Source organism: Mesoplodon densirostris, chromosome 1 (assembly GCF_025265405.1).
Source record: "Mesoplodon densirostris isolate mMesDen1 chromosome 1, mMesDen1 primary haplotype, whole genome shotgun sequence".
Taxonomy (NCBI): domain Eukaryota; kingdom Metazoa; phylum Chordata; class Mammalia; order Artiodactyla; family Ziphiidae; genus Mesoplodon; species Mesoplodon densirostris.
This window is the reverse complement of record NC_082661.1, coordinates 17333457-17386851: the sequence shown is the minus strand read 5'-3', so window position 1 is coordinate 17386851 and position 53395 is coordinate 17333457. Positions and strand designations below refer to the sequence as shown.

Genomic DNA, 53395 nt, shown 5'->3' with positions numbered 1-53395 from the left:
AGCCTGAGGAGGGTCCTACAGGATAGATACATTCTTCAGTGAGACTGAGTGTAAGAAGGAGAGGAGGAAAAATAATACGAAAAACAAGAGAGGAAGCAATTGTAAAGATAGATATATTCTGTCTGCTAAACTTTAAAAAATAATATAAGTACCAAGAACAAATGAGTATGGCTAATTTAAAAACCAGGAGATTTGGGTGTGTGCTAGAAGCAAGGGTTAGATAAGAATACCAAGTAAGAATTTTCTATGATAAATTAACCAGCACCTAACAGTCCCATAGCTGATGTGAACAGTGGTCCCTCTCATTTCAGAGGCACGAGGATCCACTTGTGATTGAAGAGAGCTCTGTTGGAGGATTTGTACTTTCAGTGAAGTCACAGTTGGTTCACAATTTCTCTTCCAACTTAGGACTTGTGGGAGCTGAAGACGAATTTCTCTTTCAGGCATAAAGATCTAAAAGGTGTGGGTGGGTGGATATGTGAAATTGCACTAATTTGTGTTCTGGGTAAACCACGCCTACATAAGAAGCACCACTTGTCTTTGACTGATCATGATAGACACCAAAAAGAAAATAACCTTTTATATGTATTTTTTCTCAGTCAACAGATATTTATTGAGATCTGTGCTAAGCACTGTTCTTAGCATTGGGGAAAGAACAGGTAAAAAAGCAGTCTTTTCTCTCATAGAATTTATATTTTAGTGGAGAAGACAGATAGTTAATATGATTTCATGTAGTGAGAAGTATTATGAAGAAATAAAGCAGGATAAGAAGCTCAGGAATGGTGAGGTGGGTGAGAGGAAGGTTAAGTTAGGTAGAATGACTGGGAAAGGCCTCCTCAGAGCCACATCTGAGCAGAAACTTGAGCAGAGTGGAGTGGGCCACGTAGACATGCAAAGAAAGGGGTTTCTAGGCAGAGCAAGCAGTGAGTGCAAAGGCCCTGAGGCAGCTACCACCTGGGCCTATTTGAGAAACATCAAGAAAGCCAGTGCTGCAGAGCAGGATGCTGGGAAATAAGGGTGAAAAGCGGGCAGGGCCAGATCGTGTAGGGCTCTCAACCATGGCGAGCACATTAGATTTCATTCTGATACAACGAACGGGAAGCCATTGGAGCGATTTGAGCGGGGAAGTGGTAGGATTTCATGAACTATTTATTGTCAAAGATACTCTGGAGAATGGACTAAAGAGAGAAAGTAGAAGCAGGGAGCCCAGGAGTTGCAGTAGTGGCCTAGGTGAGAGATGCAGGTTGACATGGTAGTGGATGTCATGGGAAGTGGTCAGATGTGGGCTTTGTCTTGGAGGCAGAGACAGCAGGATTGGCTGACAGATTTGGAGTAGGGATATGCAAAAACGCTGGAAATTAAGAATGATTCCGAGTTATAGCCTAACAGGTAGATGAAATGGTGCAGTTTCCTGAGACTGGGAAGAGGTTTGATGGGAAGGGTGAGGATGGTGAAAATTAAGGTTTCTGTTTTGCACAAGTTGTTTGAGCTACCTACTGAGCATCTATGGTAGACCCTGATGTTAACCCATCCATTTGCTCTGCCTTAATTTCCAATTGCTGTTCTAACAAATTACCACAAATTTCGTGGCTTAAAACAACACTAATTTATTCTCTTGGAGTTATGAAGTTCAGAAATATAAAATCAAGGTATCAGCAGGGCTCTGTTCCATCTGGGGGCTTCAGGGGAAAACCTATCAATCTTTCCTTGCTTTTTTCAACTTCTAGAGGCTTTACATTCCTTGGCCCCTGGTCCCTTCCTCATTTCTTCAAAGCCAGCAGTGTAGCATCTTCTCTCTCCTCTGACCTCCTGCCTCCTTCTTACAGGGACCCTTGTGATTCTAGCAGGCCCACACAAATAAGCCAAGATAATCTTCCCGTCTCAAGATCCTTAACTTACTCACATCTGCAATGACCATTTTGCCATGTGAGGTAACATATTCACAGGTTCCAGGGTTAGGATGTGGACATCTTTGGGGACCATTATTAACCTGCCACGTCTCCTTGTCCTCAAAACCCTGACTGAGGTGAAAATAGCAATGTGCCCAACTACAAAACTATATTTCACAGAGATATTTCCAGGTAAAAGTGACAAGAGCATCTTATCCAAGGGGGACTGTAGCAGATGCCGGTGGCAGCCACATTGGTCTACTCCCAAGTGTCAACACCCACATGTCCCTCTGGATCCCTCTGGCCTCCTGAGCCCACTTTGCTACATATATGACAGGTCAGCAGTGCCAGAAATTCATGTCCCCCTGATGATAGACAGGAGTTGGTCTATAAATACCCCAGCTCCCTCACCCCTGGGTGGAATAACTAAGGTGAGTGTTGTAGAATAGCTTCCAGAGTTTCCTAGTGGGATCCAGCTCCAGTTACCCTCAGTGGTAACTTACCAGATACCAAACATTTTTATCAGCTGGTTTCCCTTTTTGGTTGTAAAACAGGGAATATAATATCTGCCCTGCTTCCCTCACAAGATTTTTGTGCAAGCAGGAGACACTGTATAAGTGCCTTGTAACTGGCAAACTGCACAATCAATTAAGCTGGTACTATTATGAGACCCATAGACTACTAGGCCTGTTAGGCACCAGGAAGTCATCTGGTCCCCCCTTCCCAGGGGGAAAAAGGGGACAAACCCAAGGTCTTCCAGTGAGCTGAAGCAGACCAGAAGCATAAACTTGGTATCTTGATTCTAGGCCTGGTGGGTTTCAACTCTGTCATGATGTTTATTACCAGGTGACTCTTAGATGATTTCTGAGCCTCGTGTAGCCTCTATTTACTCAAGTGAAACATGGAAAGAATGACTTCACACCCCCAATGCCACTATAAAGTACTTTGAAGAGTCTTTAAACTCAGAGAGGAGCCCGGCCCCTCCCATTAGAGGTATGGCTCCTACACAAACTCATTTATAAGTTAAATTACAGACACAACGTCCTTGATGTATTTGATAAACCCTTATAAAGTGCTTACTATGGGCCAAGCACTTTACAAATATATGCTCATTTCATCCTTGTAACAACTCAAGCAAGTTGATACTATTATCGTTCTCATTTAAAGACAAGGAAACTGAGGCACGGAGAAGTTAAGTGATTTCTCCAAGAGCACAGAGCACAATAATGAGCTCTGGGAACTCTGTAAGTCTGACTCTATGCTTGAAAATACTATGCTATGCTGAGTCATCTTCTTTTTTTCCCCTTCCTTTTTTATCCTTTTTCTCCTATGAACTCTCTCCCCCATCTCTATCCCTGGCCCAATTCCTCATGTTCAAATCATACATCCCTCAGTCGCACAAAACAAACAATTTAATACAAACTGATTTCAACAGTCAAGAGAATTTCAACTTCTCCTAACAGGAAAGTCCAGAGGAAGTATGGAATTCAAGCACAGTTTAATCCGAAGTTTACCAAGCCATCAAGACAGCGGCACTGTATCTCTGTGATTCTTTCAGCTCTGTTCTTTCCTTGCATCATCTTTATTATTAGGTTGGCTTCCCCGCACAGAAGCAAAATGCCTTCCCATCCACACGCTGTGCTGCCCAGAGGAAGAGAAGGAGCCTTTGACCCAGCATCCCACTCACTAGTCCTGAGATTCCCTCTGCTTCTGGACCAGTGGCTGAGGCTGACGCTGGAGTCCAGAGTGTGTCCACGGTCCAGGAGTCACGTGGTGACTGGTGTCTGGTGTCTGGAAGTGGCAGCAAGTGTTTCTGGCGGGGGAAGGGGGTCAGCCACATCAAATGCTGTCAGGAGGAGGAGTGAGATGAAGACTGAGAACTGACCACAGGATTTGGGCAACATGGAGGTCATCATGGTCTTGGCAAGAGCTATTTTGGGAGAGTGGTGTAGAGTGGCAAGTTGGATTGGGTCTTTGTTCTTTTTTTTATTCCTAGCAGTGACTGTTATGCCATAGGTACCAATAAATGCCCAAATAGAATATCCTTTCTTATTAACTGCCTTCAACTTAAATAGGAAGTGAAAGGGATAAAAGCATTTAAAATGTTTACACTTCCCCCAGGACAAAAGGCAGAAGGATGAAATAATGCTAGTTGCTGATTTTATGGGCTTTGCCTGATTCCTCAAACTCATGCTTCATGCAAAATCCGTGTGGAGCACGCTCTTTCTTCTCCAGGTCCATAAATAAAAGACGGTTACTTCTATTACCATAGAAGTTGAAGTACAAATAAAGCGGGCAGCTGTGAAATCCAGAGTGGCAGGGAAGCCCCATGGGGGATCAACAAAGGGATCGAAGAAACATAGGGTATCAGTAATTGTGCCACATCCTATACATGTGATATGCTTTGGGAAAGTGGCTATTGCATGGGGTCCCCACTTTGGGGGGTCTCTTTTCTACTCTGCTTGTCCCTCCCTCTTCACTATTGTAAACTGCACTGCCATGCCTCCTCTACCAACTCTGTTCCCATTGCCCCAGTGCCAACCAGGTGGGTGAAATAAGGATTCAGGGCAATAAGGGGAAAAGAAGGGAAAGAAAAAGAAGCAGCCCCGTCATCCCTCCTTTGGACCCAGTGGTGGCCTTTTGGCTGTCTCCCCAGCCTACAGCCTTTGGGCCATCTTCTATCGCCTATACACATTCCCTCACCCCCAGAAACTGGACCCAAGTGTTCTTTTGAAATAAAGAGGATTCTGACTTCAATCGTCTATAGATCCAAGGGTCCTCCTTTGACATCTGTGTCTACTTTTGCTTTTACAAATGAATTCAGCTATTAAAATAGACACTGTTGTATGTATGTGTTAGGGGAGGTGGGCAGAGATGATTAACTTTATTCTGTTTTTCATTTCAAAAAAACTTCAGAGAACTTCAAAAGGATTTTGTTCCAGAAACTAGACATCCATTGGATGACCAAACATCTTAGCCCCTAAGTTCCTTGACCTCCTCATTGCCAATGACCTTCTTACACACTGTAGCTCAGCCACCCGCTCCCTGCAACTGTTCTACTTTTAAGATCATCAATCAATCATGCTCTCTCCAAGCACCACTTCCTACCCTTCCAGCCAGCTTATTTCATCTATCTTCAGTCTCACCGGTACTTCCTCTCCAGGAGCCCCTCCTCTCATCTCTTCCCTCCTTATGCCCCTCTGATCCCATCCCATTCACCTATTTGGGCACCCTTTTGCAATTATCCTAAACTCCCTTGCTCTTTTGTCCTTCTGTTGCATCTCCCCAGCACAAATGCTAACCTGGAATGAACCTCACCACCTGGCTTCCCCACGTCTGCTCCTGAGCAGCTGGATGCTACTAGGGAAAATCACACATCAAGCAGATAGGAATCTTGCCAGATTTATGGTCACCAACCTCAATGGACTGTCAACACTTCCAGCATCAAGATATACTTGTAGAATGGGTAAATATCTATGGAAGGAACTCTGGGGATTCTGAAATGTAAGGGCTGCATGCAGGTAGAGGAGCGAGCAAAAGAGGCAAAGAAGATCAATCAGTGCAGAAGAGAACCATCTGAAAAAGTAACTTGGAAGTAAAGGAAAGAGAATTTCAACAAGGCTTCACTAACTGCCATTGTCTCTTTTGAGAAAAACTCTGTGTCAGGCTACTCTGTGGACCAACAGCCAACCAGGGGAGGGCCAGCTCTAGGGTCACATGCTCGCCCTGATCCAAAGACCAGGCTAGCTCATTTCCTTCGACGGGGTTGAGGAATGGCAGTTTCAGCTAGAAAAGGTCACTGATCACAACAGACATGTGAAAGTATGAGGAAGCATCAAGAACCCCGTGGGCGGGCTTCCCTGGTGGTGCAGTGGTTGAGAGTCCGCCTGCCGATGCAGGGGATGCGGGTTCGTGCCCCAGTCCGGGAAGATCCCACATGCCGTGGAGCGGCTGGGCCCGTGAGCGATGGCCGCTGAGCCTGTGCGTCCGGAGCCTGTGCTCCGCAACGGGACAGGCCACAACAGTGAGAGGCCCGTGTACCAAAAAAAAAAAAAAGGATCCCGAGGGCTTGACAAGGCTGAAGAACAGGTTTGGTTGAAATAAGGAAATAGAAAAGGTAGAAGGATGGGAAGTTGCAGTCAGAAGGTAGGATACCAGCATCAAAGGGGTCAAAGGCCAGACAGGGATGGGTAATTACAAGGTCCAAAGTGTGACCATGGGAGTGGGGTATGAAGTGAAGTAGAGGTATCACTGGAGTATTAGAGTTCGTTGTGTCTGATCTCGCTGGCCACGTCATGAACTCTCAAAAGACATTCATCTTTTCATTTATCTTTTGACCCATAATATAACACCTTGCATATAGTAGGCACACAATAAAGAAAGAATGGGGGGCTTCCCTGGTGGCGCAGTGGTTGAGACACGGGTCCGTGCCCCGGTCCGGGAAGATCCCACATGCCACGGAGCGGCTGGGCCCGTGAGCCATGGCTGCTGGGCCTGCACATCCGGAGCCTGTGCTCCGCAACGGGAGAGGCCACAACAGTGAGAGGCCCGTGTACCACAAAAAAAAAAAAAAAGAAAGAAAGAAAGAATGGGAGAGGCATTTACGCTAGCTACTTGGGATGCAATGGTCAGCAGAAGCAGACACAATACTAATAATCCTTATGGATTTTACAGTCTTGTGGGGGAAGAGACAGGCTTTAATCAAATAATCAGACAAATGAATATAAAATTATAAATGGGAAAATGTGTTCTAAAGTTAACACAGCACCATGATAATGTATCATGGGAGAATCTGACCTTGTCTGGGGGAGAGAGGGAATCACGGGTAAGTGATAGTTGAGTGAGATCTGAAGGATGAGTGGAAGTTAACCAGGTGAAGAGATGGGAGAAGAATGAATCAGAGAGAGGGAACAGTACATACACAGGTCAAGATGCCTAGAGGGCAGACAGTACAAGTGAGATCTCTCAGAGGTGATCTTGGAGAGGGAGGCAGGGGCCAGGTGATGATGTCAGCAACAGATGTTCTCCATCTTGCTGATAACCGTACCTCAATTTTGTTCAGATGCTAAGGAAAAGAATCATGATTGGTCCAAGCCAGCCCAGGAAATCTCATTTCCTTTTGGCCAACAATGTCATTGACATTGCCTCAAGGGCATCATTATAATCAGAACTGAATGGGTACTTAGAGCTCCTTGACAAAGGGACAGCAATGGGGTCATGAGGCCCAGAAAGCTGGCAACCTCTGCCGTGTCACACAGTTGGTGGCAGAGCAGGCCAAGAGCCCAGACCAACTGATCCCAGCCCAGGATTCAACACACTAGAGGGTACGAAAGGGCACATGTAAGCTTATAGTCAAGACAGATTCGAGTTTTGATTTCTGGTGGTCACATACTAGCTGAATGACTTTGAGCAAGTTCTTTTTTCTCTCTAAATTTCAATTTCCTCTTTTGGAAATTAATGAATCCCAACACTTATCCTGCAAAATTGTTGGGATTAACTAAGATAGTATATGTAAAAGGAAAATTCCCAACAACTGTTAGGTCATGTAATATAAACCATTCAGCTGTGTTTTGGTTAAGAGGCATCAGAGCTAAAGAGCTGTTTCATGATACAGAAGCACAATTGGCAAAATCATGAAATAACTTACTTGATATTTCAAATGAACAGATGATTGCTCTTTTGCAATAGGTATTTCACTGATACCTTGTTTACAGGTCACTGGAGATGATAAAGGAAACTATACTTGCATTTCATAGGTATGTTTACTTTTTACAAGCTTCGTATTTGGTGTCTGCTTGCCAATTTTTTATTTTCTAGGTGTCATCTACAGTACAAATAACTCTCATAAGCACTTGTAAGATATAGTAAGCTTCTTCTTCAAGGAGCTTTGTAATACTATTAGGAAAATATGACCAAAAAAGCCTAAAACAAGGTGGACTGGGTGGGTAGATGGATGGTTGGATGCATGGATGGATGGATGGATGGATGGGAAGTCCCTCTGTCCAACTGGTTTATTGATAGCCTTTCCAAAGGAATACAGTCTTAAAGAAATTTTCTCTCTTCCCTTTTTTGGTTGGGTCCCTGGATTATTACATTGGGCTGTCTGTAGCTTTATAGTTCTGAGTAAGTGGAGATCAACACACGAACTTTTCACGAACTCCTTAGAGCAATAACTTGTAATATCTGCTTAAAGACCAAATGTAAAGATACTAAAAACTATTTCCAGAGTAGTCAAAAGCTGGCCTTAAAGAAACATCCAAAGAAATACATTCCAAGAAACTATTTCTCCTAAATCAAGCAAAACCCATCCTGTGCAGGAGGTGAACAATAAAATAATCATTTCTGCATATCTGAAGTCCATCTAAGTTTGCTGAATAAAGGAACCAGTAATACTTGTACCCTCCATAAGGTGCCAAAGGGAAAAGCAGAGAAATAACCTTTGTTGAATGCTTACCATAGGCTTTTTATGGTGAAATCTTACTTACTCTTTAAACAGATCCTGTGAGGTCAGTGTTCCACCCCATTTTTCAGATGAGGAAGCAGACTCAGAAAATTTAAATAACTAGCTAAAACCACTCAGTGAATACCTGGCAGAGCTGATTCAAGTCCAGTTACACTAGTGAAAACAAAGGTTAAAATTATGTGCTTTCACTTCTAAAGGTGCTATAAGAAGTTTAATTCATTTGCCACTTCCTCTTTCTCCAAAGAACAATTTAATATAAATGAAAATATACTTAAGGCCCTTTGGTGGTTAGAGATCACTGAGAATGACCATTCATGGTAGCCTGCTTATTTCTAAGAGTTGTTGGTGGCTGTGCAGGGTGTTCAGGAGAGCCTGCCCGGTGCTACCCTGTTGACCACTCCATCATGGATAAATAAGCAGATCTTCCAGAGACCCTTGGCATGTGCAAATGTGTTAGAGAAGTCAGGTTTTATTTCCTCATCTGGCCCAAAGAAACCCATCCTAACTTCCCCAGGAGGACATTGGGAGGATATGGATGGGTGGGAAGCAAAGGAATTGTTTCAATGGCAGTCATTGCAGGAGGTCAAGACTGGGCTGGCACTGTTTTCAATAAGAGTCATTGTGTTCATGGTCCAGAGTCTGGCAGGAATTTTTTACTCGTTTGCTTTTGTTTTGTTATTAGACACCTGGAATGCCCTAGGGCAGTTCTGTGCCAAACCACAAGAAGAATGAAAACCCAGGACTTCCCTTGGGTCACCAGCTTCCTTCAGCTTGTAGCAAGAGTAAAATCTTCCTGAAGATAGAAGTTTGGGAATTTCCCATTGGCTCACATTTCAGAAAAAGCTTGTACTTAATCCTCAGAGATCAGAGTGAGCCGGGGTGAGTTCAGGAGACACAAGGACAGGACACTTCGCTGAGAACCGAACCAGTGACCACCTGGCTTCCAGTAAGTACTGCTTGACGTGACTGGTTGGGGTTCTCAAGACTGTGCTGATCTGGAAGCTTAACTGAACAAAATCACTGTTATGGGCTCTCTCTTCCTAACCTTCTTGGGCTGCACAGAGGGAAATAGGACCTCTTGGTATCACACTCATCAGATTTCATTACAATGAACAGGTTAAGCAATGAGACTGGATGTTGTCTCCTGAACAAGATCAAAGAGTTAAATCTGAAAGGCTGTTTTGGGGGCAATGACAAGAAATGAAAGCCAAACTCTGAACAGACTTAATTCTTTTTTCTCAGGTGAAAGGAAGAGCAAAGTAGTTCAGACACCAGCTCTCAAGTTAGGACGCTCTCTCTGCTTCTTTTTAGTTATGTGATCAAAGGCAAATTACTTAATCTTTCTGGTAACAGTTTCTTATCTGTAAAATGGATACTGTAAGAATAATGTAAATGTTATAGTATTGTTATATCTCATTGCTATGTTGAATCTCACTAGATTTCATATATGTAATATAGAATATTAAAACTTTGCTTACATTATATAAGCAAAATTTATATAATAGATTTCATATGTATGAATATAGTAGATTTCATATATATGTATACATAAACTGAATTTCATAAAAATAATTTGAAATCGATATAGATCATATGCAATATATATTATGTGAAATCCAGAATATGTATACATATATATGAAATCCATTATATACATATATATATCTGAAATCTATTATACAGATTTTGTTTAGAAGTGCTTGGAATGTATTAAGTACTCGATACATGCTAGTCATTATGAAACAATCATAGAATCATAGACTATCCGAACTGGACATGACCCAACAAGTAACAGTTGTCGAGCACCTATAAAATGCTTTTCGGGGCTTCCCTGGTGGCACAGTGGTTGAGAGTCCGCCTGCCGATGCAGGGGACAAGGGTTCGTGCCCCGGTCCGGGAAGATCCCACATGCCGCGGAGCGGCTGGGCCCGTGAGCCATGGCCTCTGAGCCTGCGCGTCCGAAGCCTGTGCTCCGCAACGGGAGAGACCACAACAGTGAGAGGCCCGCGTACCGCAAAAAAAAAAAAAAAAATGCTCTTCGCCAGATTATTTCAAGTGATGCTGACAGCAATCCTATGAGGGTAGTGCTGTTATCACTTCCATTTTATAGATGAAGGAACACAGGTGTAGAGAGGTGCTATAATGTACCCAAGATCACATGTCATAACTGATGGAGATGAATCTGGATTCCAGAGTTAGTACTCTAAAACTGCCGTCTCATTTTACAGTGGGTAAAAAAATACCAGCATAAAAAAAAGCATGAACAGTGGTCCCTACACGAGACTTTGGGGCCCTTCACAGACATTGGAAGGCCAGAAACAGCCTCCAGAGCTCTCCTTGCCGTCCACGGTGCACAGGGAGCACGGATGTGGGTGGGAGCGTGGAGCGGTGTGGGGCTCTGCACAAGTCACCTCACTTGTCCTCTCGCAAACGCAGTTTTCTGTGCGTAAAACGAGCTGTCTCCCAGGACAGTTCTGCGACGCCAAAGCAGTCACGTGAGCAAACACATTTTACAAACTGTAAAGGCTTAACAAAGAATTATTCTATCAAGAAAAAGAATGATTTGGGGCTTTTAAACAAAGAGAGCTTGCGGTAAAAACACTGCTTTAAAATACGTTCTCCTCAAAGCGGTGGGGGTGGGGGTGGGATGAATTGGGCGATTGGGATTGACATGTATCCACTGATGTGTATAAAATGGATGACTAATAAGGACCTGCTGTATAAAAAAATAAATTAAATTAAATTCAAAAAAGAAATGTTCCCCTCAGCTAGTCTCTCCTGCACAGTCCTACAATCTCACCTTTGAACTCCATCACTCACTAGGCTAAATGCCCCGTGGGAAAGGTGGTCAAGTCCCACAGGCAGGGATGAGGGGAAAGGCGATGGGCTGAGAACCACTGGCCCCCAATTCTGCTTCAGGCAGTGAAATCCCTACAATTGGAAAGAACTGCAGGGATCTGAAGCAAAACCTCAGGGGTAAATTTTTTTTTAATGTCCATGGTTGGCAAATTTTTACATAGGTTCCATTCCTTTTCCTTGTCCAGAAATGCTCTTCCAGGGAACAGAAGGCTTTGATCTCAGTGGCCTGGTGCCTTCACCAAGTATTACAGCCCATTGCACAGAGCTAAGCATGCTTCTTACGCCAGGGGAGGGCTGAGGGCACCAGAGATTCAACATATGCCTTAAGATCCCCCAGGGACCTGTTTGTTACTTCACTTGTTATCTGTTTGTTATTTGTTCAAATAATCACTATCGTTATTATACAGAGATACCTCAACAGAGAAAACCATTTTTTAGTTAGGGAATGTGTGAGTTCTAGGTCCAGGAAAACCCCACTTGTCTTCAGAGGGTTCCCATGTGCCTTTCACAAATCACCAAAAGTATGCTTTGAGATCTTGCGGTATTAACCTTAAGACTTTCATCTCTGTTTACTATATATATGTACACAAATAGTGTATGTATACATGCATATAGTATACTATATGCACATGTGTATATATATATATATATATACACACACACACTATAGTATAGTATATGTATATTGTATACTATATACAATATACATATATATTTCAGGAATTGCCTTGAGTCATTTATGCATGACATCATGCCAATTGGATGGTAAAGAGCCCTTTGCCTCTTCCCATTTCCTGGGACTTCCCTGCCCTAGCACTGCCCTGTTCAGTGTTTCCTCCTATTTTGAGAGTCTGATTCAAGGTAAAACTTGGTCACCAATACATTCCCGTTTCAAGGATCTCACCTGCCCTGTGGTCTCTTACCCTGTGGGATTCCTCTCCTCGCAGGGCCCCGTGTCAATCATGGGATTGCCAGCAGATCTGTGCAGGAAAGGACTTGACCTCTAGAGTCAGTTTGACCATGTCAGCCTCAGCCCCCAGTGCTGGGCAGCCCTGGGAACGGGGCACACAGGCAGGGGAGGCAGTTTACGGATAGGGGTATGCCCTGGTCCTTGCTCTAAGGTTTCCCTCTGGAGAAAATGAGTTCCTGGCATGGAGGAGGGCTTATCTTGGGCTTCTTTTTGGCCAGAAATGCTTTCTCAGCTGCAGTTGGTCCATAGCATGCTGCCCTCTGCCCTGTTCTTGTCTCTGTTCCTTGATGGTGTTGCTATCCCCAGGGGCTCTCTTGTCAGAGCCACTTAGGAAGCAGGAGCAGAGAAAGTCCAGGGAAGATGCTCCTTTGGTCATCCTAGCAACACCTCCACAGAAGGGCACTTGGTGAACACAGGCTGCTTGGGTGGGTCCTCATTACCATGGCTGCTATCAGCCTCAAGGGCAGAATGGGGAGAGGGGAGCTGATAAGCCATCTGACCAATGTTTGGGAGCACCATCCTGACGCTTGGTGATTGAGTGGCTAAGCATATACCGTTGTTTGGGGACTAACGCTTAACCCTTCCTTTTGACAGGTGAGAACAGACAGCCATAATGGAACCCAAACCTCAGAAGAGTTCAGGTACCCAAGGGGCATATTCTCAGAAGGAAAAAACTCTATTGAAAATAATGATCAATTCCCGTCAAACTAACCGGGACACAGAAGATGGTTTTAGTAAGGATAACGGGGGACACTTCTGCGACAATTATTCTTGGTGTGGAGAATGTAGTGGAGGCTTTTAGATTCAGCTGATTGTTTTGTAAGAGCTCACTTATCTAGAAATTAGGCATTTTCTGATTTTCATGGACCAAATGTTCCATTTGTTGCTGGGAGATGGTACTAACAGCAAACTATAGCCCAGAAAAGACTGGAGAATATGTCCTTAATTTTATATGAAATTCTCACTTGGAGAAACTGCCAAAATTGTTATCAGGGCTTATGATGAGGATAGGTCAAGGGGTATTATTCAGATGTTCCTGCTTCATGCTCACATGCCTCACTGTAGATGATTGGTCAGAAGTTTAGGATGAACTAACTTAAAAATCAAACTATCTGATTCAATTCCAAGATGAGTATTTTTGAATATTTATTCAAAGCACCTATTATTAGTAAGTCACCATGCTTCGTATTGCAGAGGATGTACAGGTTAATTAGGAATAGTCATTCTCTCAATGAGTTTGTAATTTAATTGGGATATTCAGATAAACACATTCCAGTAGCTGTATTGGGAAGTTAAGATAGGCACATATGATCAGGCTATGATAGGTAAGTGCAAAATTTGGTAGAGTCTGAAGGGAAAAAAAGCACACGCGTCATTGTGGGAATCCAGAGAGGTTTTATGGAGAAGGCATATGAGCTGGCCCCTAAAGACTGTATAGGGTTTTAAAAGAGATTGGGAAAGAGAGCACATCTCAGCAGAAAGGGATGGTGTGACCGAAAGCTATGAAGTGGGTTCGAGGCAGGTTGTGTTCAAGGAGAATGTGGCTGTAAAATTGGAAGGACGGGGGGAGAACAGGAAAGTGGTGCTATATGGTGCCAGATATTGACCTCATATAACCAGCAACCCTTGAAGCATTTCAAGCACGGAAGTGGTGCCATCAGATTTGCTTTTTGGATTGCTCATATTTTTAGAAAAATAGCTTTATTGTGGTATAATTGACATACAGTCAACTGCACATATTTAAAATGAGCAACTTGATAAGGTGGTGTGTATGTGCCTTGGAAACGATCACCACAGCAAGATAGTAATCACATGCATCAATCCCAAAAGTCTTCTTGTGCCTGTTTATAATCCTTCCCTCCAGCACCCAATCCCACTCCCCACTGTTCTGCTTTCTGTCACTCTAAGTTCATTTGCATTTACTGGAGTTCATATAAATGGAATCATACTGTATGAACTCTTGTCTGGTTTCTTTCACTCAACATAATTCTTTTGAGATTCATCTATGTTGTTACATATATCAAGAGTTTTTGGTTTAGATAGTCATTTGAATTTTTTTTTAATTAATTAATTTATTTATTTATTTTTGCTGTGTTGGGTCTTCGTTTCTGTGCGAGGGCTTTCTCTAGTTGTGGCGAGCGGGGGCCACTCTTCATCGCGGTGCGCTGGCCTCTCACTATCGCGGCCTCTCTTGTTGCGGAGCACAGGCTCCAGACGCGCAGGCTCAGTAGTTGTGGCTCATGGGCCCAGTTGCTCCGCGGCATGTGGGATCTTCCCAGACCGGGACTCGAACCCGTGTCCCCTGCATTAGCAGGCAGATTCTCAACCACTGCGCCACCAGGGAAGCCCCATCAATTGAATTTTTATGTCTTAAATAGTCAGATAAAAATTTCACGTATTTATCCTTGCAGTTACACTTCAGCATTCTTCATTCATTTGTATAAATTCAGATTTCCATCTGGCGTCATTTTTTCCACCTGAAGGATTTCCTTTAACATTTCTTCTGATGCAGGCCTCCTGGTGCTGAATTCTTTCAGCTTTTGTATGTCTGAAAATGTCTTGAAACTGCCTTCGTTTTTGAAAGATATGTTTGCTGCCTATAGAATTCTAAAATGATACTATTTTTCTTTCAGTACTTTAAATATGTTGTTCCACTGGGTTTTGATGTTGTTGTTGTTTTGCTTGCGTTGTTTCTGATGAGAAGTCTAATGTCATCCTTATTTTTTCTTCTGTATGCATTATCTCTTTTTTCCCTCTGACAGTTTTTAAGGTTTTTCTTTATCACTGATTTTGAGCAATTTGGCTATGATGTTCCTTGTTATAGTTTTCTTCCTATATTTTGTGTTTGGGGTTCCTGACCTGCTGAGATTTCTGAGATAGTTTTCTTTAAATTGGTAAAATTTTCAGCATTATTTTGTCGAATATTTTTTTCTGTCTCCCTCCCCCACTTCAGGGAATCCAGTTACCTGAAACTTGAAATTGTCCCACAATGCACCAGTGCTCTTTTGTGTTTGGGGTTCTTTTTCACTCTCCATCTGTTTTAGTCCCATTAATCTCATCTAGTGTTGTTGCTGTTTTTCTGAGACATTGTGGTTTTCACCTCTAGAAGTTCACTTTGGATCTTTCTTATATCTTCTATATCTCTAACTTCTTGAATGTATAAAATACAGTTGATAATAACTGTTTTAATGAACTTCTCTGTTAATTCTAACATCTGTGTCAGTTCTAGGCCAGTTTTGAAGGATTGATGATTATCCACATTATGTGTCACGCTCTCCTGTCTCTTTGCATGCCAGGTAACTTTTGATTGGCTGCCAAACCTTGCAAATTTTACCTTGTTGGGTGCTGGATATTTTTGTATTTCTATAAATCTTGAGCTTTTTTTCTGGGATGCAGTAAACTTCCTTGGAAACAATTTGATCCTTTTAAGACGTGCTCTTATGATTTGTTAGGTCTGGAGCAGTCCTCAGCCCAGAGCTAATTATTCCTCACTACTGAGGCAAGACTTTCCTGAGTATTCTACCCAGTGCTCCATCAATGATCATTTTTGCCAGTTTGGCTGGACGGAACTGGCACTTTTTGTGGCCCAGTGGAGCACTGGGCACTCTTCCCTCTAATTTTTTCTGATGGTTCATTCTCTGGCCTTGGGTAGTTTCCCCACACACGTATACTGATCAGTATTCTTGAATACTTGAGGGGGACCCTGTGGCTGTCTCTTGGATTCTCCCTCTGTGCAGCTCTTCCCTCTGTCCTATGAGCTCTAGCTGCCTTGATCTCCCTGAACTCTCAGCTCTTTTTCCTCTGCTCAGGGGTCCACCTGCGCCCACCTCAGTTCCCCTTTCCTGTGCTGTGGACTGGAAACTCTGCCAAGGAAATTGTAGGGCTCACCAAGTTTGTTTCCTATCTCTTAGGGATCCATGACTTTGATTGCCTATGACCAGTGTCCTGAAAACAACTAATTTATATATTTTGTATTTTTTGTGTGTTTCAGACAGGAGAGTAAATCCAGTTCCTGTTATTTCATCTTTGCCCGAAGTACAAAATTGGCCAGATTTGGCATTTACTCTCAGGGCTATCTATGTTGAGGATGGTTTTGAAGATGCCAAGAACGGAATTAGAGAGTCAATCTAGACAGTTACCAAAGCAGTACAGTGAAAAACGTATGCAGGCCTTGAATTCATGTGAATTTAATGTATTGAAATGTATGAAGGTCTTGAAGGCGGTGGTGATAGAACAGAGAGATAGGGGTGGATCCGGGAAGTGAAATGGACATGACTTGATGACTGACTGGACAGAAGGGTGATGGAAGGGTGAAAGTTGAAGAGGACTCTACGTGTTCTAGGAGGGGAGGCTAGATAGATGTTGGTGCCACCAAGTGATCTAGGGCACCTGAGAGAAAAGGATGAGAGAAAGAAGTTTTTGGGAAATCGAGGTGGAGATGTTCAGGGCCAAAAATGATCTATCCAAGGGTGAAAACCCTGAGATTTTGTCCTAGAAGTTCCCCTAGAGACTGTATTTTGCTGATCACATCCCTGGTATGGTGTTTGGCATGTTTCTCTGTTTTCTGTATTTCCTACAAATTGGACCTAGAGGGTTGATGAGATTGTTTCAGTGTTTTTTGGTCAAGGCTAATCCATGGATGGTGTTGTCCATTGCTTTTAAAATAAATGCAAACTCTACCATGGTCTACCAGGTGCTGCAGGGTTCATCTGCAGCCTCATCTGATACCACTCTTCCTCTCTTACTCCACTCTGTCTCCTACTGGGGAGACAGCCGCTCAGTAGCTCTAGGGAACTGCTCTGAAGACATAGGGGGAAACCAGCTTATGTATGACTTTTGGCTAGAAAATACATTCAGTCAAGAATACATCTCAGTAAAAGATTGCTGTTAGTCACAAAGAACAGATACCTCAAGTTAATGATTTTCGTGCTCATGTATGTACGGGAAGATGCAAGGATTTGGATTCATTAAAATTCTTCCTGAAATACCTCTATCTATGGGGACTGTTTTTCTAGATCACAGAGTGCCGCATCCTGTTTTTCATCCTGAATTCCTCTCAGGGTGCACTGTCGGTCAGGGACTGCAGTGTCTACGATGCTCTTTGCTTTCCTTTATTTTTCACCTCCATTTTACAAACGAGGAAACTGAAGTTTAGTGATCCAAGGTGTTCTGTAAGTATTTGTTCAGTAAATAAATCTGTGAATTTGTCCAAAGCCACACAACCATTAAATAAAGGAGTTAAAACTTTTTGCTTTTGTTTCCTTCTGGTTTTCTCTTTCCTTTTTTCTTCCTTGGTGGGAAGAATGGGGGGCAGCAGGCAGAGCTGCTGCAGAAGGCGGAGAGGCAGGGAAGGTGAGGACGGCTGTCTGAGAATGACTGGATACGAGCATAATGTCTCCATCAGCTGTAGTACCTAATCTTCATTCTATTTTCACTTCATAAAGAAGTGCTCATTCTTTAGTAAAGGCTGTCTTTTTTTTTTTTTTAAGAAGATGTTGGGGGTAGGAGTTTTTAATTAATTTATTATTTTTTTAAATTTATTTTTGCTGTGTTGGGTCTTCATTTCTGTGTGAGGACTTCCCCTAGTTGTGGCAAGCGGGGACCACTCTTCATCGCGGTGCGCTGGCCTCTCACTATCGCGGCCTCTCTTGTTACGGAGCACAGGCTCTAGACGCGCAGGCTCAGTAGTTGTGGCTCATGGGCTTAGTTGCTCCGCGGCATGTGGGATCCTCCCAGACCAGGGCTCGAACCCATGTCCCCTGCATTGGCAGGCAGATTCTCAACCACTGTGCCACCAGGGAATCCCGTAAAGGCTGTCTTTTACCAAACCATGGATGAACTAGAACTATAGCCTGGATGTAAAAGCAAAACCAAGGTCTTCTTTTTAAAATAAATTTTATTTTAGCAACATTAATTTTCTCTAGATAAGGAAAGTAGTACATATTTCTTGCAGGCCTTTTCAAAAATATAGAAAAAATCAAAACTGCCTATACATGTCAGTCCTTACAGAGAAGCAATTAACATTTTGGAAATCTCCTATTTAACCATTTGGCCACCTTATTTTCAATAGCAGGTGGTTTTGCTTTTGTTTGGTAAGTCAAAGGTCAAGGCAGAATTATCTTGCTGCTGCGGCTGGTGCTTCAACAGGAAGGGAGACAAATCTTTGCTCACATCTAGAGAGCCAAGGGCATCCTCCAGAGACGGAGAGCCAGACAGGTGTGAGCTGAATTAAAGAGCTTCTAAATGTCATCTGAACAAAGGTCCCGACAGTGGATGAATAAGAATCACACACTTGGCCCTGGGTTTTTTGTTCTCCTGGCCTATTATAGATGTTTTTTTCCATAACTGAATAATGTGAAGACCTTTCCAGCGGTAAACAGTGTTCTCCAATTTAAGTTCTTCTCAGAAATTTATAGGGAACAGACTGAGTCCTGTTCACTTTCTTTTATTAGGGAAACAATTTACATTATATTATGAAAATGAAGTCTGCAAACAAGATTACTTTATTAAATCACCACCTCCTCAGCTTTTCTTCTCTGCAGTAAGTATTCACAAAGATTTAACAGGCCTCCCACCAGCCTCATGAGCATTTTTTAAATCCTTTCTCTTCCTTTGAGATTTAACTGAGATGCAAAATGTTTCCATTTTTCAGACCTCTTGGAAAAAGCGGCTTTTCATCCTGTCAAAGAGTGGGGAAAAGGGCTTTAGTCTTTCCTATTACAAAGACCATCATCACCGAGGTTCTATTGAAATTGATCGGTGCGTATCCAATCAAGAACATGTTTATAACAACAAATACTAACGTGTTGCCTGCAAAATAGAAAAAAGATTAGAAAACGTTAATTTGTGGAACTAAGGGTCCAACTGAAATAGGAATTCTGAATTAAGTTTTAGGCTGAACAAAGTATTTTCAATCAGTGATAAACCAGATCTAAACTTATTTTCTAAAACTATTGGACAATTTTCAAAGTATTGATCAAACAGATCTAAAGTTTTATTCAATTTGAAACTTAATAAAAACCATTTGTCAATTTCTTCCTAATTTTGTATTTGCATCTGTTTAATACTTTGTATCTAACAGAAATTCCAGTGTAGAAGTTGGCATCAGTAACCATGAAAAAATGCAATCTGTACAGAAGATGTTTAAATGCCATCCTGAAGAAGTGATGACCATCAGGGCCACCAATAGGGAATACTTCCTCATTGGCTATGACAGGTAAGTAGTAAGATAACACAGGGTGTCTCCTGTATGCAAGATAAAAAACAAACAAATAAACAAAAACATTTTAAACCAGTACACAATAAACATGCCTTGAATAGAAACCCATGGCCACAACCTTAAACACTATCTTGGCAGTCTTTATTATGTGTTAAAATACCTTGACAAATCACAGTATTCATTTCCTAGGGCTGCCATAGCAATGTACCACAAACTGGGTGGCTTAGAACAACAGAAATTTGTTGTCTCACTGTCCTGGAGAGTACGAGTCTGAAATCAAGGTGTCGCAGGCCATGGTTCCTCTGAAGGTTCTAGAGAAGATCTGTTCCAGGCCTGTCTCCTAACTTCTGGCAGTTCCTTGGCTTGTGGCAGCGAACCTCCAGTCTTTACATGGCAATCTCCCTATGTGCACGTCTCTACGTCCAAATTTCCCCTTTTTATAAAGACACTAGTCATATTGGATTGGGATGCCCTTCTCCAATCTGACCTCATCTTAACTAATTACGTCTGCAACAACCTGACCTGACTTCCAAATAAGGTCACATTCTGAGGTCCTGAGGATTGGGATTTCAACACGTGAATTTAGCGGGGGGACACAATTCAACCCATAACCGTCACCATCACCGCAGTTACATTTTATGTACAAGAAACCAATACACTAACATCTATGCAAGGTACATATATTAGGGAGTGGCTATGCTCGTCCCTGAAGGAGTCTTCAGTTTTTAAGAGGGGCTCCCGGTGCTAGCGAAGATGGCAAATGGATTCTTTGCGGCTGATTATCTGCTTGACAGAGAGGCTAAAGTTGGAGAAGGCAGCTGTACAGAGGAGGTGGCAAATGCTCAAGCCAAAGTATCAATATGACGAGATTTGATCTGCTGCAGATCAAGCCCCAGGCGAAAACCTTTCTTTTCAATTGTCTTGGGAGTCAATTGAAAAGAAGATGTGATTTATATACACTTGTTCAAATACATCCTTCTTAAATACATGCACTCCCTAAAGGGAGGCACACCTAAATAGCTACACCAAATGGCGCTGACAGGTTAAGGGGCCACTTAAGAACACAAAAGAAATCCGTTTCAAAGTCAAAAGCTCCAAACCCTGTGATTATCCTGTTACTTTCCACTTTTCTTCCCATATCTCTGAGCTTTGCTCACAGAGGTGGCATGAGGGTTAATTCTGGTGTGTTAGCATGGAGGTGGTAAGGATCCAAAGGGGGGCATTTAAGCTACTCAAGAAAAAGATCCTTATTTCCCTGGTACCTACCCCATTGCCTGTTCCAGTCTTAATAAAAGAATCCTCCTCCGGTTCAAAATGAGCGCAGGCACTGTTGTTACCACATGCCAGCTGAAAGTTTATTCCTATCAACAGGGAGAAGATTAAAGACTGGGTCTCCTTCTTGTCATCACTCTGCCGGAATATAAGAGCAGCACACCAGAATACAGAGGTAACTCTATTTCACTAATAAAGTAACAGGGCACCTGAACAAAGCCCTCTTGCACAAGGAAACAGTGTGAGCTATTTTTTTTTCCTCCTTAGCAACTGGCATTAATACAAGAAATAAATAAGTGAGAAAAAGTACATCCTTGTTATTTTTATGACTAACAATAGAAAAAAATTCTTTTGTGTTTTGCAAGAGAGCTAAAATACAGACACTTCAGATTTTCATTATTGAAGTAGGAGGAGTGAAAGTTAACTGTGGCATTTTTTAATAGTAGCTGAAACTACAGTATTTTCCATCATTATTATTCAAGGTACATAACAGCTACCTTTGGAATGACTAAGTCCAGGGTGGTTTCTAAAAAAATGCTTTTTACCTATCTTGTATTTTCAATATAAGGTTTCTTTGATGTAAGTGCCAGAAATTTTAAGTTGTTTATTTACTTCATAAGAACCTTTGCTAATTTACCTAAGTCCTTTCTTAGGACAGACCTTTATAAATGAAACTTTGGCCTCTAGGTATCATTTTGACATGGTTTCTAGGTTGTTCTATGCTTACAACAAAAGCAGAGGCCAAGGAGAAGGGAAAGCAAAGTGTGTCTACAAGTACTCAAATGATCAGAGTGAAGGGGTTGGGTACAGAGGGACACAGCGTTGAAAAGACAGGTTGAGGGAAACTTAGAGCATCTCTGAAGGCCAGGCCGGGAGTCCTCAAGGGTTTTGGAACAGGAGAGACACAAGATCAGCTCTTGTCTAAACGGGAGAATGCTGGCCAGCAGTATACATGTTAGTGGTCAAAGATTGGAAGCAGAGAGCCCCATGACCGGGCTGTTGCTTCATTCTAGACAAGAGATCAATCATGCCCTGATTCCAATATTCCTTTTTGATAAGCAGGAGAGACTCTCACTGGGTGATAGAAGGCCCTCTTCAGACCCCATCCATCTCCTTGGTCCTTACCGCACACCAGAGGCTGTCAGCACAACCACAACAAGAAAAAGTCTTCCAGACATGGTAATCAGACTTACCTCTCTTAGGACGCCCTCCCTGGGAGCCAGCTGATGCTTCAAAAGTCAATGTATTTGACATCTTCCTCAAAGCCTAATCCACCAAAGAATGATTCTCAGTCCTATGATCTGTCCTATATTTAGTCTGTTTCCCCTACCATGATGAGCCTTACTGCTTGCCCTGCCTACATCTAAATGTATTCATTCATTTTGGATGCTTTTTGATATGCATCCAGGTACATCGGGTATGTTGGGTGGAGATCCCCCCAGCTAAACAAAAGCCTGGATGGTAGCCTTTTCCTTCCTTTCACCAACAGGGCAAAGATGACTTCTGTAAAAAAAAATTCCCTGAACACCACTTGACCATCTGTACTCCTGAGGCAAAATCAGAGTTCTTATTATTTCCTATATTTACCCAAATCAGTCTTGCTTCTCCGTGTGTGTCTTCATTTCTAATGAAGTCCATTTGAGGAAAATAAAATATAATACATTTGCCCCTTGAAAATGATTTGTAATTGTGCTTTCAGCTCTCTTGGATATGCAATCTTCCCAATTTTGAATATTATTAATGAACAGGCTGAGTGTTTTTTTCTTCTGCCATGGATGCTATTTTGTCCCTTAGAGATGTAACCACTGACTTTGCCTTTTCCCTGGGTACCAGGCACATCTTAATAGGGCACAGCCTCCTGTTTTATCTAGCTGGAAGCTCTCCAACTATTTTAGAAGCTTTATGTAGCATATCAAATGCACCAGGCCAAACACTTCATTTGGCATTTGTAGGAAAGGTGGTAGGAAATGGGGTTGAGAAAGATAACTCTTTTCAGTAAATGCCTCTTGCTTTTCACTCCTGTACCCCTTCTCCCTAAAGATAATATTATTGGTCATTTTGCCTTTTCATACTATGTATTCCAATCCAGTGATTTTCCAATCAGCTTCAGTTAAGAGAACCACCTACCTTGTTGGGAGTTGTTGTTGCTGTTTCTAAAATAAAATGGGAACGCTTCCTCATCCCAGACTCAGCATGACCTGGCTTCGTGAACTTGGAGCTAGAAAAACGGACACAACTTAAATACATCTTTTTTTTTTTTAACCACTTTCTTTCAAGGACTTCCTAGAGAACATTCAGGGGTTTTTCAAACCACCCCGCCCTTGCTCTAAGGCATTGTACTTGGAAGAATTGAATTGTACTTATAACAATTTTCCTGCCAGGCAAAGCAGCTACTTTGTACTGTCCTGTATCTGTTAGAGAGGGAAGCAGTAATTGGTTGAACCTAGATCACCTTGAAGCCTACAATTCATACTATCACATGATCGATGCTACAAAATTACATTGCTATGGAAACAGTAGAATTATATAAGCAGAACACAAAAGAGGAACACTGAGCAGAAAGGGAGAAGATGCAGTGCCTTGACCCTGGGCTAATTAGCTTCTCAGATGGCACTGAGTGAAAACTAGAAAAAGATGAGGGTGGAGGATTCAGTGGCAGAGCTTAGTGACTTAGAACACCACCCACCGGAGAGAATTACTTGTTCTGAGTTACAGGACCCAATAATAGAGAAAAGTCTGAAAGATGGGCTTATATTTTTATATCAGTTGTGACCCAGACTCAAAAAGCAAATTCAAGTTGTGTGGGCTTCTGGATGTAACCTTGGAAGATCCTCGGATGTTCTCAACCCAATTAATCTATTATGCCTTTTCCAGAAAACATGTGGTTTAATTCTGTCTCTTGCAAAGACAAGGAAAAAGCATTAATTCTGTCTTCATCTCTTTATTCAGCATTCAATGGAAAAAAGTTCTTTTTTAATGGAAAAAATTTCTTCAGGACTCAGAGAAGCTCATCTACCGCATGCCTTCTTGTCAGACACCACTCAAGATACAGAAGAAGAGAGTCATTATATTAATCCTCGAAGTATTCTTTTAGAGGTAACCCCTTCTGTTTACTAATCATTTATTCCTTCTACAAATATTTACTGAGCCCCTGCCAGGCACTGTTTCTGAGGCACTAGGCTGGTTTCAGAATCAGACACAGGTGATGTGGTCACAGTGTTGACACTTTAATAGGAACCAACCATGATATGAGACAGAAAGTGCTCCATGCTGAAGAGAGATGCTTGTAAAATGCTCGGAGGACATGAGGGGTGGTAGGCGGGGAAGCTGACTTCCAGACAGAGGCCAGGGAAAGTTCCATGGAATGACATTTGACCTTACATGATAGGCAAAATTTGGACTTGAGGGATTGACCTGGGGAGTCTTTCTGCATTCTGGGAAGAGATAATAATGAGCAGAAACAACAATACCCTTGGGTGATAAATTGTGTGGCATATACCAACCAGTCTATTGATCATTTGGAATTCCCTACTGAGTGCCTTCTGTGTGCGAATCCTGTGCTGTGCTAGGCATGGTGGCTGCCAGAAAGTACCTGATATCACGCCTGCCCTCAGTGCTCACAGTCTTACCAGTTACCACCTGACGATGCTCCACCAGAGGCATGGTCAAAGAGCTCTGGAAGCAAACAACAAGGTCCTACTGTATAGCACAGGGAACCATATTCAATATCCTGTGATATGCCAAAATGGAAAAGAATATGAAAAAGAATGTGTGTGTGTGTATATATATATATACATATATATACGCGCACACACACACATATATACATATATATTGGGTTGGCCAAAAAGTTCATTTGGGTTTTTCCATAACAGCTTATGGAAAACCCAAATGAAATTTTTGGCCAACCCAATATATATACATAAATATATATATACATATATATATACACATAAATATAAATAGCTGAATCACTTTGCTGTACAGTAGAAATTAACACAACATTGTAAATCAACTGCACTTCAATAAAACAATACTTTTATTTAAAATAAAAGAGCTCTGGAAGCAATAGAAAAAAAAGACATTTTCTGTCTCCACTGGAGTCAGGGAGGGCTTCAAGACACAAAATGGCATTTGACACATATATGATGAATAGTTCAGTTGAGCTCTAACTCAGTGTGAGTGGCATATTAGGGGAAAAAACCCCACAGCAACCAGAAAAAAGAGCCAGACCATAATGGGTCTTGAATGCCAAGTTGACTTCATGCGTGAGTGGCATATTAGGGGAAAAAACCCCACAGCAACCAGAAAAAAGAGCCAGACCATAATGGGTCTTGAATGCCAAGTTGACTTCATGCTGCAGGCAGGACAAGGGGCAGTGGTGGCTTCTCAGTTAGGAAGGGGCAAAACCGAATTATCTTCTAGTACTATTAACCCAGCAGCTATATTCAAGGTGGACAGTAGAGAGAAGAGAATGGAAATGGGAAGTAGGAAGACAAAACTGGGGGGAGGGGAGCAGCATTTCCCAAACTGGGTTTTTCTACAAGATGGTGACGTGTTCATACATAAGAAGCATTCTGAGGTTAACTAATTTCTGTAAACACCAAATCAAAGTAAGCTACACAAGCTTCTTCACTGAAGAATTCTCAGAGCCTTTTTAGTATGCAGTGGTGCATTATAAATAGCCAAGCAGGGTACAACACACAGCATTCCCCAAGCTCATGTGACCACAGGACCCTGCTTTTCATGCCAGTGCTCTCTGGGACATGGTGATGGTGACTAGTCTTTCATGACAGTCCAACCAACCAGTCAGGTGGTACTGAGCACTAGCTGTATGCCCGGCATTTGCTAGGTACTTTACGAGATGCAAAGTCTAGTAAGGCAGATAAAACTAAGCTGGAAGACCATTACAAAAATTAAGTACACGGCTTCCCTGGTGGCGCAGTGGGTGAGAGTCCGCCTGCCGATGCAGGGTACGCGGGTTCGTGCCCCAGTCCGGGAAGATCCCACATGCCACAGAGCGGCTAGGCCCGTGAGCCATGGCCGCTGAGCCTGCGCGTCCAGAGCCTGTGCTCCGCAACGGGAGAGGCCACAACAGTGAGAGGCCCGCATACCGCAAAAAAAAAAAAAAAGAAAAAATTAAGTACAACACTGTGTCATAGAAGTTCAGAGAAGGGAGAGGTTGGCAGTGGCTGAGGTGATCGGAGAGGGCTATGGGACCTCAAGCCAGGCCTGAATACAGCTTCATTAGACAAAAGAGAAAAGGGGCACTCCAGGAGAAGAAAACAGCATGAAATGGGCACTAGAAGAACACTGTTTGTAGGGGCATAGTGGGAAGGCTGGCTTGACTGGAAAGAAGTGTTCCAGTGATGGTTAATTGTTAATTTATTAGGTAGGCAATCGAAAGCCCTTAGGGTTTTGGAGAAACCATTGCCCCAAATGACTTAGTTCCAACAGGCTAGTGGAGAATCCCCAGAGGACAGTATCTTCTAGAATCCTTACAGCCCCTTGAAGTAACTTGACTGCCTGTGAGCAGAGTAGCCCGAGGCCAGCTCTGCACTATGTCGGAGCCTTTGACCCAGTCAAGGTGTCGTGATTCTATAATAGTATCGGTTGGGCAAAAGAGTTCATGTCATTAAGTGCCTAGTGATGAAACAGAAAAATGAACAGCAATTTCGTCCAATAGAATGCTTGTATCAGGAACGTGGGGAATCCTAGAGAAGAAAGCAGATTTGGAGTCTGCCAGAAGCTTTCCTGGTTCATTCCCCCAGAATGAGCACCACTGTTCATCCAATGGTAGACATACTGTTTCAGGGACCAGAGCCATCAGGTAGTGGGTGACAAGGTCCCTGGCTTATTGACAGACTCACATCCTTACGTCTCTGCCTCTTGTCTATAGTGGGATAATATTCTTGCTGCCAGTGATTCTGGTGAATCCATTGAACCCATTGGACCTGGTAGTCCAGACCAGGTCTCCAAGGCAGTTGAGCATCATTACATGTCAATGAAATCCTGGTAAGAAAAACTGCCATACTTTAAAATTTGATCTTAGCTAATGTACTGTTCTAGAGTAATTGATGCCAGATCATTTAAATAGTTGATATAATAATACAAAAGCATTACCATAGACCAAGTTCAACACATTATTCAGTCATCTCAAAACAAGTAAATGTGAGAATGGTTTCTCTACCCATAGAAAACCATTAGGGACATCCTCGGGACATTTTCTGTCTCCTGGGGCAGTTCTTTTCTGTTTTGCATTTACTTCTCTCACACGCTCACTTTGTCTCTCCAAACCCTCCCAATGTAAAGGGCTATTTTGGTTCCATGTCCATTTTTAGAAGGAAAGTTTATTGGATTTGGTTCTAACTGTAGCTGGGATTCTGATGGTTGGACATACTTCAAAACCTTGTTAGTTTTCACATGGCTGTTAGCTACTTAAATCTGATTCACACACCACAGCTGTAAATAGATAATGCTGAAAAAGGGTTTGTGTTAACTTCTTGTACTCTAGTTCCAGAGAGACGTCCCATAAGTCTGCTGATGGCAAAGAGGAATCCCAGACCCTGGCAGATATCCTGAATGGGGAGCTTCACCCACAAGAACAAGGCTCAGGAACAGGCTCTTGTCTTTCACCTGCCAATACGGAAGCACAGATCACGAATGACAAAAAGGGGTCGGCCTCACTAAGTGTTGTGCGATTGTCTATACTAATCAAGTAAAGTTCTCATTTCTAAAATTTTATGGGCCCGTAGAGCAAGGCAGGCTTCCATTTGTACTCAGAATTCACATTTTAATCTCCAACTCAGCCAAGAATCTGTCCAGCTTGCCCTTCTCACTGATGTGGTAACCAAGGACAGTGGGTACCAGAGCTGGAAGCACAGCGAGCAGTCCCCTGGGCTGTGAGTGGCATTTTCAAATACTTTAAAAAATTCTGTTCTTTCAGGTTCTGGAACCTTGGATCACCCTGATCTGGGTTGTATATCACCCAGATTTTACTATTAAAATGACAGGCATGCAAGTCACATGAGGTTTGGTTGTAGACTGGGCTGGAGAACTTTCAGGTTTTAAATGACGCCAAGAACATTTGATGAGATCGTTCTCAACTTTAACTCTTTTCAATGTCTCCTTCTATGGAGAAGTGTGCAAACTGACATGATATATAATGAACTTGGTCCATTTTTTACTCCTTTTCCATTGTCTACCATCGCTACCACATCCCAAGGGGGTGGAGGAGGGCATTAACGAGTAACTTAAATTCTTATTCTTCTCCAAATGTCTTGGACAATCTTTAACGGCATAATACCGTCTCAGATGTCGGAAGCCAAAGTCCATTCAGAAGGTACAGTTCAGAGCCAGAGAGAGTTGCCTGACTTTTACAAATGTCTTGTAGTAACATCCCCGATGAAATCCAAGTGGAGAAACTGAACCTGTTCCTTTCTCCTCCTGACATCGTAAACTATCTTGCTCTCAGAGAAGCTGCAGGACGGATATGGTAGGTAGGAGATTTGAGGGTTACTGATTATAAATGGGGTTGGATGATATGAAGACAGTAATTATACCTGGAAGCACTGTATGTGGCAAAACTGCCTGGAGAACACGGACTCTCGTGCTGCTGTTATCACAAAAGGTCTTTGATTGAGGCAGAAATAAGGATACTGCTGTGTAGGAGGGACAGCTGGGAGACAGGTGGGTATAGGAGGACCCAAAAGTCCAGGAGGCACTAAATTTCTGATTTTTTGAAAGTGAGGAAAAGTGGGCAGGAATACGTATGGTCCAAGGAAATCATTGCCAAACAACGAGCAGTGAGTATTTGATGAATGAAGTCAGTGAGGTCAACAAGAATCTAAGGTCTAAAAGAAAATGGCATACCAGGGTCGAAGACTTCTAGACATCAGGTAAAGACCTGCTGGTCAGGGACTCAGACACAGAAGATTGTGTGGCAGAGAATTTTCTTAGAATGATCACTGTTTATTTGATTCTACATTCTTTTAAAGACCTTGTAATTCATTTTGATGGAAGATTACATTTTTAGAATAGAAGAAAGCTTGTTAATGTGAACGTCACACATCAATTATAAGTTCTATAAGAGGGCAGGAACCACAACCTGCCATTTTTCCAAACTTCTCACAATCTAAGGCTCAAAACATATTTGACGGAAACTATGGACTCCTCTACACCTGAGCTTGCTCATCTAATAATTCATCTATTTTTGCGTGACATATTCACTGTGTGCCCACTTTAAATACTGGGTTTTTCCGTACCGTCTTACAGAAAAACCGGAACGAACTTTTTGGCCAACCCAGTACTTAACATCTTCTGTTTATGGGGTTATAAAAAAACATATTTTTAAGGTGGTTCCATACTTCTGGGGTCTCAAAGCCGGTTGAAAAAGACAGCTACATAAACAAGTAAATATAAAATGCATTTGATCTGAGTATACAATAAGCGAGGGGCTCAGACAATGCAGTAGAAGTCCAGAGGCAGGAGAGATTAATTGAGGTAAAGGAAGGGTAATGTAGGAGGGCTTTGTAGAGGCGGTGTCCTTGGAGCTGGAGTTTGGAGGAAGGCTCAGGCTCCAAGAGTAATGATGGAGGAAAGAATATACCAAACAGAAAAAGGAGTTCGAATACTTCAGATGTAGTGCAATATAGCTAAAGAAACTAGTAATAGTAGTGGTAGGATAGAGTGAGGAGCCCCATCTGTATCTCCATCTGTGCCCCACACTCCCAGCAAGCACCGTCTCACTTTTGTGTTGGATGCTGTACCCCCATTGCAGTGTGGCTCAGTGGGATGGCCCCCCGCACCTGGGATGCTTATTTTTTCACGGAGATCACCTTTTGGCCGTGAATGACCTGAAGCCCCAGAGCCTGGAGGAGGTTTCCTTGTTTCTCAGCCGGTCCATCCAGAAGGAGGTGAGTCCTGCTGATTGGCCCTGGTCAGGGCAAGAAGGAACAAGATCAAGGTCTTGGGTGGTGTCTGAACAGTACTACACTCTGAAGACAAATGAGACTCTTCAATCCTCAGCAACCATATGTAAATAAGAGAATAAGAAGTGCAAATAACACTTCATAAAATACTTCTAAATAACAAGAATGTTATTTTAGGGCCCTTTTAAAATTCTTTTGTATCAAGTAGTATTTGGAGTTGGAGGGAGCACTGGGCTAGGAGACTGAACAGCTGGGTTCAAGACCTCAGCCGTGGGCTTCCCTGGTGGCGCAGTGGTTGAGAGTCCGCCTGCCGATTCAGGGGACACGGGTTCGTGCCCCGGTCTGGGAAGATGCCACATGCCGTGGAGCGGCTGGGCCCGTGTGCCATGGCCACTGGGCCTGCGCGTCCGGAGCCTGTGCTCTGCAACGGGGGAGGCCACAACAGTGAGAGGCCCGCGTACTGCAAAAAAAAAAAAAAAAAAAAAAAGACCTCAGACGCAGCATGACATGGCAAAAAAGAGCTTGCAGTGGAATCAGGCAGGCTCAGTGTTTACATCCAACCTCCTTTAACCAAATGGTGCCTCAATTTTCTCTTCTGTAAAATTAGGGATAGGGCTTCCCTGGTGGCGCAGTGGTGGAGAGTCCGCCTGCTGATGCAGGGGACACGGGTTCGTGTCCCGGTCCGGGAAGACCCCACATGCCGCAGAGCAGCTGGGCCCGTGAGCCATGGCCGCTGAGCCTGCGCATCCGGAGCCTGTGCTCCGCAATGGGAGAGGCCACAACAGTGAAAGGCCCGCGTACCACAAAAAAAAAAAAAAAAAAAAATTAGGGATAATGATAATACTAGTTATTGGAGAATTAAATGAGATAATATATAACATGCTTACAATGGTGACAGGCACATATTAGGTGCTTAATTTGGTTACTATTACTTCTTCTACTATCGGCTGGGGAATGCTGAACAGGTTTAGCTTTTTAAGCCTCCATTTCCTCATCTTAGAAATTGACATACATTCCTTGCAGACTTACTGTAAGAATTATACTGAACACGTGACTATGTACCGAGTATGCATGTCCTTAAAAGGCTCGCCATGTTTCTGCCTATTAGTACAGTCTCCATATTGTTTACTCCTTTCCTGGTCCATTTTTATTTCTGATAAGCCACTTGACCTTGGGTAAGTCACTTCCTTCTCTGACAAGTCAGTTTCAGTTTCTTCTCTCTAAAGTGAGAGAGGGTTGGTTTTCAAACTGTACTTCTTGGATCCCTAAGACCAGGACAGGAGGAGAGGGGAGGAAGAGGACGGTGTTCTGGGCTTTGGCTAGTGAGAGCAGTGTATGTTTATCATGATTTTTTCATGTTGGAATTTCCTGTTACCTCACCTCGAGGAAACAGTAACTTGGCTTAGAATTTCTAAAAACCACAGTACTGGAAGATCTCTCAAATTTCTTCCAGCTCTGAGAGTTTATGATTAAATACGTCTTATCTCTTCTGCATCACACAATAACTTGGTTGGTTAGACAAATTGTACTACCCCTACTATCTAAATGGGAAAACTTGGTAAGAATGAGGGAGTTGTCTAAGATACATAAAGAGTTAGTGTTAGAGCAAAAGGACTCATTCATTCCTTCACTCCTTCACTCACTCACCATTTATTGAACGTCTATTGTATGTTGGATTCTCTGCTAGGTCCTAGAGCCACAAAAATGGCCTCGGCCTGAGCTCAAGGAGCTTACAGATCAGTGGATAAAACAGGTATATTATGTGCCAGTTACAGGTGCAGTATGTGCCTTGAGATATGAACAGAGGACCATGAGATCACAGAGGAAGAATGAAGTTAATCTATTTGAGGGAGGCCAGAAAGGTGTCTCAGAGAAGGGGATGCTTGACTTGGGTTTTGAAGACTAGGGTAGGAGTTTGTGTGGTGGCAAAGGGGAGCTTTTGGGAGTCCAGCCCAACACTCTAGTAACTGTAATATATTTCCTCTGCCAAAGACCCATGCTGCGGCCAAGTGTTCACTATAATTTTCTGAAAGTTACCAAACAATACGCTTATCCAGAGACCTAGGCATCAGCTCTGAAGCCAAGAAAAGGTTTTTTGCCTGGGAGCAGATCCAGGAGGAACTCCACCTGGGTGTTGTTGACTGCAGTTTATCAAGACTGCCTTCTAGATTGTGGAGTCACTTGCATAAGAGGGACTGGCAGCATTTCTTTTGGATTCATTCTGCCTGCCCCCCTTTCTCCTGGATGCTATTGAGAAATACATGTGTTCACCAATATGATTATTTGACGATCAAAAAACTCCCCAACTTGCCCACCCCTACCATTCCTGATCTATTTCTTTATGTTAAAAAACAAATATCCAGTCCTTTTTAAAATTCAAATAGCTGGTCCCTGAAAGGAAAAAGGATATTGGAAGATGGGAAGATATGGAACCAAAGGAGGGGCCGTCAAAGACCCCTAATGTTTTACAGCAGCTGAACCAAGCAGATGTACTTTCCATCCTTGAGAATGAAGTTGACAGAAATGGGAATTTGGGGTGAGCGTGGGTAGGGACAGGAAGGGGAGAGAATGTGAGATTTTAAAAGGATGGGGAGGAGACACTAGATTGCAGGAGAAACACATAGAACTTCAGTTTCCTCCCAATGTTGTCAGGGGCTGGTCCTGTCTGGTGGTCTTATTTGGATTCTCTTGTTTCAAGAGGCTTTTTATTTCTTGGTACAAATGGGCCCATCTGGACAGGACTGATGTACTCCGGGATCTGCCCTAAGGGCTCAGACCTGTGGAGGCCAGAGAATAAAAATCCATCTTCCACATGAATATATCAATATAAGTCATCCTGGTTTCTTCCAGCCCAGATTTTCCTCAAAACCAGCTTCAAAGGGTATGAATGAGGACAGACAGACACTGAGAACCAACGGTCCTAAAGATAGTCTTCAGTCATTTAATGTTCTTCTTTCTTGTGTTTTAGAAAGTAAAACTCACCATCGCTCGGATCCCCAATTCAGAGAAATTCCACTCAATAGCCTGTACATGCCACATACAAGACCAAGGTATTAAACCTTCTAAACTGGATACGTCTGTACTGGAGAGGACACTGGAGAGGAGTCTGGCCATTAAAAGGGGTCAGCAGAAAGGCTCTGGAGAGTAACGTGCTGGGGCCCACTGCCGACAAGCGAGGATGGGCCCCAGACCCTGTGCTAGGCTCTGCCCCTCACCGCTGTGTGACAGCAGGCAGTCAGCACAGCTCTCTGAATTTCTCCATCTGCATCTTAACAATGGGAATAACCATCCCATCTCTGGCTCTTGCGTCAGGGATGTTGAGAGGCCCAAGTGGGATGATAACTATGGAACACAGTGAAAATGTAAGGCCTTATGATCTCAGACTTTGTCCCAAACACCACAGACTGAGATTGGGTAAGTTTCTCATCTAAAATGTGCTGTGTGTTCTGTGAGGTCATGGTCCACACAGTCTCTTCTTTGTTAGGGAATGGACAGTTGGAAACACTCATTTCGGGAAGCCAAGATTCCCGAGAGAGATGTGATACCGTATCAGCCTTCCCAGACACCTCCTGCTATTCATCACATCCAGAATGCTAAGACACAGTGACTTCTTGGATTCAACGATCATCTTGTTTTCTTAAAGACCAAGGAACAATTTTAGAAGTCGAAGTAATTTTAAGGTTATATCCAGCAAAGTTTGCTTGCTCTACAAGTAATAAGAGAACTGCTTAGCACTTCTAAGTTTGAAAGTTCTTAACTAATTGATGCATTAACTCATTGATCCTAAAAGGCCGAAAGGATCAAGTCTTTTTTCATACATAAGAAAACAAATGCAGAGAACTAAAGGATGAGTCAAATGGGGGAATGGTAGAGCAAAAGAGGCCTTCGGAAAATAGATCTTACTGTGTTGCCATTTCACACGAGAAGAAATCAAGGCCTCAGACATTTAATGATATATTTTCTTCGTGGCTCCTGGTTTCATAGCTATTTAGTGGCAGAACCAAGAATCTAAAACCAGCTCTGAGAAACAGATGTCCTGATCTTCACTTTGTATTTGGATTTAGATTTGAAAAGACCTTCAACACATAGATGAGATACTCAAATATGGTTCATTTTCTGTTATCTAGATTGTACACAAAAGTATTAAAAAATTTTCATTTGCATGCCCTATTGGACCTAGTGTTTCTTTCTTTTTCTTTTTTTTTTTTTTTTTTGGTAAAGCTAGATTGGAGTTAAGATTCTGCTTTTTTCCAGTTTTACTGAGATATAATTGACATATAACATTGTATTAGTTTAAGGTATACTGTATAATGATTTTATATGTGTATATTGACCTACTGTTTCTACTTCTAGAAATTTATCCTACAGAAATACTCACACAAATACACAAAGATATCCATAAAAAAGTTGTTCACAGTAGCGTTGTTTGTAACAACAACAACAAAAATCCTTTGGGAATTGCTTAGTTATGATGACTTCATATAATTGGACATCCTGCAGATGTTCAAAGTTTTACATGAATGATTAGGAAAGATGTTCACAATATCTTAAGAATGAAAGAAACAAGTTGCAGTGCAGTAGGTATAACATCATCCCACATTTACAAAAATAAATGACTGGTGTTGGTGCATATAAAATTTTCCCAACCCTGGGCTTCCCTGGTGGTGCAGTAGTTGAGAATCCACCTGCCAATGCAGGGGGCACGGGTTCGAGTCCTGGTCCGGGAAGATCCCACATGCCTCAGAGCAACTAAGCCCGTGTGCCACATCTACTGAGCCCATGTGCCACAACTACTGAAGCCCACACACCTAGAGCCCGTGCTCTGCAGCAGGAGAGGCCACTGCAATGAGAGGCCTGTGTTCTGCAGCAAGGGGTAGCCCCCGCTCGCCACAACTAGAGAAAGCACACCCACAGTGACGAGGACCCAACGCAGCCAAAAATAAATAAATTAATTAAATAAATTTAAAAAAATTTTTCCCAACCCTAACTGGGGAGAGAAATCCCTCCCTCACAGGGGTTGTTATGATGTTGAAATGGATGATGTACAAACAGCCCCTGACACATTGCCTGATACGGAGTAAGCACTCAACAAAAGTTAGTTATACTGCTGCTGCTCAGACAATACCTTTTTTAATCTAGAAGAACATACATCAAATTGTCGATAAGAACCATCTCTGAGAAGTATGATCACAGTTGGCCATTGGGGGGAGGCATTTCTATAATGTTCAAATTTTTCTCTCTCTTTTATTTTTTACTATGAGCACATGTCACATTTATAATGAAAAATAAATACAGCTGTGGTAAATAATATATATATTTAAACATATTTATATATTAAGCCTTCATAAGTAGAAACCAAGCCACCTTAGTGAAGGAAATTTTTAAAAATATCAAGGTAAAACGGAATCAACAACGGGGGTGGGTACACTGCTTTGAAGCCCAGAGGTCCTTCTGCTGTTTTGCTCGGACGTCTAAGCTGCGATGGGTGGACAAGCACTAGCTCCCAGGCCCTTCAGTGCCGCATTGAGTGGAAGAAGAGCCTGAAGACTAAGGCACTGAAGTGTTTTCGTGGCTCACGGAAGTGCTGGGAGAACACAGGACTCCTGGCTCCCAGTCCATGCTCTCCCCTGTGCAATGAGGGTAGAGAGGCTACTCCTGGCCCTCTCTTCATCCCAGAACGTTCCCTGGCATTTGTCCCAGACCATTTGTCCCTGGGATACTTGTTACGAAGATCCTGCCCTAGGGGCTTCTCCCACATGAGCGGTTTGTTCCCCAAAGGAAGTCTCAGGGCAGATTTCAAGATCTCCCCCAACCCAAAGGTTCTGATTTGGTAGTTCTGTTGTGGGGCCCTGGAACCTGCCTTCTAACAACCAGGTGACTGGACTGCAGGTGGACCAGGGAGCACTTCTGGGGAGCATCACCCCCCTCCCAGGGTAACGGGGAGAGGCCGGTGTATCTTCTGAGAAGCTGCGGGACACGGAATATGCACGAGGATGAGTTTGAGAGGAAAAAGCCGTTCGTTTTCAACAGTTCTGGAAGAGGCTGATGACAACCACCCCTCCATTCCCCCTCCAGAAAGGAACCCTGTGCCTGAGCAGAGAAGCCTGGTGTCCACTCTGCTCTCTGCCACTGGGGAGTGTCCTAACCAGGGCTGGGAAGAAGCAACCTGTCCTGACTCTGTGTGCCCGCACGCCATTGGGCGGGTGAGGAGCAGAAGCATTAAGATGGAGAGGAACGTGGCGTGGGACTGCAGGCTGCTTCTCCTCATCCAGTTTCATTCCTCTGCATCTCCCCCTTACCAGAGCAGTCAGCCAGCAATTTTCCCGCGATTTATTTAAGCTAGGTCCAGCCCAATGACGGCTCTTCTTCAACCTAGCAATGGTAGTGGCCCCAAGGAAAGCTGGTGACGGGCCCAGAAACCTGCTAACCGAGGCATTTGTCCCAGACCCAGCTTTTTGTTACTCAGCCAAGAGAACCGTAGGACAGCCTGCTGAGAGATGGGGGCAAGTCTCGAGGCCAAGGCAAAAAGGACACGTGCCTCACAGACGTGTAATTCATCAGAGCAGAGAGGGCAGGATAGACCCTCCTCCCACTGTGCACCCCCCACCGCATCCACACCCACCCTCGGTGCATAGAGTCATCTGTGACCTTCCCCTTCCAGAGCTGCCCTGTTGTTCATTCCAGCCTGATTCCAGATGGACGAACATGAGTGAAGGTGGAGCTGGGGGCTGCAGAGTGATGAACCCACCTGTCCCTGCAAGAGGTAACCCTGTTCTGGGTATATTTCTGGAAGAAAGGAGGTAACAAGAATGGATTATAAGCTAGTCTTGGCCATCATATAACCTAGGCCTGAATCTGGTGCACTTCAGTCTTGCTGGGGAAGAAACCAGAGCTGGCAATGTGAAGAGAGTTACCTGGGCTCCCCAGCTCTGCGTGGCACCTCCAGCTTCCAGGTTGACATCTTTTCTGCCCTTGCTCAACTTTCCAATGGGGCACTTGGAGCTGCCACCTCTCAGCCACTCCCTCTTCCTAATGGTTGCATCATGCCTCTAGGACAGGCCTCAGAAGGTGTCTGTATCTTTCCACTTTGTTCTTTCTGCTGAGGACACAAACTATTCAGAGTGAAATCTAAATAGCAGCTGGTAAGATATGCAATGGACATGCAAGGCCAAATACATCTATCCTGACTCAAAGCTGCTGACATATTAGCATGGATTCCAGAAAGGAGCTTACATACATGTGTGTGCGTTTGTGTGCATGTTGATGGGTGGGGGGGGTGGAGAAGACAGGTGGGAGCAACAATAATTCTTTAATCATCTGAGAAGTTGAAGCACTCAATCTCCCCACACCTACCCCTTTCTCTTCAGGGCTTGGGCCAAGTACTTTCCCTTGGGATGAGAAGGAGGATTTAAACTATCATAAACAGGCCCAAATGGAGAGGGCTTTCGGATTCAGAAGCTGGAGTAACTTAGATTTTTATCCTGAAGTTGAATACACAGACATGCAGGAAATGTGTTTTATTGAAAAATCTCTTTAAAACATCTGAGTTGATGAAGGCTTTGTCTAATGATCAAGAATCTGGAAGGACCTCCGGAGCCATTCTCAATATCAACTCTGGCTAGATGGTTCTGGAAATCTAAGGGTTTAAGTGAACTTTGCACTCACAGGACTGGATGCTGGAGCTGGGCTGCCCAATTCAGTAGCCACTAGCCACATGTGACTTAAAATTTTAAAGTAATTAAAATCAAGTAAAATTTAAAATTTGGTTTTTCAGTTGTACTAGCCACACTGGAATTGTTCGGTAGCCATATGATGGTAACTGGCTACAGTACTGGACAGCACAGATGTAGAATATTTTCATCATTGCAGAAAGTTCTAGTGTACAGCCCTGCTCTAGAATGTTAAACCCCTCAGAGGGGAACAATTCACATCTGCCTTGCTCACTACCATATTCCTAGCATGTAAATACATTGCACTGCTCATGACAAGGGCTAATAAATACATGTTAAAAGAAGGAATCACTAAATGTGGGGTTAAATACCAATACACAAGCATTATTCTATTTTGTTAATGGTTTCAAATAAAATATTCATATCAATGATTTTTATAACTTTTTTTTCTTTTGGTATGGGGTCAGATCCAATTAATTTAAAAGCCAAGCTGTGGGCCTTTTTTTTTTGTTTGTTTGTTTTTGAGGTAGGTGGGCCTCTCACTGTTGCGGGCCCTCCCGTTGCAGAGCACAGGCTCCGGACACGCAGGCCCAGTGGCCATGGCTCACGGGCCCAGCCGCTCCGCGGCACATGGGATCTTCCCGGACCGGGGCACGAACCCATGTCTGCTGCATCGGCAGGCGGACTCTCAACCACTGTGCTACCAGGGAAGCCCCAAGGGCCTTTTTAATATAAGCTGTTTTCTCAACAATTAACAGGTTTTTATGGACTAGTCACTATTGACTTGAGAGCTCTCCTGGGGACACAAAAGATATACAAGATCTAAAACTCTTTAACAAGAGCTTATGACATAGTAAAAAAAGAGGAAAATGACCAAACTGTGATCTCTTGTTTACCTGATGTCATTTGAGAAGTCACCCTCCTATAGTTTAAATTTTAAATTATGTTCATCATAATCTTTCTGAAATTTGTTAACCCTCTCTTGCCTTCTTAAACTCTTCTTACTCAGGGTCATGGTGATGGGCATTATATTACCATACTCTAAGTATTTTCTAAGAAGTACTGGGACATGGAAGACATTTACATACACACACACACACACACACACACACACACACACACACACACATCTGGTCTAATGTGTCATTTAAGGCCGGTGTTTCTTTATACCAATTTTCTGTCTGGGTGACCTGTCCATTGTTACAAGTGGGGTTTTATTTTTTAATTTTTTTAATTTAATTTTTCTTTTTTTTCTTTTTTTTTTTTTTTTCTTTTTGCGGTATGTGGGCCTCTCACTGTTGTGGCCTCTCCCGTTGCGGAGCACAGGCTCCGGATGCGCAGGCCCAGCGGCCATGGCTCACGGGCCCAGCCGCTCCGCGGCATATGGGATCCTCCCAGACCGGGGCACGAACCCGTATCCCCTGCATCGGCAGGCGGACTCTTAACCACTGCGCCACCAGGGAGGCCCTAATTTAATTTTTAAATTGAAGTATAGTTGATTTACAGTGTTGTGCCAATCTCTTATTTTTTCTTATACCAAATGATCCTGGACTGCTTTTGTTTATGCCATGGGCTGGGGAGGCAGAGGGTGCCTCCTGTACTCACTGTACATGCATTAAGGGTTAATACTCTGTGAGTGTGTGTATAAGAGGTTTTAGGAGGAGAGCCCATTAGTTTCTAGTACAGGGGTTCTGTGACATTAATTTGGGGTGCTCCGTTATCTTGATGGTGGTAGTGGAGTTATTGTTATTTACCTGCCTCTTGGTTCTCAAGTGTGTCCTGGAAAAATGAATGGGGAACAAAGTAAAATTACTCTATAAGAAAAACTAGAGGACAATTAATTACCAAACTGTATGGTGACAGAAGGAAGAGATGGTGATGGAATGGAGTACAATCATGGCTAACCTTCAGTGAGCTGAGCGTACACACGCTAGTGAATCCTACAACAGCCTTGACAGGACTGTCACTACCCCCCATTTTGTATGGGAAGCCAAAGCACAGTGAAGCTAAATAACTTGCTCAAGGCTATGGCTGATACATGACAGAGCCAGAATTTAAACCAGACTGGTTGGCTTTGGAGGCCACAAGTCTAACTCTACATCACACTGAAAGCTTCTCGGAGGAGGAAGGAACTTGAGCTCTGCAAGAGGATAATCCACGGGCGACAGTGACACAGGCAGCAACGAGCATGGAGCATACTGTCCAAGTGCAGGCAAGGAATGTGTGGAATGACTCAGATTTTTTGTACATCTCTGATTTCAATAATATCCACTCCTTGACTGGGCCTCTTGCCCAGGAGAACCATAAAAGTCGACACCTTCTGTTCCAGGAACCAGGGGAACTCTATGGAGGCTCCTACTATGACTGGTTAGCATGTTTCATACCCCTCCTTTTAGATGGCCATCTGGCTCCATATAACATTCAAGTTAACAAGCAATGCACAGCTCCAATGACAAAGGCATTAGGCTAGAACTCTGGACAGGAGATGAGTAATAAAGCATCTTTGACTTTGCAAACCTTTTCCTCAAGTAGGAGTAATAGGAACACGTGCATAGATAACTACAAGGCAAATCTGATAGCCCTAAATCCTTTGTTAAAATACAAACTCAGTGTTAAATGAGTAAAAGGCTTAAAGATGAATCCTATTTGGTTGGTTTGGGGAGAGCCTCACAGGAAGGGTGATTATTCATTTATTTATTTAGTTAGTTAGTTAGTTATTGTGTGGTGTGAGGGGTGAAATTTTACCTATGGAAGAATGAATAAAATTTACTTGATTCTCTAGAACAGGCCAAATCACCAGTGCACAGACATCAGAATGTAACTGGCAGGACCAAAGAAATTCTCGAGGCCCTATAGCACTCCTTCCTTAATTCTTACACCATCTAAGCCCTTTGAATTGTCACCAACGGCACTTCTTAAGCACATCGTGGGTTCAGAGAACTGTGCCAAGCACTAGTGATATCAACAGAAATAAAATACCTTCCTTCAGGGAATTAATAATCCCTAATTAAGGGCGAGAGGGTAAAAATTGCTTAGGGGTAAAATTTTCCCAAATAGAATGGATATATTGTCACACAAAAATTTGTACATGGATGTTCACAGCAGCATTACTCATAATAGTCAAAAAGTGGAAATGATCATCAATTGTTGTACGAATAAATTAAATGTGATATATCCATACAATAGAACATTATCTAGCCATAAAAAGGAAGGAAGTATTGATATTTACTATGACGTAGGTGATCCTTGAAAAAGTGATAAGTGAAGAACGGCAGGGACAAAAGGTCACATATTATATGATTCTGCTTATATGAAGTTTCCACAATATACAAATCCATAAAGACAGAAAATAGATTAATGGTTGCCAAGAGATGGGGGGAGGGGAGAATGGGGAGTGAATGCTAATGGTCTGAGGTGAAAACGTTGTGAAATTAGATAGTGGTGATTGTTGTACAACTCTACATATACTAAAACCCACTGAATTGTACACTTTAAAAAGGTGAATTTATGGTGTGTAAATTATATCTCCATTTTAAAAATATAAAAGAAAAATGTCCCTTATAGACTCTAAACTGGGATAAGGAAATTGGATATCAAGGCATTCCCCCCAACCTTGAAGATAGGGTTCATTTATAGTTGATGAAGAATAAAGGCAGGAGCAGCCTTTCCCATGACTGACTAAGCAGTCTTTTCTAAAACATGGCTTCATGTGAAGATGATAAGAGGATCCTGTTGTAAGAAACAGTTGATTAACAGCTGATTAACATCTTTAATTCCTTTATAGGTGTTAATTCTTGTTAACATCAAATCTTAAGATAAAAGTACCTCAAGGACCAGGGATCCCATTTAAAGTCTCATTTATGCTAAGGTGCAAATGACTATATGAGCCTTAGAGCAGAAGGATGGTAAGAAAGGACAAGAATGCACTCAGTGCCTAGAAGGGCAGGATGTGCAGAGCTAGACTACAGAAAATGAGGAAAGATACCAATAAATCATCCAAAACAAATAACATAATTAACTTATCAATGTAGCTATTGATACTGGCGAAAGTGGCCAGAAATTATAGTCCCTCCTCTAAAGCCTTCTTCTAGGGACTGCTGAGAAAACATAATTGCTATTTTTGTTCAGAGTCATATATGTAGGACTGGCAGGATTTTCTTGTGCTCCAAGGAAAGGTAACTCCTTGATCAAATTGTTTTTTGCCTTATATGCTAATCCAATCCTGCTGTCTCGTAAATTGTTTTGCAATCCCATTGTCTTGCCACGAAAAAAACCGCACGAAATTTAACACTGTAACAAAAAGGTCTTCCCAAAGCCTAAACAATGCCCAAATCAAGAGGATCCAGCTGGGAGACCAGAAGCTCTAGCAATGAGCTACGTGGAAGAGGAGTAGGACTTGAACTCAAGAAGAGGGAAATCTAGGAAGAAATTGGTCTTAACCAATTACAGCTGGCTAGCAAGATGCTGAGAGCTCAAATCAGCCTGGATGCTGTGATCCAACTTTTATTTAATTAATATTCTCACACTTCCAAACAAAGTGGGTGAAATCATAAAAGCTCTGCCAACATTCCTCTCAGCTTACATAAGCCAAACTTGAGCTGCGTTGTGGATTTATTAGGCAGTGCTGTGAACATTTTAATGCAGTATTTATTTACTAAGCTGTATAAATAGACTTGATACTAATGACACCATCATTTTAGGAAAGATGCTCCTCTTCATATGTTGGCTGTTAGACATTTGCACATTATTCATTATCTTCAAAGCATTTTCCACCATCCCCTCCCCCTTGCACTCCTTCCCTCCCAAGTTTTTGAATCTGAGAGTATAGATGACAGTCCAGATCATTTAAACCATACAAGAATTGCCTGGTTAACTCTCTACGATGCAGGAATTAAATGAAAAATAAGAGTAAAGCTAATCAGACCACTGTGAGTATTTTTAATATAGTATTTGCTTACTTGGCAAACACTTGACCCCCAAGGTCCAGCTCAAATGTCACCCTTCTCTATCTCTTCGCCTCCCTTTCTCAAGTAGAATTGATTGCCCCATCCATGTTTCCACATCAATTTGTATCCATTTCCTCTGTAGCATGTAAATCTATTACTTCTCTTGTCAATACATCTGTTATTCCATACAAGTCTGTGGATTCTTTGAAAGCTAAGCCATATCTTGGTCACCTTTATATTGTTAGGATCTGTAAGAGTGCTCAGAATAATAAGTGCACGTCGAATTAAAGTGAAATATGAGGTTACAGTCTCACAATATGGGGCCTTCCCCAAAGTGCAGCTACACATGCCCACAGCACACCAAGTCTCCACTTGGTTTCGGTTAAGAAGATGAGTTCTTAGGGCTGGATACTTCAGAGATGCTGGGGTGATAGAGTTCTAACATTTGTCATCAGCAAAAACCCTCCACTTTTCTCTTGAGTCAATAAAAGAGTATTTACTCAGTGCTGCTTAATAAGGCTTGGCGCTTAGAAGTTGTAGAAGATACCTACTTTATTCTTTAAGACGTAGAAAGGAATGGAAAAGGGCCTGGATTTTTGAGGCTCTCTTCAATAACACTAGGCACTGCTTTCTGAACATTATTCCATTTAACCTTCTCAACAACTCTTCAAGGTAAGTACTACCAACCTCATTTTAAAGATGAGGAAAATAAAGCTCAGTGAAGTTAAGTAATTGTCCCAAGGTCACAGATTCAAATCCAGGTGACCTGGCTCCAAAACCCAGGCACCTACCTTATGAGGCACAGTCTTCGGGGTCCCACTGATCTGTCATCTAGCTTCTGTTTGACCTTTGGTCTGGAACATTCACTTCACCTCCTGGGCCTCAATTACTACATCTGTAAAATGGAAATGATACTATCTCTTTTGGACAAGTGATAGCCTAAGTTTTTAAGGAACCCTTGTAACCCTACCAAGCCTGTCATTCTAAATCTACTCGGGGAGATGTGACTATCATGAAACTAGTATTGTGTAACATAAGAAAGAATGAATCTAAGTGTTAAAATCTACCATGTAAACAAAAAGTAATGCAGGAATTCAGAGGAAGATAACATGAATGTAAGCTAATGTTCTCAGAGAAGCCCCCCCTTGCAACAGAAGAGGGATAAATTGGGACTAAAAGAATGAATGAGATTTGGAAAGCCAAAGGAAGAGCAGATTGAACAAAAGAAGAAAAATGTTTGAAATGAGCATGATAGTGAAAAGAGCACTGCACACTACGATGAAGAAAACTACCATTTATTGTGTGTTTATTATATAGCAGGAAGAGTGCCAAGCACTTTGTAAGCATTACTTCATTTAATCCTTGCACTCATCTTATGAGGTTAGCTATTTGAGTATCCCCATTTTACTGATGGGAAAACTAAGGATCAGAGAGGTGAAGTGATTTGCCCAGGGTCACAGAGTTATTAAATGGTAGAACTAGGAATCTGACTCCATGCTCTTGACTAACCAGGAAAGATGGCACATGTCAAAGAAGTTATTCAGAAGACTATGGAAAACCAGATGGCCTCTGTAGTCACTGAGATTATCAGTCTATGTGAATTAATTTTCCCATAAAGTGTTAAGAAATGCAACACCTTAAAGATAAATTCCCCTAAGTTCCTATAATTTGTCCTACCCTTTGAGGGAACAAAGGGTAGGACAAACCCACTTATTTGATTTGACCTTTTCTGGGTATTCACTGCATCATTGTATTTTTGCCAATGTCAATAGATTTCATTTTTGTTTGTTATATATCCTGACGTCATCATAAAGTCAAGGTGGTTTCCTGTATCTACTATTCTTCCCTTTTGAAAATTATCCTTTCTTCCTCTTTTCAAAGTTAATAACTAATAACTTTTTTACTTAATAACTTGTCTATTATTCCATGTTGAAAAAACAACAGTGAGGAGGTTGGCAATGAATAAACAGATGTATTTCTTTAATTCCATCTGATAGATGGCAGCCAGATGAAGTACTTTACAGAGACACATTTCCCAAAGATTCTTTAGAGGAAATAGTTCTTTGAGATCTTTGTAGTCCAAATTTCTTTTAATTTCATTTAACAAAGAGTGCCAAGTTTTATTATTATTGTTATAATTTCTAAATTAATTCCTCATGTGCCTATTGATATTTTTTTTCTTTCTGTCTCTTTCTCCCAGGCTTTTAACTCTCAGCTCTTCTCTATGAGCTCTTTAACTAATACAACTCTTTCTATATGTTAGTGTATCAGAGAATCTGGTTCTCTAGAGGCTTTGGTTCTATCATATATTTAGTCCTTGTATTCTAAACAATTCAAGAATTTAAAGCTAGACCTCTAACATAGAAATGACATGATATAAGAAGCCCCTTTTCACTGCACTGCACAAAATGGAAAAATGAAATGCTATGACTATGTGGATCAGGGGTCAAGAAGTGATCTGGCTTCAAATTAAGCCACCTTTGACCACTGGCCCCTTTGGGTTCAGAGAGAACTACTCTTTAGAAGATGACCACACTCTGAAGCATCCACATCTGCTTTCTTTCATCTGCAGTGACAAAAACTCAGTCAACCTATCACCCAATTTCAGGGCATAAATGTTGTGCCTTCAAGGATGGGGCCCCCTACACTTGGTGGGAGTTTGTGCCCAGAGTGTGTGGCAGTCTCTTGAAGATTCAGTGACCATCAGGTGAAGCTGCTTTTACACATTGTATTGACTTTCTCAGGATGCCAATTATTAAAGACCAAAATGAATACCCAGCAAAGGGTAAGTCTTTCCAGACAGGAAAATTCTGGATCCCATGGTTTTAGATGCGAAGATTACCATTTGGAAAGGAAGTAAAGTGTGTTAAAAGTCAGCATTTGATAATAGTTACTGTTCTAGCTCTGAGGAATATAAATGGACAGAGGAAGGTATGGGGAGGTGGTGGGGAGTCCACTCCCCATCCCCTCTCCTTGAGTGCCCAACTCTCCCTGGCGCCCTCATGTGAAAATTCTGCCATGCAACCCCCCAACTGTGAGTCCTGATTAGGCAGGGGCACCATTGTGCATAGCCATTTCCTGTCAACTTACCTGGCCCCGGAGGGGGCCTCATACTGAAATACATAACCGAAGTATCTTAATAGGACATAAATCCATTGGAAAATGACATGGAGAATTATGCAGAGAGCACTTTCTTTAAAAATGACTGGCAGGTGGAGAGGAATTGGGCAGCAGTTTCCCATATGCGAACTGCTTTTCATTTCAGGTCAGAAATAAAATCAAACTTAATCATCGCAGCAGGACTGAGTAAGAGTATGCCTACGTGTTCAGTCCTTATGTCGATTCTTTCCCAGATTAACATTCACCAAGAAAAATAGAAAGCTACACTTAAAACTGAAGTTGCATAGTTCAATGCAAATCTGTAAATGTGTATTGAAAACCTACTATGTGCAAGACATCCTGAAGATACAAAAGTGGATGAAATATAACCCTTCTTTCTATTGCCACCTCAGGCATTGCAAATTGTCAAGGTGAACACCTGGCTGCAAACACATGGGCTGAAGATTTGAAAAATAAAAATCAATGTCCAGGCCCAAATCCTGTCCTTATTCTCAAATTGATGACCAACCTCAACCTGAAAGTGGGAATAAGATCTAAGTGTTAAATGCTCTTTGGCCGTAGTAAATCCTCCCAATTTCCAGTCCTGGCTACTTGCTGGCCAATTTGTATTTGTTTAAGAAAAACCATTGGTTCAACAAATATTTCCAGCATCTATTACGTTCCAGGGACTATTTAAGGCACCAGAGCTGTAGCAATAAACAAAAAAAACAAAAATAGTTGCTTTCATAGAGATTACATTTTGGTAAAGTCATCACCTCCAGCACAGAAATTATAATAGTAGATGTGTCTTCCATACAAAGTTGACAGAGAGTATGTATTTTCTGCCAATACTTTCTAGGCAGAATTTTTATTGATTGACTGCTGAACTGAAAATAAACTCTTCTGATTTTCCCTCGGTGTGTCCCATGGATACCTGAAGTAGACAAGTTAATAAACTTCTGTTTGTTTTTCTCTTGTTAAAAACAATAAAACAAACTCTTCTAAATAATACTGTTGATGAAAAATTAATCTGACTCTCTAAGAAAGAAATGGAAAATTTTATTCAAGCCAAATTTGAGGATTTTAACCCGAGAAAAGCAACTCAGGAAGCTTTGAGAATTGTTCCACCTGTTAGAAGTCAAGGCATAGTTATATAAATTTTTGAGACAGAGGGCTATACATTAAATGACGTACTATTGACAGTTTACACAATCCAGATCTAAGCACCATCATGGCCCCTTACAAGATTAAGAAGGAATGTTATCTTTTAAGGAGTTGTCTTATTGATGCTAAGAGAATGTTGCTTTTTATGGTTGAGCGGGTATTTCTGCCGATGGGGAAGTTTGGTCGATGTATAATGCAGATACACAATGCACAGTAGCGGGGAGAGAGGAGGCCAAAGGGCAGAGAAAATTTTTTATGTCTGAATTATTCTTGTCTTGCCATAAAATATGAATTTTATTTCATAATGTGCATACTGGTTACTATTTAATTAAACCCTTATTTAAAAAAATTATGTACTTAACCCTAAAATTAAGTATAACTATGCTATTGATTAAATACATATATTTTAATTAATCATTTAAAAATTTAAATACACTTAACATGCTGACAATATCAAAACACTTTCATGAATTTGCTGTGATCTTAGGTCTTGCTGGATTGCGGTTTCTTGGCTTTCCCCTCCCAGCAAACGTAATCTCTTGAATAACTTGGTTTTGTCCTGAAAAGTAACAATCCCACTTGTGTACCCTCATAAAGGCCTCAAATATTTTTCACTTCATAATTTTGCTGCATTTGCAAAGTAGTTGGAATGGATCAGACATTTCCTAGCAACAACTTTTGTATATAAAAAGTCTGGAATTTAACATTCCAATGATAAAGTACACCATTTGGACAAAGCAAGAAATTAAGAACTTGCAGAGGTTTGCATTTATCAAAAGAACTAAAAAGAGAGTGATGTTGCCAATGCATTTAACAGTGGGGTTCCCAAGGCAGTGGGGTGCTGGTGGATAGCAAAACATCTGGATGTAGTCTGACTTTCACCATGACTCACTGTGCAACCTTAGATGAATGACAAGTTCTCTGGGTCCCCATCCCTCTCCAGTTTAAACCCACATCTGGCCTCCAAATAAAGAGCCTTCCCTCCCAAACAATTTGATGAAGTAGATTGGATCTCTGTGAGTACTCCCGTTTAGTTTTAAATAGAACCAGGTGGAACAATCCATATTAGTGATAACATTTTGACTGATGTTGACACTAATCTCAGGAATTTAAAACGGCCCATGTCCTTTTCAGTACCAAAGGTCACTGAAATGATTTCCTTCCATGTACAAAATGATTTTAATAGAAATTTAAAAATCACTTTACCTCCCCTAGATCTATTCTGGAGATCAGAATGATCAGAATTGGAATCTTGGCTAAATCCAAATTGATAATGCTGGGAAATTCACGGGACTATAATCCCCTAGATAAAACAAGGGTGAGAGACTGGGTTGGTGGGTTGTTTTCAAATGGTTTTAAGATCACATCTCCCTAGTTTTGTAACTCATTTCTTCAGCCATGAAAATAAATAATTGCACAATATTTTCAGAACTGAAATCAGGCTGAAATCAGGCAATAAGACTAAAAACAAATGAATTTATTCTGCTTCTCTTTCATGTGCCCTTATGTTTTTAAGGCCATATTTATTGGAAATCTTTTAAGTTCAGTGAAATTTTCAGGATCATCTTGTTAAGTAATGGTTTGTATTCCATTACATAATTTTTTTCCCATAAAAATTGCCCTTGAGGTTAACACTGGCAATTCTCCCCCATCAGACTGAGAAAACACTCCTTAACAAGACTGTGAATTTTTTGTGTGTTAAAAAAAAAATTTTAAGCTAAGGGAAGGCCTAACGGCCGAAAGATACCAGGTGAGTTTTTTTTGGTTGGTTTGGTTTTGGATTTTGTTCTTTTTCCAGAAAGCTCACGCAGTTAAAGTAAAAATGCCACAGCTGTAGTTTCCCGAATGCTAGGAAGTCCAGCCGGTCAAAGTGTCAAGACCTCACAGGTATAGGCGATGATAGATTCTTACATTCTGCCCTGACAAGATATAAAGCCTCCCAGAAATAATGAGGATCTAAAGGATAAATATGCCATGTTTTCCTTTGGGCTACTTGAGATTGGGATTGGCTAGGGTGTGGAAATTCTTCCCGACCTGCAGGCCTATGGAATACCTCCTGGGAATAAACATTTATTTATTCGAATAGATGTTCTTTGGATCATCTGTTAAATTCACTTCCAAGAAAATCAAATCCCTTTTGCCATTCATTTGTACTTTGTGAAAATATATAAGATCTGTACATGATGTGTGTGTGGGGTGTGTGTGTGTGTGTGTGTGTGCGTGTGTGTGTGTGTAAAGCTTATATTAATTTCTCTTTCTGAAATTTTGAGTTTTCCTCATGACTGGACAGAAATTCAATCTCAAATAAATTGTGTTTTCAATCTGCCTGCTTATAATAGTAAGAAAGCCTCTGACTTAGTCTAACGTGGACTCACGTGACAAAGGAATGCTAAGCTTACAGGAACATTAATATGAAATGCAAGCCACCTCTTTCTGAATTATACATTTTTCATAACTCATTTTATTTTTAGTATTCATTTATATCATAGCTTATAATATGAAATGCAGTAAAATAATAAGGCTAACTTATTTTAGGCTGGATTCCTGTTTAGTCATGAGGAAAATCCTGAAAGTTTGCAGAGAAAATAATTGATTTCAAGTTTTTTTAATCCATAAAAATTACTTAGAGCTGAAATGAGTTGTACCAGCGCTAAGAAATAAATTGGGGTACTGGTCTAGATATGACAAAATCGAATGCATATTTTTCACAGTTATATTAGCCTTCCTATTATCTGTACTAGGGAGATTTAATTGATTTAGCTCAGTGTTTCTCAATCTTGGCTACAATTTAGAATTCTCTGGTGAGCTTTTCAAGATATACCAATGCATGAGCCCCTCCCCAGACCAAATTGAATCAGAATCTCTAGGGGTGAGACTTGGGCATCAGTACTCTTGAAAACATCCCATGTTGTTCTAATAAGCAGCTGAAGTTGAGGATCACTGATTTACAGAGAATCTGACCCTAGAAACATGAATGATCACATGGTCTATGGTCTAGAAGATGCCATTGCAGATCCACTACCAGCAGGTAGCAGTAGAGGAAAATAAAAAGCCAGGCCAGATGCCAGCCCTGGTTAAGAAGCCTGGCCAATGTGTTACCAAACCCAGGTCCGGCTACTCGCCGCTCGAAAGCCAGTTCTCGAGAGACAAGTGTTGGTAGGAAAGGAAAGTTGTTTTACTTCGGAGGCTGGCAATTCAGGGGGTGGGGAGAGGGTGGACGCCTGTCCAAAGGCCGACTCCCCCCTCCCCCAACAATCAGGGAACAAGAGCTTTTATAGACAGAAGGAGGGGGCTACATGCAGAAACAATACAGTCAGCTCTGATAGTCATCTTGAAATTGGTCATTGGTGGTCTGACCAGTGTCATCTCAATTGTTTCGGGCATAGTTAATCTTCAGTTCCAGGGTCAGTTTGTTTCCATTTCTTTGAGGCCAATTCTTGGAATTGTGGCAGCTTGTATCATGGCTACAGTCTTGTCATCATGTAGTTCACTTCTTCCACCTGGCGGGGCTTTCAGTATCTATAAGACAGCTCACAGGATATGGCTCAGAATATTATCTATAGCCCTTAAGGAGGACCTAAAGGTCCTTGACTATGCTTAATGACTAAACTATTATTATTTGGTGTCCTTTGACTGTTTTCCTCTGTTTCTGCATTTCTCACTTGTCTGATTAAAATTATTCTTTGGCTAAAGTTTTTCCATGGACAAAAGGCGGGCTGAGGACATGGCGGGGGCAAGGACCATATAGGGTCCTACTCCACTTCAAATGTACATTGGGCACCAAAAAGAATCTTTAAAGACTGGAGGGCTTCTTAAAAATCATTCTCAAGGTTGTGTTTTTTTACTTTTTCTGAAACTTATCTTTGGGTCTGATATTTGGGAAGTTCAACACATTAAAGCAAGGCAAGATATATGAAAGCCTGGAAAACAGAATGGGAAGGAAAAGAAATCACAGTTTAAAAGATGTTCCTTTCTCAAGGACTTCTTTGCTTCCAAAAAATGCAAAGTTATTGAGAGAAATATCTGTATCTATCTATGTCTGTAGTTATGTTCTAAACATTCAAGACTTTGGAAAGAACCACGGAATTTAAAATTAAAGGTGAAGGGGCTTCCCTGGTGGCACAGTGGTTGAGAGTCTGCCTGCCGATGCAGGGGACATGGGTTCGTGCCTCGGTCCGGGAAGATCCCACATGCCGTGGAGTGGCTGGGCCCGTGAGCCATGGCCGCTGAGCCTGTGCGTCCAGAGCCTGTGCTCCGCAATGGGAGAGGCCACAACAGTGAGAGGCCCATGTACCACAAAAAAAATAAAAATAATAAAATTAAATTAAAGGTGAAGGAATCTTGATGCCATGGCAGTGTAATCTTGAGCAAGTTAATCTCTATGACCCCCAGTTTCCTCATTTGAAAAATATGGCTTAGATGGAAAAACAATTGAAATGCAAACCACATAAAAATTTTCAAATGTGCAACTGCTAATTATTTTCTTTAAAGTTGGCTTTCGGGTATATTGGAATTTCAAGGTCAATCCCTCAGCTACCATTTTTTGAGCGTCTCCCATGTACAGAGCCCTATACTAGGGGCTTTGATCTAATGAAGGCCCTGACTTGTTACCAAGAATGGTTAAGAATACTCATCACAAAAGTAGCCATTGTTCTAAATACTTATACATGCCTTGACTTTTTCTTAGTCTCAAACTAGCTAATAAGGAGTTAATAGTTCAATTAAAGTTACTTAAATGTGACTAAAATAGGACATTCTCTTCTCAGCAACTGGAAAGAGTGCTGGCTTCTGGAGAATAGCCGAGTTTTAAAATGTTTATATCCCCATGTCCTCCTGCCCCAAAAGGCTTAATAAAGATTCTGGTTGGAATTAAATTTACAATACGGTGACTAGACATTTCATTTTTACTGAGATGCAGTCTAATCCCCTTAGAGTATTGCATTTCATCTATGTAAATATCTACAATTCGCAGATGCCTGTCCCTACTCCAATAAATTGAAAAAGACTGTTGATGATATTTGGCCTCCCAAGAGCTCACAGATTTTTTTACAAACTGTATTCAGTATTATTTTCAAGCTCTGCAATCAGACTTGTGAGTCTCGGCAGTCAGCTGCTTGGGCATTTCATAACACATAGCCTTGTACTGATAACTTGACTCTTGTTTGAAAGCCTTAACCCCTCAACTGCACTGTAATTACTGAAGGGCAGGTACCAGGACTTCTGTTTCCTGTCTGTCCTTACAGTCTCCTATATGTCTCATTCACAGCAGAGAGTCAAAGATTCTCCATAATACAGAAAGTACTGGAATTGGATGGAGTATGGGAGGCCATTTGATCTAACAGTCTCATCTTCAGAGTAAGGTTGAAAGACTCCAGAAAGTCAAAAGACATGCCCATGGTAACTCAGTAGCAAAATGAGAACTTGAACCTAGCACTCCTAACCCCCAGATCCATTGGATGAATTGGTAAGAAGCATTAAACATCTCATAGAAGATCTGATGGCTGGAAAGTCTGCCAGGAACAAAAAAGGAATAAAAAGTGTGGTGTCATTCTATTCCCCCAGCTCCCTACATGTTCCCTAAGATGGAATGACACTAGGTTACCAGTCTGAGTAGAACACATGAAAGCAGAAGTAGTGGCATTTGGAGGGATATAAAGATGTGGAACAAAAGTGGGAGGGGTCTTCTATTCCAACCTACATCCAGGAACTTTCCCAGCTTGTGTAAACCTGGTTCTTTTTTTTTTTTTTTTTTTTGCGGTGTGTGGGCCTCTCACTGTTGTGGCCTCTCCCGCTGCGGAGCACAGGCTCCGGACGCGCAGGCTCAGCGGCCATGGCTCACGGGCCCAGCCGCTCCGTGGCACGTGGGATCCTCCCGGACCGGGGCACGAACCCGTGTCCCCTGCATCGGCAGGTGGACTCCCAACCACTGCGCCACCAGGGAAGCCCCTAGACCTGGTTCTTGAAAGAGAACAAACTTATAACCAAAGCTCTAAGTAAGGACTTTTAGGACATGTGCGTATATTGGTCTGGATTTGGATAAGTGAGATGAGTGGGACAGGGATTTGTAAATAATAAAACACTAGACAAACAAAAAGGAGATTATTGTCTATCACTTATTTTAATCCAAAAAAGGCATGGCTTTCATTTGTACTTTCAAAATTTGGAGTCAAAAGAAAATAGTACCAAGAACGTTACAAAATTCAATCTCATGCTCAACATCACTAATCATTAGAGAAATGCAAACCAAAACTACAAAGGTATCATCTCACACCAGTCAGAATGGCCATCATCCAAAAATCTACAAACAATAAATGCTGGAGAGGGTGGGGAGAAAAGGGAACCCTCTTGCACTGTTGGTGGGAATGTAAATGGATACAGCCACTATGGAGAACAGTGTGGAGGTTCCTTAAAAAACTACAAATAGAATTACCATACGACCCAGCAATCCCACTACTGGGCATATACCCTGAGAAAACCATAATTCAAAAAGAGTCATGTACCAAAATGTTCATTGCAGCTCTATTTACAATAGCCAGGATATGGAAGCAACCTAAATGTCCATCAACAGATGAATGGATAAAGAGGATGTGGCATATATATATATGTATATATATATATATATATATACATATATATATAATGGAATATTACTCAGCCATAAAAAGAAACAAAATCGAGTTATTTGTAGTGAGGTGGATGGACCTAGAGTCTGTCATACAGAGTGAAGTAAGTCAGAAAGAGAAAAACAAATACCATTTGCTAACACACATATATATGGAATCTAAAAAAAATAAAATGGTTCTTTAGAACCTAGGGTCAGGACAGGAATAAAGACACAGATGTAGAGAATGGACTTGAGGACACGGGGAGTGGGAAGGGTAAGCTGGGACTAAGTGAGAGAGTGGCATGGACAT

At 42.0% G+C, this 53395-nt stretch overlaps 1 protein-coding gene across 1 annotated transcript; it reads left to right on the top strand.

The window, feature by feature from the left end:
- The first annotated feature begins 12794 nt into the window (after positions 1–12794).
- On the top strand, positions 12795–32750 carry PLEKHS1 (pleckstrin homology domain containing S1). Its single transcript, XM_060101201.1, has 12 exons — positions 12795–12822; positions 18634–18722; positions 18834–18940; positions 19263–19397; positions 20772–20847; positions 21735–21851; positions 23622–23768; positions 26572–26687; positions 27187–27390; positions 28066–28167; positions 29452–29587; positions 32571–32750. The coding sequence occupies exons 1-12, from the start codon at positions 12795–12797 to the stop codon at positions 32748–32750; spliced, it is 1437 nt and encodes a 478-aa protein (XP_059957184.1).
- The last annotated feature ends 20645 nt before the right edge of the window (positions 32751–53395 follow it).

Coding starts and splice junctions, on each gene's coding strand:
- PLEKHS1 (XM_060101201.1), top strand. CDS start 12,795: ATGGAACCCAAACCTCAGAAGAGTTCAG. Junction 12,823..18,633: donor CAAACCTCAGAAGAGTTCAG/GTACCCAAGGGG, acceptor TTCTTTTATTAG/GGAAACAATTTACATTATAT. Junction 18,723..18,833: donor CTCAGCTTTTCTTCTCTGCA/GTAAGTATTCAC, acceptor TCCATTTTTCAG/ACCTCTTGGAAAAAGCGGCT.